The 72089-nt window shown below is 40.2% G+C and overlaps 2 protein-coding genes, 2 non-coding genes and 1 pseudogene across 4 annotated transcripts in view; 2 read left to right on the top strand and 3 right to left on the bottom strand.

Annotated features, from left to right (window-relative positions):
- Window positions 1-19374, top strand: part of pacs2 (phosphofurin acidic cluster sorting protein 2) — a 91103-nt gene extending 71729 nt beyond the window's left edge. The window contains 8 exon segments of the mRNA XM_028437500.1: window positions 3470-3512; window positions 8359-8401; window positions 10392-10527; window positions 16876-17096; window positions 17194-17307; window positions 18372-18389; window positions 18392-18444; window positions 18446-19374. Coding sequence (XP_028293301.1) covers window positions 3470-3512; window positions 8359-8401; window positions 10392-10527; window positions 16876-17096; window positions 17194-17307; window positions 18372-18389; window positions 18392-18444; window positions 18446-18490 — 673 coding nt within the window. The 3' untranslated portion in view covers window positions 18491-19374.
- An 18418-nt stretch (window positions 19375-37792) lies between these two features.
- LOC114457046 (uncharacterized) lies at window positions 37793-37910 on the bottom strand (annotated as a pseudogene).
- A 1487-nt stretch (window positions 37911-39397) lies between these two features.
- Window positions 39398-39470, bottom strand: trnav-uac (transfer RNA valine (anticodon UAC)). Its single transcript has one exon. It is a non-coding gene; the product is annotated as a tRNA-Val (tRNA).
- Window positions 39471-39808: 338 nt separating this feature from the next.
- Window positions 39809-39881, bottom strand: trnav-uac (transfer RNA valine (anticodon UAC)). Its single transcript has one exon. It is a non-coding gene; the product is annotated as a tRNA-Val (tRNA).
- A 4335-nt stretch (window positions 39882-44216) lies between these two features.
- Window positions 44217-71656, top strand: dcaf5 (ddb1 and cul4 associated factor 5). Its single transcript, XM_028438900.1, has 9 exons — window positions 44217-44637; window positions 49565-49708; window positions 52087-52123; window positions 52202-52341; window positions 52848-52977; window positions 59909-60122; window positions 64657-64723; window positions 65733-65860; window positions 69757-71656. The coding sequence occupies exons 1-9, from the start codon at window positions 44430-44432 to the stop codon at window positions 70909-70911; spliced, it is 2223 nt and encodes a 740-aa protein (XP_028294701.1). The 5' UTR covers window positions 44217-44429; the 3' UTR covers window positions 70912-71656.
- Window positions 71657-72089: the final 433 nt, after the last annotated feature.

Here is a 72089-nt window from a genome sequence, read left to right as displayed (position 1 = left end):
AGGTGAAATACACACCCTTATCTTTTTATGTGCTTTTTTTAGGGATTTATTTCATCACTTCGCCCGTGTTTTTTGTTTCCGTGTCGTCATAGGTTAACATTAGGTGTAGTCCAATTTTTTTGCGACAACTATGCATTTTATATTCTGGAAAAAATAAAATATGTTTGGAGTATTACTCTCTGTAAGGAAGGTTAGGCTCAACTTTACAAAAAAATAAAAAGAGAGGGCTGTGTTACACTTGAGTGAGGGTGAAGGAGTTAGGGAGGGCAGGACCAAGAAGAATGAGTGTGCAGTTGGTTTGATGTGATGCTACTATTGTGTAGTGTAGTTACATGTAGAGAGAATATTAGGGGTAATAACATCCAACCGCCCCAACTGTGAAGAGAGGAGTGAAGAAGGGGGGTGAGTGTGGGCTTAAAAGATAAGGTCTCCTGAGGCCCCAAACATGCCTGTGCGCCCAGTACCCGAGGGGATCCAAGGAGGCCGATTATACTAACTTTTGGACAGTTTTGACTCATTCCCACCAATATTTCGCCCATGTACACATATTTCCATGCATGTATCTGAACTAATGGCATTATACACATTATTTCATCCTAATTCCAGCAACAAAATGTTAAGGTTTCATTCATTCAGACAACTTTATTCATGAAATTTACTCTGACACTTACTTTGATCTCTTGACATGTTTCAACTGCCACCTGTCAGTCTTCTTCAGCTTTCATGATCGCTTTCAGGTGTCCTAATGGTTTTTTTTGGGTGTGGCCAACTTGACAGTTCTGTCAGGCTGACCATGCCCCCTGTCGCCCGATGGTCTCTGGAGTATAAATATCAATAAGGGAAAACAACAGGTCAAAAACAGGGACAACAAACCGAAAGAAAGTAAAACAAAACACGTACAAAGATGTGATAATAATACAAAAGCAACGAGCTATGAAAAAACATGCAATGAACTCGGCCATAAAACCAACACACCAAACTCAGACAGCTGCTAGTTCACCCTAAAGACAAAAAAGAACAAGACAAAAATTGCAGCGTTATATATTAAACCCCATGAATGTCATGCCAAAACTCATACATACAGTAGAAGAAACTGGAAGAATGTTTATTTCAAGGAACAACAAGCATCGGAGGGAGTGTGAAAAGGAGACAGCAGGAAGACTCACAAGAATAGGGAAAGAAAAGGCAACAACAGGAAAAACTCATCTGCAATATCAGACAGAATGTCAGCAAAAGACAGAATTACGTCGTAGACTCGGACAATGTAACAATAAATGGGACAGAAGGAAACAAACACAAACGCTGGATCAAGGTGGCCATCGAGATTAGTAGGGCGGAGCTTTAACATCAACGGGGATGACAGAACATTCTTGTTCTCCCACGCCAGGGACTTTCTTCTCTAGAGACCATTGGGCGACAGGGGGCGTGGCCAGCCTGACAGAACTGTCAAGTTGGCCACGCCCTGAAATAACTTTTAAGGACACATCAAAGGGATCATCAGAAGCCTCTGAGAAAGACTGGCAGTTGAAACATGTTAGGAGATCAAAGTCAATTTCCTAAACAAAGTTGTCTAAAACAATGAAACCGCAACATATTATTTGATGCTAACTTCCAATAATGTGAACACACTCGCATATCAGAACTCTGCCTGCTTTGCTATGAGACTGATGGTGTATGATGTGTGGGTGTCCTTTCTGTCTCTCCCCTTCTGTAGTCTCTCTGTCTCCTCCCTGGGGGGGCGATGGCAGTTTCCTCAAGGCAAGAGCAGCAACCTCTAATGCTGTCAAAGACCTTTACACCTTCCAGAACTTTCATGTAGAAGTGCATTCAGCCTATTTTCCGGTGTGCTTCATGGAAAATAGTTCATTCTGCATTTGGTTTGTTAGCGTAGCAATGCACCGACTCAAGCAGGAAGTGCATTGACTCAGAGAGGCTATGCTTTTTGGTTGGTGCTCTTTCTTCTCATTGACTTCTGGGTTGTTTCTCCCTGGTGGACCTACAGTCTGCTGAATGCCTGTTTGATCAGGGGCCTCATTTATTAAACGTGTAGAATCCAAACTAAAAATGGGCTGCACCCAAAAAATTTTGATTTATCTAACCAAGCTTATTATTTTACGTTCCATCATAGCAGAAAGGAAAAGGTATGTGAGAACAAATTAGAGCTGTTATCAAAGTCAGAAACAGTATATTATATGTTTGGAGGTCACAGCAGTGGCATCACTAATAAATGAAAAGCAAGTCAGTGATTTAATAAGTGAAATAATAATTGTAAATGTAAGTGGGGAGGGAAATAGCAGGTCAATGTAATCATCATTGAGTTGTAATTGAACATGGATAATAGAATACATATTTGTCATTTGAAAATGTAATTGACAACAACCCTGGCATCAGGGTAAAGGAATCATTTTTACAGTGTAGGCCTACATACATTAATTTTTACTGGGAGCCTTAATATGAACACATTAGTATACGTGGCGTTAACGGCTAGCTAAAGGAACACATCTATAATGATGCAGGCTTGATATGTATGATTATTGTGATCTTTAACTCTGATATGTGAACACATTAAATCAGTGTTTTTCAACCTTGGGGTCATGACCCCATGTGCGGTTGCCTGGAATTAAAATGGGGCTCGCATGAAATGTCTATTAATTGGGGGAAAAAAAACCTTAGGTAAAAAATAGATTGAAATTATATTTAAAATTTTTTGAAATATTATTCTTTTTCAAATACACATCACACAATAAATATCAAATAACTGTATATATATACCTAAACTTTCTCAAATATAAATCTAGTTCAAATAGAATACAGTTTAAAAATGGTGGGGCACTTGTCACTTTGTGCACTAATCCTAGCTACTCAGTATTTGTAACATACTTTAATAAACATGACCAAAAACTAATTTTAGGAACAAAAACATCTCTGGGTGATTTGTGATATCAAAATAGGTTGGGAACCACTACATTAAATGGATGAGATGAATCTGGCTTTTAACCATCTCACCACCGACGCCGTCTTTTCCTCACGTCTCTAAAACTGTTTGTGAACCAGGGTCAGAGTTAACACTACGTTTATTCTGATAAATCACAAAGTTTGCGTGTAAAGTGTGGTGTGGATCTAACTGAAGCCCCTGCTCTACCTTTGCATGTTTTCCTACGCAGAGCTTCAAAGCTAGTCCTACATTTGGGAAGCAGATCCGTTGCAAACCCGACTGTTGGACTTTGCATGATTTATATGTAAAGCAGCAACTGTCCAGATGTGCAAATCTGAGAAATAAGCACAATCTAAAGTCACAGGAAGAAGTGATGAGATTTAAACGATTCATCCAGTGGATGAAGATTCTGTTCTGATACACAGCTAAGCTTGTAGCATTTGCAGTAGTTGCTTTAGATCTAGTTTAGAAACATTCACTTCTATTATTTGATGTGTGTCACATGACCTCTGAACCTCTCCATTCTCTCCACAGCCCTGATGAGGATTCCTGTCAGAAGTTCATCCCGTTTATTGGGGTAGGTCATCATATTTGATTAAAGAGGAACCCCCAGGTTTTTGCTGATTTTCAAATTCAAAAAATGCATTTATTGTGGGTGGAGCTCCTGGACCAGTTAAGACACGCCCAGTCTATACTATGCTAACTAGCTACTCAATACTCACTATTCCTCTCTATCAGGGATGTGCCGTGAGCACTAGGGTTGGGTAGGCAGGGCGTTGCAAATCGAGACCACCAATGACAATTTCATATGTTTCAGCTGGCAAGAGTTAATCTAACAAAATCAACATTGTAAAACACCATTAAAGAAACAAACAAATATTCAATAGCAGCCTCCATACTCTGCCAACAAGATATACGGCAGCGCATCCGTTGTTTGTGTTGGAAACACAGAAACACGGAGAAAATGATGACAACAACTCGGACGGTGGAGCTGTCTGCGGTGCTGAAACCACATCTGCACCCCAAATTCACCAAACAGCCAAAACCTTTACAACAATACGCACCTCTTCCTCTTAAGTCATGCTATTCACATGTTATCCTGACATTAGCTAATAATAGAAATTTCAGATCCGTAAAACACCATATTTTACCATATACACACACCATTTAGCTTATACAATGACCACCAATGTAATCACATGAGAGAGAGAGATATTAAACTTCACACTTACTTTATTTAGTCTCTTTTTCTCAATGGATATGAGAGCCAGCGATGAAAGTCCTCTTTGCTCTGTCCTGTTGCAGCTGTAGGTTTTGATGTATTTTAAAGCAGAAAATGACCTCTCCACCAACTTCAGCAGTTTCGTTGCCTCTGGAACAGTCTGTTCAAGGTCATTTTCAACCAGGAAAGCCAGCAGTTGTTGAGGTGATTTGTTTTTGATCACCTGTGAGCTATATAATCCGATGAGGTCGGCTTTTAGTCTCTCAAAATCAAAATGCTTGCCATATTTACTCAGCCTGTGCAGTTTTGCATCATCAAATTGGACTGACAGATCATCAAACTGTTTACAGTCAACTAAAGTCAGAGAATCAAGCTCTCCAAGGATCTTAAATCGTGCCTCCATTTGCAAGCTGGTGTTGTCCAGGATGCTGTGAAACAACTTTTGTTTCTCCTCTGGGGCCGGCTGCTTGCTGCATGTGTGGTTGTCAGTCAAGTTCAGAGCTCTACACTGCTCCTGAAAATGATCATGAAATGTGTCAAATGACTCGCGCTGGTTGTTAAGGCTTTCATGGTGTCGCTGACACAAAGGCAGCAGAATCCTATGTCCATCACCTTGGCCTGGAGAACATGGAACAATGCATCTGTCTCCGTGAATATCGTGCTTTAGAGAGCCAGAGACTGAATCCAGAGGCCATAGCTAGAGCTTGTCCATCCCATTCATCAGGATTTTCCTGAATAAGTTTGAACACCTCACAAAGCTTTAAAAATGATGGTTTGAACAAGGCTGGAGTTTGAGTTCCATCTGGTAGCTGCTGCACGTGGAATGCGCCATTTCACCACTTCATCAAGCAGCTTGCTGCATTTTGTAGACTTGCTAAAATAAGCAGTGAGGCCCGCCACAGTCTTAAAAAATACTTTACACTCAGGGATCATCTGTGCAGACTGTGAAAGGACGAGGTTCAGATTATGACCGTAGCAGTGAGTAAACATTGCTTCCGGGACCTTTTCTCTGATTTTTGCCTGCACACCATTTAGCTGGGATGCCATAACTGTTGCGCCATCATGGGTTTGCGCTACCAACTTGTGTGCACAGTTAAACTTGTCCTGTACACCAAACGTGTAGTTTCTCAGTTGCTCTGGCCAAATGTTTTCAGAGCAATCTGGCTCTGTATGTGGATCACTGATTTTTTATGTTTGGCTATGGCACAGGGCAAGTTGTTCAAATCGCAGTATCTCGCATTTGTCCAGACCTTGTTGGTGATGCCACGGCCGCCAAACAGCAAACACGGGAAGCAGAACAGAACAGTGAGGCGCATCCACAAAGCCAATCCTTCCTTTTGTACCATTCACTTTGGAAAGTCTGCACACTTTTTTGACCTTTCCTTTGCTAAAGGTCTGGTAGCTCAGGTGTTGGTCTCCCATCTTTTAAAAGCTGTCGTGTTTCCTCAAAAGAAAGTTGTGAAACTATGTTTATTCTCTCAATCGCGGTCATCCTACCTGTAGTGTAATCCTGGGCGATATCCCGCCCACTAGATAGAGAATGAAGCAGCGGCCACGCGATATCTATTCACTAATGCACTGTGAAAGTAAGTATAGGATTTAGCATAGCACGGTTACGTCCAAAGGCAGGGTAGCGATTTGCCGTTTTGCATAAATGGTTTTCATAGTGGGTCTGTGGGGAACTGACTGCGCATGCGCAAACATCCGTTCACATGATATGGGGCTAAAGGCAGAGCAGTAGTGTACCTTCGGGAGAGGTGTGTCCTCCTTCCCTGTAATACAGGAGTCTGCAGCGTCTCTGCCATACCAGGAAATAGCGGTGTTTAGTCTCTCATTTGGGCTATGAAAAACACAAAAAATGCTGACACTTTCAAACTTCTAGGTACTGTAGGCTGTTGGAAATTGAAAAATAAATAAATTATATTATAATTAAAACAAATTAATCAATTATCTCAGTCCAACCTACTCGGATTGTAGAGTCCACAGATGCTAGTTTTAATAGGAGGGGCGGGGCTTGTGAGGCACAATGGTCCAATGACGTCACAGAATCTCCTTCTCAGCCAATAACAAAATTAAATTGTAATAGCTGGATTTCAACCCATAGAGGGCAATCACTCCGACATTTTACAACAAAATACGACAAAATTGAAATACTTTGACTAAAATGTTGTGAGTTGAACCAGAATCAATCAACAGCACTATTTCATACCAAATACATTTATTCTCAGCAGAAAAAGAAGTGATTTTGGGGTTTAGTTACTCTCTACAACTCTACCGGACCCACCCACGAGGGCAGCTCCTGCCTCCTGCTAAAACTGTAGCCAGCCAACATTCAGAACAAAAGATCATAGCACACACACCAGGCCCTTGTATTCAAAGAGGGAAAAGTCGACAAGTGGGAAAACTTGGCTTTTCCCACTGCTGTGAGTCACAAAATAAACACAGAGCTCTATTGCAAGATACTACATGAAACTACAGGCAGAGGAAAATCCACTAATATACCAGTCGGGTATGTTACAGACCAAAACAATGCCACAAAATCAGAAAATACACAGCAGCAAATGTCAGCAATGTTTTTTTCTTTTCAACAGTTGCTCCAATATGCATAAAACTCCATATTTTGATCAATCCAAATCATGTCGTCAGATTGATACCGCCATTATTGACATCCTGGCATTTCTCAGTCGACAAATCCTTCCAATGAGCGCATAGCGGTTGTGCGTAAAATGGCCAGGCCCTCCTTCATCCAGCTCTGATTGGCCAGGGCTAAAGCCCGGTCCCATAGTGTTTGATATCACACATTTTTACAGGTTCTCAGATTTACAACGCTGTGTCAAGCATTCTGATTGGTCAAAGCATTGCTGAATTAGACCCATGCTTCATAGAGTGGTGGGGAAAATTGTATTACGCATGGCACAGCACAAACTTGGATAAAAATGGATAATATGTGTTTATTTCAATCCAAATTGCAACATCTAGTTGTCAAAAATAAGACTAAAAATGATTGGAATCAATTTGACTGACATATTACAGTTACACAGAAACATTTGGCACAGTTGTGGTCAGTGTTGGGGTCAATTATAATTGTAATTGTGTAACTGATAATTAATTAATTGTAATTTTAAAATTATGTTACTGTTGGAATTGGAATTAAATTGTAATTGAGTTTAGATAATTGACTTTGTAATACTAATTACCATGAAAATTCTATAAAAATTGTCAATTATAATTTAACGCAAAACTGGGGAACCATGTTACAGTTCTACACATATGTAACAATTATTGTTGGAAAGCTTATCCAGCTTTCCAACATATTACCATTTTAAAAAAATGATTTATGGGTATACTTACTGACACAAAAAAGGCTCAGACGCCCACACCAAAAATATGAAAACCTATATTTTCATTGATTAGGAAGCCTAACAAGGTCCTCAATAGATGGGAAAGAAATTAGATGATAGATGTTTTTAGTATGTTTTACAGCTGATTTAGGACCCATTTTCATAAGAGATGCCAACAGAAAGCTAACACAAGAGGAAGGTGAACTTTTATTAGGTTATTTATTTAAGGCTCAGTAATTGTGATACATTTTAATTGAACTCTAGTAATTGAGAACGTAATTGTAATTGCCTGAGGATCTGAGGATAAGAAAAGATCCTGGTCACTGTAATCATAATTTAATTGTAAATAAACATGGATAATTGAAACCGTAATTGTAACTGAAAAATTGAATTGACCCCAACCCTGATTGTGGTAAACTGGGCTTCCGTCTAAACTCTTTTTTTTTTTTTTTTTTTTTTTACTAAAACGTGTCTCTTTGGCCTAATGTTAATTATCATCACCAAACTTGCTGCAGTTGAAGTCAATTCATTAGTTCAATAATTCCTGCCTTTGTAGCCTTCCCTATTTAGAATTGGCTTTATATTTGATGTAAAACTCTGGGTTTTTTTAGGTGGACTACAGTTTTCTGTATTTAAAACATGATTTGTCACTCAGTGATATATATTTCCAAAAATTTTACATCAACTGTAACCACTAAAAAAATGCCTAATAGGTCTTGTAGAAGCTTTGAAAAATGTTATTTGATGTGGGTATGTGATTTTTGGAGAAAAGAGGCTGGAGGTTAACAATAATAAGTTAATACATATCATCTGTTTGAATGTTCAGGGCTCATATTTTTTCTCTTTGTTTTATTATTCAGATGGTGAAAGTTGGTATTGTGGAACAAACATTTGCACTATCAGGTATGTGGATGTTTAAATGTTTTTAATCATATGATCACATTTATATTTCTTTCTCAATATTCTTTCCTGATTTGTCACCCCATCGTAGCTGGGGGGACACAGCGGAGGCTGCTTCTCCTCTGGGGATCACTCCCGTACACCTCAGACTTGTTAAAGATGGTATTGCGTAGGAAGAACAGGCCGTTTTGTTGTTGTTGAGCTGCACTTTATTATCTGGCTGCACTATAAAAACAAGTTTATAGTGCAGCTTTATACACATAAGTTTATATTGCAGCGACCCGACGCAGCCTGGTCGCCATGTCAGACTCTACCCATAGGCACCCGCACACATCTCTCACTCTCACACACACACACACACACACACACACACGTGCATCAGCCGCACGCATTTCCCCACTGCGGGATGAATAACAAATGTATCTATCTGTCTATGTCTTTGCAGTAATTCATCCATTTTTTTTATTAGCTTCCTCGACTAACACTTCCAATTCTGCTACTTCATTTTTTATTTTTTGGCTTTTGTGACTCAGCTCTCCTTCACGCTCTATGTTCAACATAACACGTACAAAACGCTAATTTAAATAGGGCGGTCTCCACCACTTCTGCACGTGCACTAATCATTGCATCCAATGAGAACATTTCTGTCATTGCATCCAATGTGAACATTTTTAAATCAATGTTAAAGGCACTCTTTTTCTCTACTGGGTATGATTGTTGATGTAATGTTTTGTTGACGATTTTAAATTATTTTACTGATGATTTTAAATGTTTTTGCCGACTTAAATGTTCTTATTGATTTTAAGCTGTTGAATGTTTTCCGTTGCACCTTTTGATCATGTAAAGCACAATGAGTTGCCTTGTGTATGAAATGCGCTATACAGATAAATTTGCCTTGCCTTGCTGCAATCTTAGTGAATTCCTCACAGCAGGTGAGGAAACTGCGTCACCAAGGGATTTAGGATATTAGTGAATCTAACCCTTAATGTCTTCTTCACCTCCATCTCCATGGTCGCTTTTGTTTTTCTAAAATTTGTCACTTGATTTCTTCAACTCACTCGTGCAGCTTCTCTCGTTTCTGTACTTTTGAAATTTCCAGTTTGCAAAACAAAAGCAAATAAAAGATACTTGATGGTAACTGCATTTACTGCCACTTTTAATATTAATAAGAGCACATCTCAAATTAAGACATTAAAATGATAATGTAGTAGATAATGGATGTGAGAGATTTAGTGTAGGTGAATGATAATCATGTTGTGAATGCATTGATTAACAGTAGTTTGTGCTTCAGGGTTAGGGCCACAAAATGAAAGTTGCTTAGGGCCTCTTAAAGGCTTGGGCTGATCCTGACTGCAGCTCTGCCACACATTTTCACTTTACTTTCACAGTAACAGGCTGATGGCATGCACTTCTCTGTGTGCTCAGCAGAGGGCAGTAACTAACCCTTTCCTTCACAAAGATGGGATTGTCTGTTGTGTGTGTTTTAATCTTGTTTTGTGTGTTTTCATCATTGATTTGTGTTTTTAATTCATTCTTTGTCATTTTGTATGAATATGTTTCTGTCATTCTGTGTATTGTTGTTGTTTTGTGTTTTTAGAGTATTTTCTGTTCTTCTGGTTTTCTGTAATTTTTCTTTAAATGTGATTTTTCTGTATTTTGAAGTCGTTCAGTGTTTTTGGAGTCATTTTGTGCATTTTATTTCTCTTCTTATGTTTTTTCTGTCATTTTGTGTGTTTACTGTGGGGCCGCACAAAATCTGACTCTGGGCTTCCAGTTGCCCTTGTCTGATTTAGTGTTTTTTTAAGCTATGTCTTATTCTATATTAAAAGTTGTAGTTTTTAGAAAACATCAATAATGTTTTGCACATAGCAGCTTGGTTTCAAGCAGAAAGTGAACTACTGAGTCAATCCTTCACATTAGAATGAGATACAAAGAGTCAGTGGTAAAAGCACTCACCCGTATGGCTAACTAAAGTCTGACTTTGTTTTCTCAGGAGACTCTGATGATGCTAATCCTCTGAGCTTGTCGCTGCTATCCTCCACTCCTCCACAAGTATCACCTGCTCTCAAAGATGCATCGCCCACACCTCCATCCTCTCCCTCTGTCAACACCAGCCTTTGTGGTTACAGGTAGTCCCACCGCAGAGATAAATGTGAATACATGATGTTAGCTTTATTATAACATTAATCCTTTACATTAGTCATTGTTAACAAACCCATATTACTCCATCCATCAATGATTAAACTTTTTAGGTGAACAACAAAGACAAATATCATCAAACATTTAGTACAACAAACAGTAGTTTTTGTGAAGATATCCTGCTGTGATGGCGGTTACTCTTTAAAATTTTTTACAGTTTTTTATTTTTTTTAAGGATAAATTAGACATTCTTTGCTCCATGTTTGGTGTCCCTTACTTCCACTACAGGTACCCTTTAAGGGTAAGGGAAGTGTTTATAGCAAAAAATATGTTTCAATTATTAATAAACAAAATATGTACAAAAAACATTTTGGTCAGGATATGGATGTTTGTTGATTGTGTTCTGTTGGTCTACAGTTTCTGAACAATGGTGGAGTGTAAAGTTAATGGTTGCTATAACAACAACAGAAAAACCCACAAAAAACATTTATTTTGCGTTCTCGAAGCCAAATAACGACACTAAGGACAGAGTGATCCAGACGTTGCGGGATACACACTTAAAATGTTTTTGTGCGGACGAAAATTCTGTGGTAAGCGAGGACCCGCTTCAAGCTGAGCTGCTATGAGAGGGATCTGCGGGCTAAGCTAATGGGCTAAACTAATGGGCGCAAAGCCAAAGTTACATCTGAAATCAGACTGAGTCGCGACAGAATTCCTTCACAGAAAGTCTCAATGCAGCTTGTAAGCGTACTTGTTCAGAGCTCTACTACATTTCTGCTTACATGGGCAGGTGTCATGGCATGAACTGCATTTCCACCAGATTGTTCCCTCTATTTTCTTGTGGCTAATGAAGAACTTACCTGTTCGTTAGAGCACAATCAGGTACTGATCCTCAGTGGTAGTGGAGTATCACTCCCGTCAATGAACAGATATAGACAACCTCAGCCATGGCTTGTTTCTGCTGGTAACCACAGCTCTGTCTGTTAGGCTAATTCTGCATGCTGAGTGGTGCAGGGAGGCACAAGAAGCAGGTAGTGGGGAGAAAGGTTGACGTTTAATCCTCTCCTAACATACAACCTTGATGATGCACTTTAATTAATAAAAGAGTGGATACACAAGGCTGCTTCACACTGAGAGTGAGCATTGTAAGCATTGGAAACTTTGAATCTGACAAATTACCAATGTCCTGTGGGGTTCCTCAGGGTTCTGTTCTTGTTAAAGTCTTTACACTGGCTCCCAGTCAGCCTCAGAATAGACTTTAAAGTTCTGCTGCTGGTGTATAAATCTGTGACTGGGTTTGGTCCAGATTACATCAGTGAGATGTTAGTCAGATATGAACCCAGCAGGTCTCTCAGATCTATGGACACAGGTCAGATAGTGGAGACCAGAGTTCACAGTAAACATGGTGATGCTGCTTTTAGTTGTTATGCTGCAAAGAAGTGGAATAAACTGCCAGCAGAGCTGAAGTCACCATCTAATGTGAACATTTTTAAATCAAAGTTAAAGGCACTTTTTTTCTCTACTGCATATGATTGAGAGAGAGATTTTTGGTCATGTTGTTGATGTCATGTGTTTGTTGATGATTTTAAATGTTGTTATTGATGATTTTAAATGTTGTTATTGATGATTCTAAATGTTGTTATTGATGATTCTAAATGTTTTATTGCTGATTTTAAATGTTTTTGCTGCTGAGTTTAATGTTCTTATTGATTTTAAAGCTGTTGAATGTTTTCTGTTGTACTTTTTGATCATGTAAAGCACATTGAGTTACCTTGTGTATAAAATGCACTATACAAATAAATTTGCCTTGCCTTGAGAGCAAACTGAAAAAGTACACTTCCCGCAATATAAACAGACCTGTTACATCGCTACCTCCCACAATGCAACATTCCTAGAAAGTGACGGGCCAGGCCGATTAACGAAAGGTGTCATTTAGTGTGCCCTTTACAGTATAGAAAACCATTCAAATGTAACTGAGCAAAATAAAGGCCCAGGTTCCTGACACGCCCACCCGCGAGTAAGTAGAGCAAAACCGCGTAGTCGTGAATAAAGGCCGGCTGAAGGAAAGGAGGCGGTAATGTAATTTTTTTTGGGCCGTCTAGAAATCACGGAACATGGAGTTTTCCCAACGCTTGTAAATATTACTGAAATCCGTGAAAATTAGAAAGTTCACTTTTAATTTGAAACACCTTGATTCAGTGGCGTGCACAGGTAGACACTAGGTGGTGCTAAAGCACCTGCCCTTTTCCCTCTGGACCAAGCAAGTGCCCTTTTGAAAGTTTTCCTTTTTTTTGTGGCCCATGCTGACATGATCATCTGTAAGTGCTCGTTGATTAAAAGCGTGTGATGATAATGCTCCAATTAATATTCCCTCCACCTGCACACACCTCTGTCAACGTGAACGCGCAGAGCGGACACAAACGGAGGCGCGTTGTAGCAGCAGACAGTGCACAGCTGCAGCCTGAAACACACCCTCCTCCCCTGCCCACCAGCCAGGTAACACATAAGTGAATGCATTTATTTGTCTCTGTTGTGAAGTAGCCTGTCTCAACGCCACACAGCTGGACATAAATTAGGCGACTGCTCACATGCTTAACAAGTTAGACGCTAGGGATGGGCGATATTGACTAAAAAAATTAGACATAATTTCCAATAGTTTTTCTACTGCTGATGAATCTTGTTTATTTCATATTGACATGAGTTACATAAAGTTATGGTTGATAAATATATCTTTCTGATTTCCTATAATTAAACCAGTTCAACCTTGATGATTTAATCATTCAGCATATTTTGGTGTAATAATCACAATAGTTACATTAGTCTTATGGGACCAGCTTTGTCTTGTCAACACATGATTTAAAAAAAAAGATCGTTGCTACAGGTTCATCTCTGTCCCCGTGTTTGTAGAACTTTGGGTGGATCTGAAGGAGGAACTTGAATCGGTTCCCCTTGTTGGATGGTTTGTCTGGTCTTAACTAAGTACGGTCCATGATGTATTGCAGTACGGCAGCTTCAGGTAGCCGAGACGAGCGCCTCACACACTTGGCGGTTTGTGTGGGGGGCGGTGCAGTGCACACTGTGGAGGCTTCCGCGGCAGAGCTTCCGTAAACAGCGTTGTGCTCCAGAGAATACTAAGTTTGTTGACAACAAACACTGATTTTACTCACTTTTTATTCATAAGACTGGAAAAGGTTTAATTCTAGGGGATTTTAACTTGCACATTGATAATGATGTTTCTACCACCACAGCAACGGACCTTTTATCTATGACAGAATCTTTTAACTTTATTCAACATGTCTCAGGCCCCACTCACTTGAAAGGTCATACTTGGACCTGATCTTTTTCACTTGGTCTGAAGGTGGAGTGTTGAGGACGTTCACCTAATCGATCATAGTGGTGTGTTCTTTGACATGGGGGTCCATCCTGAGCCCTGCCCTCCTCTCGTTTAAGTAGAGAGGAGGGTCACAGAGACAACAGTAGATAGATTCTGTGACAGTTTTGACCCCTCTGTTTTTAATGGGCTCAACTGAATCGATGAATTCCTGCATTGCTTTAATAGGCACTGTACTACTATCCTGGATCAAGTGGCGCCTGTTAAATCTAATACTGCGTCTTGTCAACAGTTTTGTCCTTGGATTAATGACAAGATTGTGAACCTACAGAGATCATGTCGTAAAATCGAGCGTCTGTGGCACTCCTCAAGGCTTGAGGTCCATAGACTCCATCTAAGGGAACTTGTTGCCTCCTTAAACAATCTACTAGAGGAGGCTAGATCAAGTGATTTTCACTAGCTGATAGCCTCAAATAAGAGAAATCCTAAAGTGCTCTTTGACACTATCAGTTCTATTGCCTCACCCGCTGTTACCGCAGTTGCTGCACAATACAGGGCTGGTTGCAATGAACTTTTTATTGACAAGGTTTGGAAAATAAAAGACAATATTGCTTCTCCTCCTTCCTGCAGTCAAGCCTGTGTTGACCCTCCTCCTTATAGTTGGTCATCCTTTAAGTCAGTCTCTCGAGTGGATGTCCTATCTACCATAAAAAGCATGAATGTATCATCCTGTCGGCTAGATGTCATCCCAGCTATACTGTTTATTAATGTTTTGGAATCAATCGACTCATGTTAAACAAATGTTTAACATTTCTCTTTCAGCTGGTGTGATTGAAAAAACCCAGCTTGGACCCAACAGAACATGAGAAATTTAGGCCAATTTCAAAGATCCCGTTCCTGGCTAAAGTTCTAGAAAAGTTAGCCTGTAATCAGCTTACAAATCGTTTTTTGGAGGCTAACAACATTTTCAACACTTTCCAGTCTGGTTTCAGAAAGTTTCATTTCCACTGAAACAGCACTGCTGAAAGTGTCCAGTGACATCATGATGGCTGCCCACTCTGGTAAATGTTCCGTTTTAATCCTGTTAGACCTGTCGTCTGCGTTCGGCATGGTCAATCACAGAATCTTGTTTGAGAGACTGCGGGATGTGGTCGGCTTTGTCAGGCCCTGTGTGGTTTCAGATCTTACCTGACTGGTAGAACGTTCTCTGTCCTCTAACAATATGATGTCGGAAACTGCAGACTTAAAGTGGGATGTACCCCAGTGTTCGGTCCTTGGGCCGTTTTTGTTCTTGATTTAAATACTCCCTCTTGGCGAGCTGATCCAGAAGTTCAGTGAGGTCTATCACTTGTATGCTGATGACCTCCAGTTGTACTGCTCTTTTAAGTCCTCTAACCTCAGAGACTGGCTTTTCTCACAAACTGCCTAGCCAAATAAAGCAATGGCTAAGTGAAAATAGCCTGTAAAAAGGAATCCCTAGTCGTTGCTCTCCAGACAGTACTGTGCCTCCTATTAAGCAGCACCTTGGTGCCCTAAGTAGCTCTGTAAAAGGTAGTCTGAGGAACCTTGGAGTAACTTTTGATGAAGGGATGTCCCTTGAATGGCATTCTAAACTAGCTTATCAGGAAACTGTTTTTTTTCCACTTGAGAAACATCTCTAAGCTGAGACGCATGGTGTCTCGTCATGAGCTTGAAATGATTGTGCAACGTTTGTTTCCTAGCGATTAGACTACTGTAACAGCCTGTTTACATGCCTTAGTAAAAAAGACTTGGCTCGTCTACAAGTAGTCCAAAACTCTGCTGCGCGGCTCCTGACCCGCACCCACAGGAGAGCCTATATTACACTTATTTTAAAATCTTTACATTGGCTCCCTGTCATATACAGGATTCATTTTAAAATCCTGGTACTGACGTTTAGGGCTCTTCATAGTCAGGCGCCCGAACACATTAAGGGCCTGATCCAGCCCTATGTTTCTAATAGGAGCTTGAGGTCCTCTTCTCAGAACTTGTTGATAATCCCCCGCAATCGCTTTAAAACTAGAGGAGATCGATCATTTAAGGTGGTAGCTCCTCGCCTCGGGAATGATCTTCTACACACTCTGCGCATGCCAGACTCTGTGGATGATTTTAAGAATCAACTAAAGACATACTTTTTAGGGAGTTTTTCTAGCCACACTTTTGTATCTGTCCAGTGTAGACTTTGTATGTACCCTTTTATTTTTTGCATTCTACTGACATTGCACTGTACCGGCATGTGTACATTGTTATTGTTTTTTTAACTGTAAAATTTGAAGCACTTTGTGACCCCGGTCTGTGAAAAGCACTATATAAATAAATTTTACTTACTTACTTACTTATAGCTTACACAATACATGTTACACTTTAGTTAACGTAACACTTATTTTGAGTGTGTCCAAAATGAAGACTTACCATAGTTTATGCCTGAAGTTATAAAATTGCTCTAAAAAGTCCTTTAATGTGTTTTTTTAATAAAAAGGTGCACACATTTTGTTTACTGGTGATACATTAAACACATTTTTTGTTTTATACATTTTCACTAGAGGCACCCTTTAACCACTGAAACTGCCTCATCATAACACACAAGTCACACCTGTTTTTCTCTTTGAAGAACAAACGTTTTTGCTTTCCCATCGTTAATGACATTTTCTTTTTTAATGGATTGATTTTCTTTTCTGGGACATTTTGGGATCATCTTTCAATTTTTCTTAAATCCACTCGTTGGAAAATCGCCTTGGTTAGATGCCGAACACTGCCTCTAGTGGTGTGATGCAGTCGATTCATGGATCAGAAAATCCACATGCATTGTGGGAGATGTAGTTTGTGGTCACGGTATGCTTTAAAGAAGCAATGGGCTCGTATTTTTGAGACAATCGTATGCTTTAAGCTCACACCGGCCACATAGAATAACGTTTGCAGGCTGAACTCAGCAGAGAGAGTGCTGCTCTTGCCACTTTTGAGATGAGAAATGTAAATTTTCTTTATGCAGCTCCATTGGTCAAGCAGAGCTGATGGGACTTCAGGTGGATTACTGGGTGGCTCAATCAGAGAGGAAGAAGGAAGTGGAGAAACGAGATTCTTCTGCCAAAAACACTCTGAAGTGCAATTTCCGCTCGCTGCAGGTCAGCCGGCTGCCACTAGGGGGCGCTGAGCCAAGCTCCCTACCCACCATGTCCATGACTGTGGTGACCAAGGAGAAGAATAAGAAGGGTATGCAGTGTATGGAAATGTTGTAGGGCCGTGTGTAAAGTGTGCTCACATCACACAACAATATCTAACTCCCCCCATTGCTCTTCTCGTCTGACAGTCATGTTCCTGCCAAAGAAGAGCAAAGACAAAGAGCTGGAGTCCAAGAGTCAAGTGATCGAAGGCATCAGCCGCCTCATCTGCACAGCCAAGCATCAGCAGAACATGCTGAGAGGTAACGTGTACACATGTAGTCCACAGAGCAGACGTCACCAAATGAAAAATAAAATTGGCAACCAGGGGGCCACATGCGGCTCCTGGTCTAATTTTGTGCAGCGTCCAACATAAATCTACAGTTACTTCAAAGACACAAAATAACAGAACAATTGACAAAACGATTACAGAAATTAACAAAAATTACTCCAAAAAGATACAAAGTTAAAGGATAACACACAAACGGATAACAACAATGGAAATAAGCAAAATGCCAAAAACAATGACCATAAAACTAAAATAACTGAAGAATATGCAAAAAGATGACAAAAACACATACAAAAATATACAAAGTGACTCCAAATCACACAAAACAACAGAAATGGAGACAAAGCCATGGTCGGGGTCAGTTATAATCGTGTAATTGATAATTAATTACAATTATGGCGTAATTGTAACTGTAATTTTAAAAATACATTGCTGTTGTAATCATAATTGAATTGAGTTAGGTAATTGACTTTGTAATTGTATATGCCATGAAAGTTCTATGTACAGTTCTACACATATGTAGAATTATTTTACCACCCATCCATCCATTTTCAGACCCACTTATTCCTGTTTATCAGGGTCGCGGGGGTCTGCCGGTGCCAATCTCCGGCTCTCATTGGGTTGCTAGGCGGGGGTACACCCTGCACAGGGGCGCCAAGTCCATTGCAGGAATTATTTACCATTTAAAAAAATATAAATCTAGGGGTATACTGACACAAAAAGGCTGACACCCACAACAAAAATATAAAAACCTACATTTTTTATTGATTAGGAAGCCTAACAAGGTAACTAATAGATAGGAAAGAAATTAGATGATAGATATTTGTTTTTAGTGTATTTACAGTAATTGCGATTAATTGTATTTTCAAAAATGCTTGTAATTGTAATAGAATTGTCGTTTAACATGGGCAATTGAAGATATAATTGTTACTGAAAAATGTAATTGACCCCAACCCAGGAGGGAATCCCCCCCCCAAAAAAAAATAAAAAGGTTGAAACCACTACTCTAAATGTTCCTGTCTTTGATCTTGTTCCCAGTGCTGATTGATGGTATGGAGGGAATGATGTCAAGTTTTTCCAACTGGCTGCTCAGTGGTCGTCACACGTCAAGGCACTTCACGATTGGGATCTTTGGACACCCTAAAGGCCCGTATTAGCAGCATATCAGAGACTGCACCTTGTTCCTCTCACTAATGGCTCACACACTTCTTTCTGTTCCGCTTTCTCTTTTTATTTAAACTCCTGCTTTCCAACTCTGTCATTGTTCCCATGATTTTTCTTCAAGTCAAACTATCTGGAGGCACTGCTGCAGAGGGAGAAGTGACTGAACAAAACGCCTGCTGATGTTTTTCATCCCAAGAAAAAGTCTATTAAACTCTAATTAGAAATAACTTTTATTGTAAAGGGACAAGTGACTTTTTAAAGCACTTCACCCATAATAATGTATTGTCAATGTAATGATGTAGACATGAGGGTCATATTGTTTATTTTTTTGGTTGTAAAACTGTTGTGTTTTTACCCCAGAAGGGAACACTGCAGGATCTCAGGGGTGTCAAACTCATTTTAGTTCAGGGGCCAAATACGGACCAGTTTAATCTCACAATGGCCGCAGATTATAGGCGGTGAAACGAGCAATTTTATCATTGCTGTGCTTGCGTATCATAGTATTTAAAGTATGTTTGGCACCAACAGGGATGGACTGGGACAAAAATTCAGCCTTGGAATTTTTTTGTCCAGACCAGCCCATTACATTATCAGCGGACACCATGTAAAAGCTGTTTTTAGGTCAGTGATGCTCAACATGTGACTCTTTATGTCTAAAAGGGGGAAATTTTAAAACCCCTTTTTAGCGATTTTCAAAAAGTTCTGACACTTTTTTCAGACTTTAGCCTCCCTTTGCCAATAAATGCTTCTTTTTTCCCCAAGTTTTTTGTCAATTTTTGCAAGCTTTTATTCAATTTTTGTCCTTTCTTGTATTTTTTGGCCACTTTTCATCCAAATAAGCTGACCTTTGCCCAATAAATCCCATGTGTTTTCTTTTTTCCCCTACATTTTCACTCTTTTTGCCCTTTGTCACTATTGTTTGCCACATAACGCCCATTTAAGCTACCCTTTACCATTACATACCACCTGGTTCCTCTTTATTTGCCAAATTTTAGCCCATTTTAGTCACTCAACACTCTTTTCTTGCATTTTGTGCCATTTTTGGCCACCTGGTCTGCCTCCACTTGCTCTAAAAAAAACAAAAAACGCTGTGGACCAGACCAGCCCACTTCGGGCCGATGGCCCACGATGACCGGTATGCCAGATGGCCAGTCCACCCCTGGCCAACGACAATATCCAAGCAATAAGTGACTAGTATCAGGCCCAGGATCCACTTTAAAGGTATTGTGGAGGATGTTATTTTGGCTTCCATTTTTGGGTGGATCATCTAGACTATTGGTCCTCCTAATTGTCAATCATTCTGACGTACGGCCGTCGTACGTGCTCGTCTCTAGCTAGCTTTTGCTTGCTGCGCATGCGCACTGAAGGTGGTTTCACACCGAACGCGCCTGGAGTGACTGAAGCGACTAGATTACATTCAAATCATGTAAATGGCCTCAAGTTATCGCCCCTCAAACGACCTGATTTGAGCGACTCGTCAAGCGCGACCTAGTCTATCAGTTGAAAATTTTTAACTTTTTAAGCGACTTCAAGAAACAACTCACCGTCTGTAGAGCCGAGGCCGCAGCCCCTCCCACCCGCTACAGTGAGATGGCTGCAGCAGAGGTCTGCAGCCAGGACCTTTGAACCGTTGAAGCGGTGCTGTCTATGATATGACCAGAGAAGAAGCGATCAACCCTCTCTCCCCTGTCAGTGGCAGACACACACACTGTTCCCTGGTCATCACTTCACTGGAGCGATGGAGTGACCAAAAAGCGCCACTATGTTCAAGCAACTCATCACGGGCGATTGAAGTGACTACAGTCGCGTTCGGTGTTAACACACCTTTATAGGTGTTTGTGTCTTGTGAGCTACGGTTTCAGCCATTTATTAAAGCTCGCCATTCTTACCAGGTAAGTAAACGTATATGAGCGATGCCGACACCAACTTGTAAACAGAGCTGTGCACGAGGAAAACTGGGTCGTGCATGCTCTCTCGCACTCATTAATAGGTGTTTCCCTCTTGGGAACAGGTAGAGTGTTGCACATGTGCATTTTTTCAAAAAGTTCTAAACGTCGGGACAATCCTCTTCTATACCTTTAATTTACTTGGTTTTTGTGACCAATTTTTATTTAATTTAGGGAAATCTTGAGGAATAATCAGAGGAAAGTTGTAGAATTTTTGAAAAACTGGGAGTACTTACAACAAATTGAGATTAAAAACAACTTTCATCATGTGACAACTTTGGAGGGAGCATCTCTACTATCAGAAAACATGGCACATTTATGACATCTCATGAATGAGACCATGTTACAGAGGGGGAGTCCTCCACGCCCCTCTGCGCTTGCCTTAGGACAGTTTCCCTCCCATTGCTATCAGGATAGCTGTGTTCATCGCCATGACAACTGTTGTGATGGTGATGAATATTATTTTATGGAGACGGTGTCAGTCCCCCGACCCATATTTCACAATAATTTTAACATAAAATCAAATAAAAGAGCTATCAATTATAAAAATCTGAAAAAAATTAAAATCTCAAATCTAGAAACACCAAAACATAAAACCATTAGATGTGCTCTATTAAATATTAGATCACTGAGATCCAAATCTCTACTAGTAAATGACCTTATCTCAGAAAATAACTTTGATTTATTCTGTTTAACTGAACATGGCTGTATCAAGATGAATATGTTAGTTTAAATGAAGCCACTCCTCCCAGTCATTTAAATACTCATATGCCACGAGACATAGGCCCGTGGAGGTGGTGTAGCAGCTATTTAGCATTCCTCGCTCCTAATCTATCCTAAACCAAGGCCAGTTACACTTCCTTTGAAAGCCTGGTTCTAAATTTATCTCATATCGAATCAAAAACCTGCCAGCCAGTCTTATTTGCGATAATTTACCGTCCTCCAGGCCCTTATTCTGAATTTCTATCAGAATTCTCTGAGTTTATATCAAACTTAGTCCTCAGTTCTGATAAAATAACTGATAGTAGGAGATTTTAATATCCATGTGGACAAAGATAGTGATAGCCTGAGCTCAGCCTTTATGTCCCTAATAGACTCAGTTGGCCTTTTTTCAAACTATTAATGAAGCTACTCATCGTTTAAATCATACTCTTGATCTTGTTCTAACATATGGCCTTGATATTAATGAACTAAAAGTCACCCTGAAAATCCTCTGCTATCAGATCACTTTTAATATCTTTTAAACATTATCCTAGAGGATCTCGCACTGTGCAATAAAATAGTTACAAGTAGAAATCTATCCAACAGTGCTGTGGCTAAATTTAAAGAGGCCATTCCTGCTGCCTTAAACTCAGTGCACCATCCAATAAATAACTATGATATTAATTATAACCCCTCTCAACTGGATCTGCTTGTCGATAGCTCTGCTAGTCTACTAAAATCCACCTTGGACTCAATTGCCCCATTGAGGTAAAAAACTATTAAACGTCAGAGGAAAGCTCCGTGGTTTAGCTCTGAAACTCACACACTCAAACAAACAACCCGTAAATTAGAGAGAATGTGGCGCTCCAATAAAACAGAGGAGTCACGAATACTTTGGCAAGAAAGCCATAGTAAATACATGACAGCCTTACGACATAGTCGATCTACATACTACTCCTCACTAATTGAAGAAAATAAAAATAATCCGAGGTACCTTTTCAGCACTGTAGCCAGGCTAACACAAAGTCAGAGCTCTATTGAGCCCATGATTCCTCTAGCCCTCAGCTGTGAGGACTTTATGACATTTTTTAACGATAAAATTCACAAGATTAGAGATAAAATTAGCCACTCCCTGCCTTCACCTGGGCCTGCTGTACCATTAAATGTAAATAGGCCTAACCTAAACTGTTTCACACATATAGGACTTCAGGAACTTAACTCTATTATTTCATCTCCAAACCATCGACCTGCCTTTCAGATCCGATCCAACTAAGCTGTTTAAAGAAGTTGTTCCCTAGTCTGCCCATCTTTGTTGGAGACAATAAATATATCCCTATCAATAGGCTATGTGCCACAGTCCTTTAAAGTAGCTGTAATCAAACCCCTTCTCAAAAAACCTACTCTTGATTCCAGCACTTTAGCAAACTACAGGCCTATATCTAATCTTCCTTTTATTTCAAAGATTCTTGAGAAAGTTGTGGCAGCTCAGCTCTGTGAATTTCTTCAAAACAACAGCCTGTTCGAGGACTTCCAGTCAGGCTTTAGAGCTCAACACAGCACAGAGACTGCTTTAGTTAAAGTAACTAATGATCTACTCTGGGCTTCAGATGAAGGACGACTCTCAGTGCTGGTTTTATTAGATCTTAGTGCAGCTTTTGACACTATAGATCACTATATTCTACTAGAGAGATTAGAGAAATTACTTGGAATCACAGGGACTGCCCTAAACTGGTTTAAAGTCCTACCTATCTGATAGGTACCAGTTTGTACACGTGAATAATAAGTCTTCTGTGTACACTAAAGTAAGCTACGGGGTTCCTCAGGGCTCTGTGCTAGGTCCAATCCTCTTCTGTATCTATATGATCCCCCTTGGTAATGTTATGAGAAAATACTCTGTTAACTTTCACTGCTATGCTGATGATACCCAACTGTATGTATCAATGAAGTCAGGTGAGACAAATCAGCTATCTAAAACTTGAAGGCCTGTCTAAAGGACATTAGGGCCTGGATGGACCAAAATTTTCTTCTTCTCAACTCAGACAAGACTGAGGTCATTGTACTGGGCCCCCGCGACACCTTAGAGAAACCTATGCTAGCCTAACTGCCCTAGATGGCATTACTCTGGCACAAAGCACAACTGTTAGAAACCTTGGGGTTCTATTTGATCAGGATTTATCCTTCAACTCTCACATAAAACAAACTTCAGAGAACTGGGCCTTCTTTCATCTCCGTAACATTGCTAAAATCAGATCTATCCTGTCTCAGGGCGACGCCGAAAAACTAGTCCATGCTTTTGTTACCTCTAGACTGGATTATTGTAATTCTCTTTTAGCAGGCTGCCCGAGCAAGTCGCTTAAGACACTTCAGCTGGTTCAAAATGCTGCAGCACGTGTACTGACTAAAACTAGGAGAAGAGATCACATTACTCCTGTATTAGCCTCTCTGCATTGGCTTCCCATAAAATATAGAATAGAATTCAAGATTCTTCTTCTCACTTATAAAGCCCTAATGGACAGGCACCAGTCTATCTCAAGGAGCTTGTAGTGCCATACAATCCCCCCAGAACACTACGCTCTCAAAATGCTGGACTACTCGTTGTTCCATTCATCTCTAAAAGTAGTATAGGAGGAAGAGCTTTCAGTTATCAGGCCCCACTTCTCTGGAACCATCTACCAACCACGGTTCGGGGGCAGACACCCTCTCTAACCTTTAAGGTTAGGCTCAAAACATTCCTCTTTGATAAAGCTTTAGTTAGGAACCAGCTCATAGCTCATAATTAAGATGCAATAGGCATAGACTGTGCCGGGGGGGGGGGGGTCTGGCATGCTCGGTTGGAGAGAGGTTGGAGAGGGCGTTAAGAGAGAGGGTCATTTAGGTTAGAGAGGGACCGGAGAGGGTCCCATTCCTCTTTCAAACACTCCCTCTATGTCTGCTTACTCCCTTGTGTGTTTGCTCCTGTACTCCTTCTGGCTTTTGTCTTGCAGGTCCGTGGGATCCTCAGTGTGGAGTTACAGAGTCTCAGCGGCTCTGTCTCCACCCTTTCTTCTCTGCACACACCCACACAGCATAACGTGGATGGCTGTTCATCATAGGAAATGGGATCCACACAAGGTTCCTGCTGCTTAACAGAAGGTTTTCCTTGCCGCCATGATGAATTCATGTTGGGTGTGGGATACATATGTATGTGTATATACGTATATATGCATATGTGTGTATCCATAAAATGAAGAGTCCGTCCTTAAGACTGCTCTACTGTAAAGTGCCTTGAGATACCATTGGTTATGATTTGGCGCTATACAAATAAAGATTGATTGATTGATTGATTGATATAGGTGTTTGAAAACTGAATTTGTGTATTTGGAGGGACTGAGATATCTACAACTGAATTAGTTGGTGATCTACGCAGTGAGTTTCACTGTCATTTCCACTTTTTCCTGCGGGCTAAATTGGAAGCTTCAAAGGGCCGGATTTGGCCCTCTGGTCTTGAGTTTGACACGTGGTTTAAAAGATGCATTAGAGTGAAACAAGTATGAATGTTAGTCTGGATCAACACCGCTGCAGCCTTCTTCATTAGGAACAGATCAATGCTAAATGAGAAGAATACAAGCACTATCACATGTTTTTAGGATTTAATTTAGGGATGAGTCAATTACATTTTTAAATTACACATTTGACTTCAATTATCCACATTCAATTACAACTCAAATATGATTATGTTGACTAGCATTTTTTCCCAATTACAATCCAATTTACAATTATTATTTCACCCTGACAATTAATTCTAAATACATTATTAATAAAGTTAAATTACAATTAATCACAGTTCCTGAGCCTGAAATAAATAACCCCATTAAACGAAACCTTCCTCTTATGTTAGCTTTCTGTTAGCATCGCTTATGATTACAGCTCACTTTTGACCCATGTCTTAAATCATCTTAAAATATGAAAATATCATCAGATTTGTTTTTCATCTCTTGGTTTAATTCAATTGTAAATTTGCCAATTACAATTACAAAGCCAATTATCTGAACTCAATTACAATTCAATTACAACAGCAACAGATTTTGTTCAATTACACTTATAATTGCATCATAATTGTAATTAATTAGCAATTATAATTGTAATTAATTATCAACTACAAAACTAAATTAACAATTATAAATTACGTGATTACAATTGTGTTATTAGTGTTAATAATTACAAATTACAGAATTACAATTATAACTTACCCAACCCTGATTTACAGACACAGATTCAGCTTCAAACCTAAACATTTATATTTGCCTGATGCAGTTTTTCTGTAGCAGAGGAAAGGCTATAGAAGCAGCACTAATAGTCACATTATGTTTTTGACCTCATGTTTATTCTGAAAGGGTCACTGTAAAAATTAAACAAGTAAAAAAATAAATATATTTTAAATGTAAGAGATCCCTTTCAAATGGTTATGATGCATTATTTTAAGATTATGATTAAATCAATCAAAATGTGTTTCCTATGTTTGCTTCTTCTGAAATGGATGAATTTATCTGCTGTTGTCACAAATATTAACCTGATAAGACGAACAGCAGAGGTTAATCATCACACACAGACTGTTGCTTTTTGTCGACTAAAGCAGGATTTTCTCCAACAGGGTAAACAAACTGTAGCAGTTTTTATAATTCTCTGCTGCTTTACATCCGCCTACATTTCAGGTGATTGGAAAAAAAATTTTTTTTTTACTGAAATAAGATTAATCCATCATCTGAAGTTGAGAGAAAACAATGTAACAATTACTTAGGCTAAATCTCACCTCAGGCATATTTGCCTCAATAAAACGGCAATTTTTACACGGCTCAAACAGTTTGGGGTTAAATTGACCCCACAGGAACACCAATGCATGCATTATGTGTTCAGCTCATTGCAAAAATATCTTGTAAATTTATGCTTAATCAATAAAATATCATGAAATATGAAAGCAAATAAACCAACTAATTTATATAATAAATATTGAATGGGGCCAAATTGACCCTAAGGATAATAGAGGGTTAATTCCACAAAGGCATCTGAATAAAATAAAAAGTTTGTCAAAATGTACAATTCTTTTTTTTTTTTAAAAAATAACATAACGGATGCTTTGTCGTCATGAGTTACATAATCCTTGTAGAATCATCTGGTGACACAAAATAACCAGCATTCAATGCTGTTTTGGCGCGGTGCATTACGTTTAATCTGACTGTTCGGCATTTGATTGTTGTCTGGTCATTTCATTTTTTGTAGTTTAATAATGTCCATTGATCATTTTGAAACAAAAAAAATAATAATTTACTAAGTAACTTTTGGGTGTAGAAATATAATTCATTCACTTATTTTAAAACATACTTAAGTACAAGTAAAATTACTGATTTATAAATATACTCAAAAATGTACAAGTTCCCATGAAAGCAACTCAGTTACAGTAGCGTGTGTACTTGTAATTCATTTTACCTCTGCATTTCAGACCAAAAATGAAGTGTGTGTGTGTATCCGCTGTTTGCCGCTCTGGCGTTAACGTTGATCCGTGTCTGTGGGAGTTGACCCATTTGGGAGCCCCTGGGTCCATTTTTTCTAAATCAATCAGCTCAGATTCTGGATAACGGATTGGATCAAATCTTGAAAATGGATTTTTCAAAAGAAAAAAACAGATTACGTAACCGGATTAGATCACGTAATCCAGTCTGGGTTTTGATCTGGATCAAACCTTTGGTTTGGGTTTTTCAGAACTTTTTAGTTGGATTGGGATCCAAAAAAATCCGGATTAAATTGATCCCATCATAACGGTGGATTCAGTGTGGATTTCAGGCCCAAAATGTAATAAACTTGTGTATCAAACAATACTATAGATTAGATTGGATTAATTTAGATTATACTTGATTTTATCCAACAGTGGGGAAATAAACATGTTACAGCAGCCAAAGACACAAAGAGCAAGCAATAAAACTAAATACAAAAATGCAGAAAGGAATAATGGAGAAAAATAAATAAATATTTGATAATGGCCAAGATAACAGTAAAGAAAATACATACAGAAGTGGTAAGTATATATTTGGACCATGCAGTATAGCCTACAAGACATCCAATTTATTCACAAGGTTTCAATTTGATTTGTTCATCCGTCAGGCTCCAGTGGTTAGGTAAACTTAGGTATTCAGGCCAGTAGTATAGACCTACAGAAAAGTAGAAACAGTTTGGCCTAAATAATACCCCTATGGTAATGTAGTGGCTGGTCTAGACACAAAATGCCAGGGCTGAATTTTTGTCCTCAGTTTACCTCTGGTAGAGGTGAATGTATTGAAGGTACCTTCATGTAAAGCACTTTTAAATGTTGGTTAGTTATAGGCGTAGTATGTCAGCTATGAACAGCAGCACGGTACATGGCTGATAGTTTAGTTTATGTACAAAGCTGTGTGATGCCACTGTGTACACTCTGTGAGGCACGTTTTAATGTGTGTGTTGTGTAGGTCAGGTGAAGTGTTTCCTCTTTCATTCACCTTGGTTTCTTTTGTTTTTTAACTCATAATTGATTTTTTTTTTTTTAAATAAGTGCCTGAAATGCTTCATTGTGACAAATCAATGTGTGTACAGATAGTTTAAATGAAATGGTGCTGATTCTGGTCAAAACTGCTACAATTCCCTATAGAGTACATTGATTATAGTTCAGCTTGTCCATCATATGAAGGGAAAAAAGGAGGATTGTTTCAGCTGTCATAAATCATGTTTATTTCTCTGTGTAAATCATGCTCTTTGCCTTTTTTTTTAATGTTGTCTCAGAAAACGCTTGTAAAAATCTGAACTAAAGACTAGCACTATAATCCCAACACTGGGACTAATAAAAAATACTACACAGGCTCCTTTATTGTCTTGTCCTTTTCTGTTTAACAAGCATACTACTAGTTATAATTACTACATACTTACTGTGGGTATGACCTTTTCAACTCAACAGGATACGCTGACATTATTGATCTCTTCACAGATTTGTTTAAGGATTTCAGTTTCCCAGAAGTCCATCAGACAAAAAGAATATGGCATATAGAATGCGTGGTATATGGTTCTGCATCAGGACCTACACCGTCAATGTGACGTAAAGGTTGGCCATCTGTAGTTCTGTCTGCGTCAAGGGGAAATTCAATTCATTCAACTTTATTTGTATAGCGCAATTTCCAACAAAGCATCTCAATGCGCTTATCAAAATATAAAATTCAGAATATGAAAGAAAAAACCAACAAGAATCCACATGAACAAGCATTTAGCAACAGTGGGAAGAAACAACTCCTTTTAGCAGGAAGCAATCTCCAGCAGACGCAGGTTCAGAGGTGGGCAGCCATCTGCTTAGACTGGTTGGGGTTAGTGGACAGAAGGACCAACAGAACAGGATAGAGAGATAAAACATCAGGGTGTCTCAGACTAGTTGAGCCGTGAACCACAGATCAGGAACTGCCATCATCAGCTTCACGACACCTGAAATATAGAAGACAGAGAAGGGCGAGGAGAAGGCACTGACTGCAGAAAAACATGATACATTATTATCAAGTCAGTCTGCCTTGGCCTTGGTCCTCACTCCCAGTGGCCTAGTCAATAGTCATTATATAAATGACAAATCTCGTTCCGTTTATTGGTAAGCTAACAGTGACTCCAAGGTCTGTAAATGCGACTGTTCACAGACGAGCCCATGTCTGCTCTAGTGGTTAGGTTATGTTATGATTCCGTCCTGTTTACAGTAAGCATTGCTATGTGATTGGCCGCCATGGCCGCTAGGGGTTGTGGCTGTGTGGTTACAAATGAGCATTAAAAGCCCTTGTTTTTCTTCCGGGCACAGAAAACAATGTTATGTTTTTTAAGCATCTTAAAATGTAATTTATTTCTTATTACATACCTACCTAACCATGTGTGTATTGTAGGACACAATATGAAAGTGTATCAAGCGCACTGTCGAACCCTACAGTCGACCGTCACACCGGGGTTGAGGGTGTCCCAACCTCGCCGTAGAGTGGAGAGGGCGCCTCCACAGTATGTTGGTCATTGTTTACTGTTAATGAAACACACACAGAGACAAGGTAGAGTAGCAATAATAACAGTAAACACCAAACACACACTTTTTGCCTGATTGACTCTGTTTGGCGGTGCTTCACGTGTGCTCAAAGGGCCAAAATTGCCCCAAAGTTCTTTATCAACAATTTATTATTCTCTGGAGTGGAGCGCTGTTCATGGAAGCTCCTTTGCAGTGTGCAAAGTCAGTAAGTAAACACTGTGTAAAACACTGTGTTTACTTTAGATCACAAAAATTAGAAGCAAAATTGTTTGCTCTATTATTTAAATCAGACTCTTTAGTTATCGTTTCCCAGTTGACTTCCTTCAGATCATGTTCAAAGTCGGCCATTTTTATTTCAGAATTCCAGTTGTTAAAGTTTGATTTTCTGTTTTGCTATGGTAAACTAGCTGTTTTTTAGTGAGCTTTCTTATAATATAATATATATAGTATAATAATATGATCTGAGAGACCAGTAATAAGATAGTATGTTTTTGTTATTTTCTCTAGTCCGTTTGTGAAAATCAGATCTGTCGGGGTTTCAGTCTTTCTAGTGACTCGTGTAGGTCTATTGATCAGCTGTTTGTATTTAAATCACTCCATAATTGATTTAAGTTTGGTTTTGCAATTTTTATCCTTCCAGTTGTCACGGCAAGTTTGCGGTTGACCTCATTTGGAGACATGATTTATTGCTCTGGTTGAATGATGGAGTCCAGTCGAAGCATGATGATTTTATAAAGAAGATTTATTATAAAATTAAATAAAAAAGGAGTACAAAAGAAGCTTCCATCCTGTAAGAATGAAAAGCAGCCCCCCAACAAGGATGGTCAAAAGGCTCCTGGCAGAGCAGGCAAGACCCACTAACTAACAGTTTCACAGCTTAAGCTTTTATACAGATAACAGAAAAAGTTCCACCCTAAGGTGAGGAGAAGGAGGGGTCAGATGCCCAACAGTGGAAACGTTTGAGGATGATGCAGACGTGTATTTTATGATGAAGGTTGGGCGCCACTGGTATCTGTCCTTGATAGTGTGTGTGCGTGTATATCTGCATGTGAGTTTGACCTTCAGCAGAGACTCTGTGTTGCACTGTGGACACAATACGATCTGTACTGTTTAACATGACTCAGCTGTTCAAAAGTGCAAAGAGTAATGCAGTCATCATGTATTAAAACATGACAAATTGTACAAATGAACACACATTTGACGATATGATGATGAATATAATAATTGCCATAACAGTTATTGTTGAAGTCTCAAAACAACGTGCATTCAAAACCATTGTCAATCAGTTCTTTGTAGAAATTTACATTAGTACAACTATGCTAAACTTCATATTTGGGGAGAGATGTATATTCAGTCCTAGGCACTTCAAATTCAAATTTATCTCAAGCTCTAAAGTCTTAAAATGTTCCTTAATATAGATTAAAATACCACCTCCCCTTTTCTTGGTCCTTTCTCTCCTGTAACATGTATATCTTGAAAAAATCAGAATGATTATTTAATCAGCCTGATCTGGTTTATTTATAGGAAATCAGAGAGATATTTATCAACCATAACTTTATGTAAGTCATTATTGGATACAAAATAAACAAGAAATAGTAAAAACACTATTTTTGCTTTTCAAATGCTTTTTTTTCTTCTTTTTTTAGAAAATAATTTGTGTAGTGTTGATATGTTCAAATAATGAACCTGTTTACACTTTAAGTTGAGAATTATTTGATTTGTTTATTTATTGATTTTATTTATCATAAATTTTTGTCATGGCCCTTCTGTGTGTCCACTCCCCTCTCCCGGTGTGGGCGGAGATTACCTGGAGTTGCTGCTGATGAGCACACCTGGCTTCAATTACCTAATCCAGCTGACAAAAGCCCTGTGCTCCAGCCAGTCTTCGCCAGATTGTCAGTCTTCTAGACGCTCTGAACTGTGTTCCTGTTTTGTACCTGGCCTACTCTGCTTCTGGATTTTTTTTGAAGAGTTTGGACAATAAATTGCATTCACCTTGCCTTCTGTCTTGAGTCACTTTTTGGGTCAGCACCTTTGAGCTGTGACAGAACAATCTGGCCAATGGACCCGAGAGACTTGGACTCCCTCAAACATGCGCTGGGTTCCCAGGAAGCCTTGATTGGCCAGCATGATACAATGCTACGAGAGATCACACAGAAGCTGACAGAGTTGACTGCTAATGTTGCGCAGCTTGGTAATCAGGTGGACCAGCTCTCCACTCAACTTGCAGCTGCTGCTCCTTCACCTCAAGCCCTGGTTCAACCTCCATCTCCCTCCGGGAGCCAGCTTCCTCAGCCCACCAACCGAGAGCCTCACATTCCTACTCCTGAACGATACTCTGGGGACCTGGGTGCTTGTGGACGTTTCCTTCTCCAGTGCTCCCTGGTGTTTGATCTCCAGCCTTCTGCCTACACCTCAGATAAGTCCCGTATTGCTTTTGTCATAAGTCTACTGACGAGTAAAGCCTCCCAGTGGGCTACTGCATGTTGGGAAAGCCAATCAGACATTTTCCTGACTTTTGCTGCTTTCACTAAGGAGATGAAGAGAATTTTTGATCATCCTTTGAAGGGGAAGGAAGCAGCTAAACGTTTGCTAATGCTAAGTCAAGGCTCCTCCTCTGTGGCCCAATATGCTGTGGACTTTAAGATCTTGGCCGCCGAGAGTGGGTGGGATGATACAGCCCTTCAAGCAGCTTTTTCAAGAGGGTTAACCGACAGTGTTAAAGACGAGTTAGCTGCCCGAGATGATACAAACTCTCTCAAGGATCTCATCTCACTTTCCACTCGCCTTGACAATAGGCTCAGGGAGAGACGCTGTGAGAGAAGCTCTCGCCAGTCAGCTCCACGGGTTCCAAGCTCTTCCCAATTTGCTTCATTGTTGCCTACTGCCTCAACCAGTTCTCCTGTTTTTTCCAGTCTTCCAGATCCTATGCCTGCAGAGGAACCCATGCAATTGGGTAGAGCAAATCTTTCAGCCGCTGAACGCCTCCGCCGCCAAAGGTCAGGCTTGTGCATGTATTGTGGTCAAGAGGGGCACTTCATCAGCTCTTGTCCACTACGGCCAAAAGAAAGGGCTCATCAGTGAGTGGAGAGGCCCTGGTGAGCCATACATCCTCTCCCCAATCTCCTTGCTCTGATCGGCTCCAACTCCAGTCCTCCATTATCTGGCATTGTAAGTCCATTCCTCTATTTTCTCTTGTTGATTCTGGGGCCGATGACAATTTTATTGATTCTGCCATAGCCCAGCAAGCTCAAATCCCCATGGAGCCCTTTGACCCACCTAGGGATGTTAATGCATTAAATGGAGAACATTTGGCCAAAATAACACACCGTACTATCCATCTTACACTGCTAATACAGGGGACTAATCACAAGGAACAAATTCAATTGCTTTTTATTTCATCCCCACATGTTCCTATAGTTCTGGGTCTTCCATGGCTTAAACGCCATAACCCCCACATTGACTGGTCAGTGAACAAGATTGTGAGTTGGAGTGTATTTTGTCACACAAACTGCCTTCAATCTGCCATTACTCCAGAAGACTCCCCTAAGCCACCTCCTCGCCCCCCCGATCTGAGTTTGGTTCCCAAGGATTACCATAATCTGGCAGAAGTTTTTAATAAACAGAGAGCGCTGTCCCTTCCCCACATCGCCCTTACGATTGCGCAATCAACCTCCTTCCTGGAGCCCCTCTGCCATCTTCTCGCTTGTACAAATTATCTCGTCCTGAAAGGGAGACTATGGAACTTTATATTAAAGACTCTCTGGCAGCAGGCTTGATTCGTCCCTCTTCTTTCCCTGTGGCAGCAGGATTTTTCTTGGTTGACAAGAGAGACAAGACGTTACGCCCCTGCATTGATTATCGTGGGCTTAACGATATTACTGTTAAAAACAAATATCCTCTGCCTCTTATCGACTCTGCTTTTGAGCCTCTACAAAAGGCTACAATTTTCACCAAGTTGGATCTACGTAACGCTTACCATCTGGTCCGTGTCCGTCAAGGTGATGAATGGAAGACCGCCTTTAACACCCCGTTAGGCCATTTTGAATATCTTGTTATGCCTTTTGGTCTCACCAATGCCCCAGCTGTTTTTCAGACATTAGTCAACGATGTTCTTAGAGACATGCTAAACAAGTTCATTTTTGTGTATCTGGATGATATACTGATTTTTTCAAATGGCCTTTCCCAACACATCCAACATGTCCGTCTTGTGTTACAGCGTCTCCTGGATAACATGCTTTTTGTCAAAGTGGAGAAATGTCAATTTCATTCGCCTTCTGTTAACTTTTTGGGTTTTGTGATTGAGCAGGGACAGATTAAAGCAGATCCTGAGAAAGTGAAAGCAGTGGAGGAGTGGCCCACCCCAGAAACGCGCAAACAACTCCAACGAGGGGCGGTGTTTAGCTCAGTGGGTAGAGCGCCCGCCCCATGTACAGAGGCTATAGTTCCTCACCTGCAGCGGGTCCAGGTTCGATTCCCGGCCTGGGACCCTTTCCTGCGTGTCATTCCCTGCTCTCTCTGACCCCCTTCCTGTCAAGCAACTGTCATATAAAGGCCACTAGAGCCAAAAAAATCCTTAAAAAAAAAAAAAAAACAACTCCAACGATTCCTAGGATTTGCAAATTTTTACCGACGCTTCATCAAGGACTACAGTAGGAAAGCGGCACCTTTGACCCGACTCATGTCCACCTCCCTTCCTTTTAAGTGGTCTCCAGAAGCTGAAACTGCTTTCTCCATTCTTAAGAAGCTCTTTATTTCTGCACCTGTTCTATCTCATCCAGATCCCTCTCGGCAGTTCATTGTGGAGGTCGATGCATCTGACACAGGAGTTGGAGCTGTCCTGTCTCAATGATCTCCTGAGGACCACAGACTGCACCCTTGTGCTTTTTTTTCTCGTAGGCTGTCTCCTGCAGAGAAGAACTATGACATCGGCAACAGGGAACTGCTGGCTGTTGTGCTCGCTCTTCAGGATTGGAGACATTGGCTTAAAGGTACTGAGCACCCCTTCATCATTTGGACAGATCATAAAAATCTTTCTTACCTCCGTTCTGCAAAGAGACTCAATTCCTGTCAGGCTAGATGGGCACTGTTTCTTGGGAGGTTTAATTTTACTTTAACCTATCGCCCGGGCTCCCGTAATGTCAAGCCAGATGCCTTGTCCCGTCAGACTTCTTCGGAGCTTCAAATTCAGCCTGAACCCATTTTGCCACTTTCCTGCCTCGAGGATGAACCAGAGTTTCTGGAGACCCCATGTTTAGTTGGAGCTGTACACTGGGAGATAGAAAAGATAGTCAGAGATGCTCAACAGTCTCAACCAGATCCAGGTAAAGGCCCGCAAGATTGTTTGTTTGTTCCTGAATCTGCTCGCTCTGAAGTCTTGCAGTGGGCACACTCCTCAAAACTTACATGCCATCCTGGAGTTTTTAGGACTCTAGCATTCATCAAACAGCGGTTCTGGTGGCCGTCTATGGTTAAGGATACACGTGTGTTTGTGTCCTCTTGCTCTGTTTGTGCCCGTAGCAAATCCAGCCATCAGTCACCAGCCGGACTCCTCCACCCTCTCCCTATTCCCAGCCGGCCCTGGTCACACATCGCTGTTGATTTTGTAACAGGACTGCCTCCTTCTGCAGGGAACAGTACTATACTCACCATTGTGGACCGTTTCTCTAAAGCTGTGCATTACTTGCCACTCCTTAAGTTGCCAACTGCTACAGAGACTGCCAGTCTTCTAGTACAACATGTATTCCGACTCCGTGGGATTCCTAGTGACATAGTCTCTGATAGAGGGCCTCAATTTACATCTCAAGTATGGAGAGCCTTTTGCCAGTCTTTTGGAACGTCTGTGAGTCTCTCTTCAGGTTATCACCCCCAGTCAAATGGCCAGACGGAGAGAGCCAATCAGAACCTGGAATCTGTTCTGCGCTGCGTCACATCCCGGCATCCCTCCTCATGGAGTTCGCACCTTCCCTGGATTGAATATGCTCACAATACCCTCATATCATCTGCCACAGGTATGTCGCCTTTTATGGTTTCTCTGGGTTACCAACCACCGCTATTTCCAGAACAGGAACAGGAGGTGGCTGTTCCCTCCGTGCAAGCCCATCTTAGACGTTGCCGCAGTATCTGGAAGGCCGCGCGGGCTGCTCTCCTAAGGACTGAAGCACAAAATCGTAAGATGGCCGACAAGCATCGGAGACAAGGTCCTACGTACCAAACCGGACAGAAAGTGTGGTTGTCGTCTCGGGACCTTCCTCTTCAGGTAGACTCTCGCAAATTGGCTCCTAAATATGTTGGTCCATTTGTCATTGACAGAATCATCAACCCATCTGTGGTCCGCCTCAAGTTGCCGCCATCTTTAAAGGTTCATCCATCCTTTCACGTATCCTTACTCAAGCCAGTTACTACCAGTCCTCTGATTTTTTTGAAGAGTTTGGACAATAAATTGCATTCACCTTGCCTTCTGTCTTGAGTCACTTTTTGGGTCAGCACCTTTGAGCTGTGACAATTTTTATTGTTATTTTGATAAATACCAACAAGTATCGGGATAATTTTTTTTAGTCTATATCGCCCATCCCTCGTCCACAACTCTTGCGGCGTCTTCTCTCATGCAAACTACAAAGCAGTCATATTCCTTGATAGCAGTGAACAAATAAAGCACGTAGCTCAAAGACTAAAATTAACAGCTATAGCAGTCATTCAATCTTTACTCATTATAGTGTCAAATCGCAACAGAATGGATGTCATGACGAGGAGTGAGACAACACTAATGGGCAGGGCCATTTCTAGCTTTGTGGTGGCCCAATGCAAGATGCTGTTTGGAGGCCTCTATTGCAAACCCTGGGGTCCATGACCCCCCAGGGTAGAGCAAAGGATCTTTGGGGGGTGCAAGGCTTTGCCTGCTCTGAGACGACCAAAATAGATGTGCAAATATTTGCTATAACCATGACAAAGCCATTATTAAGTTCATTTATGTGTTCATTTAATTTATTATTCCCCCAGAAAACCATAACAGGGGAAACTTTTTAACCCCTTTTCAGATTTTAGCTCAATTTACTATTATATATCCATCCATCCATCCATCTTCATACCCGCTTATTCCCGTTTAACAGGGTTGCGGGGGTCTGCCGGTGCCAATCTCCGGCTCTCATAGGGCGCTGGGCGGGGGTACACCCTGGACAGGGCGCCAGTCCATCACAGCTATTATATATCATCTTCGCTATATTTTAGTTTTTTGGCTTGTCCGAAGTGGTCCTGGCCGTCTGCTGGGCATGGACCTCTGCTCCTTCACTGGGATCTCAGGCAGGGGGCTGTCTGAGACCTCCCCTGTGGGGGTTGGGAGCAGGGGTGTGGGTGAGGAGGGTGTTCGTTGGCGGAGTGTTTTGGGGTTATGGGTTGGGGTGGGTGGCGTGGTGCTCTGGGTCCTCGGCTCCTTGTCTGGGGTGTCTGGGGGTGGCGGCTTGGTCATGAGGGATGACCTGGGGTTCCTTAGCCCCCAATGTTTCTGCTGGCCTGGCTGCACCTGCGGGCCCGGGGAGGCGCCTGGGTTTGCAGAAGTGGTTCTTTCACAAGCATTGGTTATGGATGAACTGGCCTTGGGTGGTGGGATAAGCTCGTACTGGGTTTAACCTGAGACACGTTGATCCCAAATATCAGTTTTAGGTATAACCACTCACTCCTTCCCTCTGTTCACCGCCACCACCATTATACTTAAGCTGGGTGCTGTCACCCGCTTCAGTTTCTTGATACTTGTCACCAGACTGGCTGAACTGATTGCAGAACACAATAAGCACAATACACCGCCAACTATAACATCACATTTCACTCTCACCTTAAAACAGTCAACTCTTTCCCACCGCTTCCATTTTCCTACCCTGACTCCCTCTTCCCTGTTCCACGTCACATCTGCACACACCCAACACAGCACAACGTAGATGGCTGTTCATCATAGGAATGGGATCCACACAAGGTTCCTGCTGCTTAACAGAAGTTTTCCTTGCCGCCATGATGAATTCATGTTGGGTGTGGGATATATACGTATATATGCATATGTGTGTATCCATAAAATGAAGAGTCCGTCCTTAAGACTGCTCTACTGTAAAGTGTCTTGAGATACCATTGGTTATGATTTGGCGCTCTACAAATAAAAGATTGATTGATTGATAGTGATTCCACAAGGGTTGAACCCTTGACTTTCTGCGTGAGAAGCAGACATGACAGCCGCTACACCATGGAATCCTTCTCTTTCAAAGAATAAGAAATCCAACACGCATTTGGTAAGTTGTGTTGCTTTCTTTTAAATTAGTTATGGTGTGATTACATAATAATAATGCATCAATTTTATATAGCGCTCCATCATAGACACTCAAAGTCGCTTTACAGAATTAAGGCATTATTCTTTCACTCAACACTTAGTGGTGGTAAACTACTATTGTAGCCACAGCTGCCCTGGGGCAGACTGACAGAAGCGAGGCTACCATAGTGCGCCATTGGCCCCTCCGACCACCACCAAAACTCACTCACACACTACATTCATACTAGGGCAATGTAGGTGAAGTGCCTTGCCCAAGGACACAATGACAGATATCACTGGGGTGACTGACACCCCACTGTGGCACCTGGAATTCTCAGTGGTCTCCCATCCAACTACTAACCAGGCCCAGACCTGCTTATCTTCCGAGATCTAATGGGATCTAACAATGACAGGCTGGTATGGCCACTTGGTCTTAGGAAATGTATTTCAGAAGGTGCGTGGGGAAAAGTTTCAGAGAAGTGGTTTTAAGTGATTCCATAGGGGGTCGAACACTGGAACTTCTACGTGCGAAGCAGACGTGATAACTGCTACACCATGGAATCCTCTTTGTTACTTAAATAAGAAATCCAACACAATGGTTTTCTGGAGTCACGTCGTACCGAAATCAAGTTAGAATTGACTGTGACTATCCAAAGGAAAGATGGCTTTATGTTTAAGCAAACATGATAACCACTACATCATGGAATCAATGGTAGTGAAAGAGTCAGAAATCCAATATTACGGTGTAAGTTATATTTAAGACTTATTAAGACCAAACTTACAATGGAAATACAGACCAAAGGAAAAATATATTATTTTACAATTAAAGGCAGTGACGTCAGTTATTAATGTACAATAAGAAAAAAATGAAAATATCAGTTGTTCAAGAACACTCTTCAAATGTGTTTATTAATGTGGAAAGAGAACAAAAATATCAACATTGTCCTAAATTATATTTATTGTAACACAATTCTCACAACATTTAATATCAGTGGACAATAAACTAGAAATCTAAATTGACTGGAACCTGTGAGCAAACCAAACACCAAAATGCTTTTATCAGATCCTTCACTGTGTAATGTTATATGTGGATCTTTGATCTAAAATTAGGCCTTCTAGGAAAATGTAACCAACCCACATTAGCAGCTTAATTTTTTTCCTGGCTAATGAAACCTTATATTTCTATTATGGGTCCACCTTAAACATATCAATGTGAAAACACAATTTTCATTTGAAATGTGAAAACAGAAATTCTGGGGCGAGGTAAAAGAGGTAAGAAGGTAAGGGAAAGAGAAAATGTCTGACTGAACATCAAGGCATGTGTCTGAGTTCAGATGATTTGTCTTCCAGCTCCCTCTCAACTGGATCTGCAACAAATTGTTTTCATAATCGATTAATTGGTCAATAAATTATTCAATGAATCGGATTAAAAAAAAACCCACATTTTTAATTTCAGCCTCTTTATTCATCTCATTGTGAATGTAGTGACAGGTCAACCTAAGGTAAACTTCATGACCTACACATGTCCATATATCAGCAGTGAGACAGATTGTGTTCAATGCATTCTTCATGTTTAGCCTTTTAAAACTGTTTCACTTTGGTTCTGCTTAAACTAATGTCATTTGGATAGCTTAATTTTAAATTAGTCAAGGTCTGATGACATGGTTTAGCCTCAGGAGTCAACATTTCACCCAGAAATAATTAAGTGACTCAAAAAGTTGCATCTGAATCCACTGGGAATTTCTGCATGTTATGTAGACATGATAACCACGACATCATGGAATCCATGCAGGTGGTGAGTCAGAAATCCCACATCACGGTGTACAGGAGCCAGCGATGCCTAAAATTGAGTTAGAAGCAGCACTGACACTGATAAGAAGGATTGCAGGTTCCACATCACATCTAGTTTGTGGTAAAGTAATTCCGCAGGGGGTTGAACCATGGACCGTCTGTGTGTAAAGCAGACATGATCACCACTACACCACGGAACCCTGCTACTTCTAAAGACAAAGAAATCCAACACAAGTTTGGTAAGTTGGGTTGTTTTCTTTTAAATTAGTCAAGGTCTGATAACCTAGTCTTAGAAAATGCATCTTATAAGGTGCCGGGGGAAAAGAATCAGAGTCGTGGCTTTAAGTAATTTCACTGAGGATTGAACCCAGGACCCTCTGCCAGTTAAGCAGACATGATAACCACTATCTATATCATGGAATCAATCAAGTGAAAAAAGTCAGAAATCCAACATTACAGTGTACAGGAGCCAGCAACGCCTAAGATTAAGTTTAAAGCAGTACTGATGGTTACACATCACTTCTAGTATGTGATAAAGTGATTCCACAGGGGCTTGAACCCTGGACCTTCTGCTTGTAAAGCAGATGTGATAACCACTACACCATGGAATTCTCTTCTTCAGTGAAATCGACTTCCAAAGAAAAGATGGCTTCATGTTTAACCTTTTAAAACTGTTTCACTTTGGTTCTGCTTCAACTAATGTCATTTGGGTAGCTTTATTTGAAATTAGTCAAGGTCTGATGACATGGTTTGGCCAGAAACGTTAAAGTAATTCAAAATAAAGGACTTTATTCCACTGGTGATTGATTCTAGAACCTACTGTGTGTTAAGCAAACATGACAACCACTACTCATGGAATCAATGGTGGTGAAAGATTTAAAAATCCAATATTATGTGTACAGGAGCCAGCATTGCCTGAAATTAAGTTAAAAGCACTACTGACCTTGTAAAGAAGAGCTGATGGTTCTAGTATGTGATTCCATAGGGGATCAAACACTGGACCTTTTGCATGTGCAGCAGACGCGATAACGCTACACCATGGAATCCACTTGTTGGCGAGAATAAGAAACCCAACACAAGTTTGGTTGTTTTCTTTTAATTTAGTCGAGGTCTGATAACATAGTCTCAGAAAAAGCATCATATAAGGTGTCGGGGGGAAAGAATCAGAGCAGTGGCTTTTAGTAATTTCACTGGGGATTGAACCCTGTATCTTCTGCATCTTAAGCAGACATGATAACCACTACATCACTTCCTCACACTCCACTGTAACAACTTTGAAATCATTGTTAGGGATGACCCGATGAGGTTTTTTTTTGCACCAGAGTCCGAATCCTTTCATTTTGAGAATTGACTGATACCGAGTCCCGATCTGATACTTCTATAATACATTAAAAAGATAAAAACATATCCAGGATGTCCCTTATTTACTTTATTCACCTTATTTTAACATTCAACTCTAAACAGAGCACTTCTGTGACGTGGCTTGATCAATCAAGCAATAAATTAAAAAAAATAACTTTAGACTTTAGTGTAAGATTAGATAATATTAAGATTTTATGCAGGAAAATGAGGAGTTTGCACTTCTACATATACATAAAATACAAAATATGTAAGAAACCAACAATATTCTAGCAATAAGTGAAAAATATCAGTCCGAACAGTATCATCACTTTAAATTTCCAAGATCTTGGAACCAATTACTATTTAATTAAGGGAAATATTATGGAATAATTGGAGGAAAAATTAAAGATTTTGTAAGAATTTAGAGTTTTTTCAACACTAAATATGACTGCAATCATGTGACATAGGCACCAGGAGTGGTGAGTTTCATTTACACAATGATTCATGTTTTCTCTATAATTTTTACTCTTCGGGCCGAATTGGATGCTCCAAAGATTTGGCCCGTGGGCCACGAGTTTGTCATATGTGGTCTATTCTCACACACAAACATACACGCGCACACGCACATCACACAAACACTGGTGCGAGCGCGCGCGCGCACACAAACAAACACTTGTGCGAAGCAGACGAACATGCCACAGAGAGGCTAATGATACGTTTGGTCTCTTCCAAACAGAACAAATGTTGTAGGGATTTACCTGCTGTTCAACTCCTTTATTCACAAATGTCTGAGAACTTCGGTCTAACTCTCCACCTCCGCTCTGCATACAACTTGTTCTGCCGACCAAACAACAGACAGGGCTCCTCTTTTTGACACAAGTTCTTCTGTCGTCATGTTCTACTAGTTCTACAGCTTCAGAGCTTTCTTATCCATTTACACCGTAACCAGAGCGCTACTGTTTACCTTCACAGTGCAACACTGAAAAGGCTCCGGTCTGACGCAACGCAGCGTAGTGTTCCGAACATTGTGTAAACAATATACCAGTACAGCGATATATTACAAATTTAAATCATAACGAAAACATATAGCGGTATTTGGTATGAACCGGTATATACCGCCCGCCTCTATAATGATAATAAATATACATATATATCCAAGTCCTGATCGGGATATAATGTCCGATTCCGATTGAGTCTGAAACCACGTGATCGGAAATCGGCCCGATCACGTGATCGGGCCACCCTTAATCGTCATTGGTCTCAAATCCCTCCTCCCCTCCTCTCAGGATTTCACACATTTTTCCACCTCCGTAACATTGCTCGACTGCGCCACACCCGCTCCACATCTGCTGCTGAAACTCTCATCCATGCATTTATTACATCAAGACTCGATTACTGCAATAGCCTCCTCTATGATCTACCTTCCTCTAGTTTACAAAAACAGCAATATGTTCAAAACTCCGCCGTCCGTCTCTTTACCCACATCCGCTCCTGAGACCACATCACCCCCATCCTCCAACAGCAGTGGCGTGCACAGGTAGATACTAGGTGGTGCTAAAGCACCTGCCCTCTTCCCTCTGGACCAAGCAAATGCACTTTTTTTTGTGACCCATGCTGACATGATCATCTGTAAATGCTCGTTGATTAAAAGCATGTGATAATAATGCCCCAATTAATATTCCCTCCACCCCCACCCCACCCACACACACCTCTGTCAACAGTAGCATGCAGACATTTTGGGGGGCAGGTGCTCAGTGAAAAATTAGGTCACTTTATGTGGCCTGTAGAACTGATGGCTGCCTTATTATAGCAGTGTGAGATTTAAAAAATGAACAAACATTACAGGCACATGTTGAATGTAATTGTATAATTATGTCAATATCTTAATAAAATTACTTGACCTTTGAACTGGTACAGTTTTACACTATAGCACTGATCAGTCAATCACTATTGTTTTATTTCTTTGGAATGAATGCACATGAAGAGGATTTAAGGAAGTTACAAGCTACAATGATAGATTAGTGTGTAGTGAAGAGTGAGCATTACCTCTCTCTAAAGCAGCGTCCTCCTTGGTGCCATGTCTTTAAAGAGTCTGATGACCTCACTATGATTTACCTGGATGTCTTTCTCTATGGCAAGCTGTTGGATATTGCATAGCTGCTATCTTTTTAATTGTGTCATCTTTTTCACATACAGCTGCTACATCATGCCTTTCTTGTTCTCCCTCATTCTGGTCATCAGACAGCACTTCTGATTCTGTAACTCTGCATAGTCTTGGTGCTGCTATGGACTCTGCTTTATCTGTAGATAAATCTGGAGATTCATCTATCTTCTTTGCTGGTAGATGGCCTACTACTTTCCTGCTGTAGCTGCCTAGAATAGAATAATAATAGTTTTAGTAATAGCCTATTTTTAAGGTTGAATATAGCCTATTAAGGTATATACAAGATTACTGCAAGTCTTGTAACATAGAAATAACTTGTTGGTACAAAATAATATAATTAGCTAAAATAGCTTAATTTAATACAACCAAACCAATTTGTGTAGTTAAAATAAAATGTGGACAGCTTTTAAGATATTTCAGTAAAATTAAAGGAACAGTTCAACTTAAAAATCTGAGCTTTAAAATGCCCTAAACAGTGAACATGACTCTTGACTCTGACCTTTCATCTTCATCTTCCTCCTTGCTGCTGATGGATGCTTTTAACCAGGAGTGCAGAGAGTTGCTCCCCTGGGCTGCCTGCTCTGGCTCCCTTTCTTTTTCCTTTCTAGGCATTATACTGCAATGTCATGTCAGCATGGGCCACAATAAAAAAACGAACTTTCAAAAGGGCACTTGCTTGGTCCAGAGGGCAAAGGGCAGGTGGTTTAGCACCACCTAGTGTCTACCTGTGCACTCACATGCCTTAGAACACGTGTCAAACTCCAGTCCTCGAGGGCCTGAGACTTTTATATGTGTCCCTACTCAAACACTCCTGGTGGAGGCCAATGTGTTGTGATCAAGCTCTGCAGAAGCATGATAACGAGCCATTCATTTGATTCAGGTGTGTTGGAGCAGGGACACATCTAAAAGTCTGAGGAATCCGGCCCTCGAGGACTGGAGTTCGACACCCCTGCCTTAGAACATCGAATTCGACGCACAGGAGAAAGTATAAATTACAGAAAAACATGTATCATTGTCTAAATTACAAAGTAATTCAGTTGTAGATACTGTATTCTGACATGATGCTAGTCAATTTAAAATCTCAATTTGATGGAAAAAAAACCCTACATTTTTCCAAATCCTGCAAATGTTTTCAAATTATCATACTAACATAAAGGAAATGTAAGTGAATATATGTTTAAGGTCACTTAATGCTTTGATATTGTCAGTGTGTTATATGCTTTATATGTAATGTATACATGGAAGTGCAAACTAGAGCACACGAATATTGAAAATGCTCTATTTCCTGCCTAAAATCTGTGGCCCACTTGAGATCAAACTGGCCCGTATTTGGCCCCTGAACTAAAATGAGTTTGTCATCCCTGGGGCCTGGTCTATGAACTAGGACAGATGGTGCGTTCAGGGACCGGCAGGGTAAAGGGTGTTTGTGTTTTGTGGGGAGGAGAGTGCTGATGCAGACTGACAGCCAGGGGGAGAGAGAGAGAGAGATCCTCCGCCGGGGCAGGAAGCTTCAGCTGGGACCGACAGCAGCAGCAGGTATCTGTCCTCCATGATGTAGAGGCAGCACCGACCCAAAGCAACACATGTCCGGGCCGCGGCGCTGCGGGGCGTGTTCCGGTACTCCGTGTGTTGTGTGCGCAGGCTGAGGCTGAGGATGAGCGAGCTGAACGGCTGCGGTATGCGCTCCTCCGTGGGCTTTCTGTCCCGCAGAGCGCTCACCGGCCAGCCGCTCATGAAGGAGGACTTCCAGAGACGCAGACTGGCTGGCTGCACCAGCCTCTTCAAGAAGGACATGCTCGGACACTTCGGCTGTGTCAACGCCATCGAGTTCTCCAACAACGGCGGGGAATGGCTGGTGTCCGGTGAGTGACGGAGAGAGCCCACTGTGTGACCGTTAGCTGCTAACGCTAGCTAGCCACAGCGCCCTGAAGTCAGCCTCCGACCGGTTGTTAGCTTGATTGTGTGTAATTGGAGTCTTTTGTGTATTTATGTAATTCTGTATAGCTTCCTTTCATTTTGTGTGTCTTTAGTGTCCTTTTGTGTAATTCACAAATTCATTGTGTTCCTGAAGTCTTTTTGGGTAACACTTTACTTGAAGTTTTATAAAGGCTATATATGTTGTATATTTTTCTCTCATTTTGTGTATTTTGTATATCTTTCTCGTATTTTTTTTTTGTTTGTTGTTCTTTTATGTAATTCTGTGTGTTCTTGGAGTCTTTTTGCGTGTATTTCATTTTATTTTATTTTTGTACATCTTCCTTTCATTTTGTGTGTTTTTGTTGTCCTTGTGTATTTTTTGTATTTGTGTGTTCTTGGAGCCTTTTTGTGTGTTTTTATTTTGCATCATTTTCTCTAATTTTGTGTGTTTTTATTGTCTTTTTGTGTAAGTCTTTTTAAATAATGCTTTTATTTATACTTAAAAGCTATATATGTTATATATTTTTCTCTTATTTTGTGTTGTCCTTTTGTTTATATATATTTATGTAATTCTGTGTGTTTTTGGAGTATTTTTGTTATTTTGTGTGTTTTTCTTGTCCTTTTGTGTATCTTTTGTTATTCTGTGTGTTCTTTGAATATTTTTGTGTGTTGTTGCAAATTAGAGTGGCCAAAACAGGTAGAAAAGTCTTAGATGGGGTTCACTGTGTCAGTATTGGAATATTTAGTAGTAGCAATTAGTTTAAACTAAATAATGGGCATGACAAAGCATGGATGTGGTTAAAATAAGCATTAAATATAGTGAAAAGAGGTTAAAAAGGACAATAATGGTCAACATATGCAACATTAGTTGGAAAAAGTGATGGAAAGGGTTTTTAAGTGCCGAAAATGACTTGAAAGTGGAAAAAAATGTGCAGTAAAGACATTTTTGATGGAGAAGTGGCAGAAATGGGAGTAATGTAGCAAAAATGCATTAAAAGCCAAGAAAGTGATGAAAATAGGTTAAAAAAATTTCACGTTTGGTGTAATTGCAGACAAAGGGTAAAAATAATTTTTTCAAGGTTACTCGCAACCCCCTCCTATAGTCTTCGACCACAAAGGTTAAAAACCCCTGATAGAGTTAATAGTGAGTTTGAAAAACGATAGAAGTGAAAACTCTGGATTCCATATTAAACTTCCTGTTGACTAATCAATCATAGTCTAACTTCAGGACAGCCAGTGTATTAGCCGTGGCTCAGCTTTGCACAGTGAGTGGTGGTGGGTCAGTGGTCAGCAGTAGGACGTGTTAGCCTGGGGAAGGATTACAGTCATGTGACCTCAGTCTGTGGCTCTGAGCCGAGGAGCACTTTATCATCCTGAGCAGATCACACACAGACAACAGCAGTTATTATTAATGTACATGTTTCACACAAGGACATCGCACACATGCAAACCAAAGATTTGACCCAATGAGGTAAAAACTGAGGGAAAGAAGCATCTAATTCAGACCTGGAGTTTGTCCCTTATTAGGCCTGGGCAATATATCGAGATTCAGCATATGTTTTCTATTTTGGCAATACCGAAAATTACAATAGGGCTTATAACAATATATTTTAATCAGAATCAGAATCAGAAATGTTTTATTGGCCATGTACAGTTTTAAGGACAGTACAAGGAATTTGACTTGGTGGTTGGTGCACAAAACAAACAACAAAAAGAAATAAAAACTAAACAACAAAGAACAACCCAGCAACAATAATAATAATAATAATGATAAATATAAAGGATGAGGGATAAATAAAGGATAGATAGAGAATAAAGGATAAATAGGATAAATATAAATATATATATACAGTGCAGCAGATATCAGCTTATATTTGTATTAAAGTACTGGTTTTATTAGTCGCTTCTTTCTCCACAGAACTCACTCACAGGGCTCGAGACTGAGACTAAAATGGTCTTATATGCGAATATTTTTTCAGTGCGTGCAAGTAAAAATTTTATCTGGTCGCATCCGAGTACGTATGGGTGACCTTATTTTGGATGGAGCGGCTGAGCGCTTCGTCACGTCCCACAGAGGGCACTCTCTCTCTCTCTCTCTCTCTCTCTGCACTGCGGGTGAGGAGACGGTGAATGCACAGAGTATAAACACCAATGAGCCCCTTTGGAGTGCGCGCGGTCCGCAAATGGAGCCAGGCATAACGAGCCCTTCACTGAGAGCGCCCTCACATTGAGGGCAGCAGTAAAAATGAAGAACATGCCGAGCGCTGTGATACATCGTACACACTCATCAGAACCATCATGGAGGGACCAGAACTGATGGACTATGATGCCAGGCCAGATGTTTAGCTGTGGTTCTCCCAGTGCAGGGGTCTTCAACCTGCGGCTCTGGGGCCTAATGTGGCCCCTTTGACTCTTATGCAATGGCCCCCTATAACTTTAAAAAACTTTTGAAATAAAGAGTTATTTTTTTAACAGAGGCTATCAATGATTAATGACAAATAAAATCAAGATATAACAATTTGTTAACCTAAAATAAATCACGTTCTGCCATTACTCAAGAGCTTCCTACTTCACCTCCTGCAACATCTACAGACCATCAACTTTCCTGTGACTAACCTTAAGTTTTAAATCTCTGATAAGATAATTAAACCAACAAAAACACTATTCTGGAAGAAAATAGAGATTTTAATTGTGTGGGAATAGATTAATTTAATCACCAATGTGCAGGTTAAATATGCATGCTTTATGTGTGGCAAGAAATTAGAAATTAGCATGTGTTGATCACATGATCATGTGTTATCAAATTCAAGTTACTTTCTGTAGCCTTTCAAATACATTAACTAAAAAAAATCTTCTTTATGTAACATTGTGTTCATGTAAACTGAGATGTGTAAGAATTTGAAGATGCAAGATACTGTTTTATTTCTTGATGTCAATTTATTTTATTTTAAACTGTTTTTAAGTTTCTATTTACATGATCAATAAAAATCAAACATTATTCTATATAATTATAACTGTATAGAATTTAATACACTATATTGTCTTTATTGAGAAGGTATTTTTCGGCTCCAGGAGGACTTTAATCCAGGTGAGATGAGGTTAAATGGTTCCTTGTAGAGTAAAGGTTGCAGACCCCTGACCAGGGGAAGAGGGATAGGAGACCCCACTATAAGAGCTGGACTTTCTGAATTGAATTCCATGGGGTGAAGCAATGCAGATGCTAAGTTGGTTATGCTACTGATAACTTAATTCAAGTACAGCCTTTCTGCAAAAGAAAAAAAACAGAATACATGTAACCTGCTGTTATGCTTTCCTGTTATTTTTATAAAAAAAAGTTACATCTTCTTTTAAAATTATATAAAATAAATGACCTGTTATTTCAGCCACTGCTTGTTGCAGAAAAACGTATTATTCACACTAAAACATAAAAACATTTAGCAAATATATCTCAAGTCATTGTCAATCTTTACTTCATACAAAACTACGGTTCGCCAGTTAAGTCAACTATTCATACAGCATGCATGGCTATGCTGTACACTACCCCTGCCCCTGCTCAAAAAAAGGAAAAAAGGGTGCGACCAAATTCTGTGCTGGTGTGACCAACTGAGAAAGTTAGTTGCACCAGTGCCACCACTGGAAAAGTTAGTGTAGAGCCCTGACTCACACGTGCTGTCCCTTAGAGCAGTTGTTCTCAACCTTGGGGTCAGGACCCCATTTGGGGTCGCAAGACACTGGGGGAGGGGGTCACCAAATGCCTTCAAGAAACTATGAATAGTTTTGTTTAACAATTTAGGCCCATTTTTGCTCATTTATTTATTTATTTATTTTTTTACCATTTTTCTGCGACTACAACAAACTTTCCATATTTTATCCTATTTTTTGCTCCTTTTAATGCATTTTTGCTACATTACTCATTTCTGCCACTTCTCTATCAAATATCATTGCCTTTTCACTAGGGCTGGGCAAAAAAAAAATCTTATTTAATCGATTAATCGAGCTTGTAGATAAAAAAACTATTTTTGTTTTGCAAATTCATGTTTAAAACAAAATAAATTATTATTTTTTGCCCGCCCCCTCTTTGTTTATATTTGTTTACCCTTTGACGAGGCTATATGTGTGCCACTGGCATGTTTATTTTTTTATTTGCACTATGCTGAGATGCTAAGGGAAAAGTTCATTATTTTTTTAATTGTAATGTTATAAAATATGTAGTTACCTGATTTCTTAATCAGAAAATGTACGCTACTGTGAAGTTGCTGTTGCACTTTTGCTTAAACCTGGGTTAAAACTTGAAATTGTTGAATGATAGAGCCTCATTTATTTTTTATTTTGGGATTATTTTATGCACTTTAACTCTCAAGGATAATCACAGCAATAAAGTTGCACTTTTGACAATATATCTGATGTCTGCAATCATTTTTAATTGCATTTAAAAAAAATCGAATTGAAATTCAAATTTTTCTTTAAAAAATCGGAGAATTTTTTTTTTATGCAAAATCGCCCAGCCCTACTTTTAACCTATTTTCACCATATTTCATGCTAATTTTTGCCAATTTAATCACATTCATGATTTGTCATGACCATTATTTGCCAGTTTAAATTAACTTTTTTGTCCCAATTGGATACTTGGATGCTGATTGTGAAATTATGTCAATGTATATTGCGATTCAATTACTGCGATTATTACTATTTTTTTCCTCACCAAAAAAACAAAGTTGAACCATACACTTCTAGAAACATTATACAAGTCATAGTTCCAAGAAACAAAGCACATAACATGTATTATTTTGCGTCTGTCTGCACTGTGTGTGCGTTTGTGTTAGTTTGAGGGAGTTGTGTGTGTAGTGACTGTGACATGTTGTTTCCCAACAGGAGGAGATGACAGGCGGGTGCTACTGTGGGACATGGAGAAATCCATCCACTCTCGCTCTAAGCCTGTGAAGCTGAAGGGAGAACACCTCTCTAACATCTTCTGTTTGGCCTTTGACAGCAGCAACACTAAGGTGTTCTCTGGAGGTGAGACACACCAGCACGAGAACAAACTGCTGGAGCACACACTGGAAACATGGGCAACATCGGCTACATAGCCAACATAGGAAACCTAGCCAACATAGGAAATAGGGATGTAACGATTAATCGTAAGGCAGTTAAAAATCGATTCATAGGTATCACAGTTCATATTGATACGCTGAAAATTTAATCACAGTACTTTTTTTAAACAGCAGAGGGCGCTATCTATTTATCCTTCTCTTGTCCAGAAGCGTAGGCGGCGAGCGGAATCGCCTTCTACTCTTAAACATGTTCTTAAATGATTCCTTACCCCTTTAGCACCGAAAGAATATCTGTACTATTACGTGAAAATCTATAAAAGTCACATTTTTCTATTAGCTCTGTCTGCTAGCATGGCATCCCTTCTTCACTGCTAGAATAGCTGCATGCCAACCGACCACCGGGTTACCAGCGCCCTCTGCTGATCCAAACAAATATCTGATGTAAATATAGTACAATGACTGTTTTTTTAAAGTCCAATTGTTAAGGCACAAAATACATTTTCAGTTGCACTTTTAAAAAGCAAAAGAACTATTATGCAGTTTTGTATTGTTTACTGTAGAACCAGAATTTAAATTAATAGGCTTCTTCTTCATTTGTATTATTCCTTTATTTCATTCAGGATTTATTTTTAGTTAAATTGCATTGTTTTGAATAGTTTATCAAGGGATTCTTTTGACAATGAAAAATAAAAAGAAAATGGTACAGTATTATCTAGTTTTTTCTCCAAAAAATAAAGGAATATTTTTCAATCATCATTTGTCTACAGTCCCATTTTGTAAAATAAATCGTGAGAGAATTGTATCGGGAGTTGAGTGAATCGTTACATCCCTATTAGGAGACATAGGAAACATGGGAAACATAGCCAACATAGGCAATATGGGAAAACGAAAAGGACAACTCATATATTTAAAAGTACAACACCCATACATAAATAACTGAAAATAAAAATATAACAAAAACACAATGAATCAAAAAACATACAAAATTACAGCAAAACACACGAAGCCTTTGTTGTTTCCTGTGCTAACACTAAAATTGCTCATTATTCTGAATTAAATGAATCTGATTTTTTTTAAAGCCTGACCTGCCTAGTCAGATTTTTGCCGATCTCAATTTATTATTATTTTTAAAAGCATACACCTTGAATATTCCAAACTTGTTTTATTGTAAAACATTGAACAATATTCACAAAAGAATACAAACGTGTTGTTTTAACTGCACATGAGGTAGTTATCTCAATTAAGAACTAAAAGTTTAGAACATTGTTCTCCAAAATACTAAATTACAGTATATCACTTTTTTTAGTCTTTCAATTTTTCACATTTTAAAAACAAATTAAACGTGTCCAACAGGTTCCACTGCAGACCTGGTTTTAGCTCTTTGCCAAAATTAAAGTGCACAGCATTATTTAGTTTTACAAATAAAAAAAAATCACAGGGTTTGGCGTAGATGATGAAATATCAATCTGCAGGACAAACTAAAAAAACATCTTAAATGACCAATAAAGTGTCCTGAGTTTTAAGTTTCCTTGTAGTGCAAAAATAAAAAAAAAATCCAAATGCAGCAGCTTTGTGGATATTTAAATGTTAAAAATAAGAATCTAAAAATAATCTGCATCAGTTTACAAGATAAAAGCTCCTAAAAGTCAAACATTCTCTCTGTAACATTTTCATGAGTCAACTAGTAATGACAGAATGAACATGGCACAGGTTGTTCACTAGTGGAAGGTTTTTATTCATGTACAAAACCATGAACTCCATTATTTTCTTCATAGTAGCTTTGCTCTTTTCACTGCTCATATGCTCTAACAGCACTCCACTGGCTCTTTGCTACATCAGCTTTAGCATTAGCTTGATTTCTGGCTTCCAATGCTCCACACTCAGCGGTGTGACGGTGTCTTATAGTGAATGAGGTAGCGTTTTGTTTGCAGCTCCATCAGGACTTATTTCTGCGTTACAGGAAATACAAATTGCGATCTTTTGTTCTCTTTTTGTGTACTACTGCCGAACTGCGCACATGCTAAGCTAACCACGCCTCCATGACTGTTGTTGTTATCCTGTGTAGCAGAGGCATGTGCAGCACACACATGCACACATGAGCTGGTGGGAGGGTCTGTCAGTCATCTCACAGCAGAAGGGGACAGTGACAGACCTTTGCGGAGGTAGAAAAAATTGGAGGAAAAGATCGGTTTCATATGCAAGGATCGGCCGATCACCAAAATGAGGAACATGTAACTCGGATCAGACAATCTCTCATGAAAGTTCCCCCTCTCAGAGCTGGAATGTTCGGTTATGATCCACATTTCGCCACTATTGACTAAATGCGGTCTGTCTGCTTTGCAGGAAATGATGAGCAGGTGATTCTTCATGACGTGGAGAGGTGGGTGAAACACTTCATCATCTTCTGCTCCACGGACAGGTTTAGCCATGGTTTAAACCATGCTTGTTGCTCCTGCAGGAGGGAAACCCTGAACGTGTTCCTGCACATCGATGCTGTGTACAGCCTGTCAGTGAGCCCCGTCAACGACAACGTGTTTGCCAGCTCCTCGGACGACGGACGCGTCCTCATCTGGGACACCAGAGAGCCCCCCCACGGAGGTGAGAGCAACTCTGTTGGCCTGGTAACACATTCAGGAGCTGATTCCTGATTTTATTTCTACCTGCTGCTTCCCTCATCTCACAGCCCAGTGTAAAGAGAGGAAAGCTTCCACAAAACGACTCATTGATGTCTCAATTAGGAACAAACTGATTTAGATTATAACAAAATAATTTCAATAATGGAAAATAACAAAACAAGTGAGCTTTGGATTATTTTAACATAATTATTCAACGATACCAGTTATTCCCAAGAAAATATACTGAAGCTTTTTTTGTTGAGTTTGTTGTGGTTTTTCTTATGATAAATTATATCACGATAAGATAATTAACTGATAGATTGAATCCTGAAGCAAATACCCATTATGTCGACTGTGCTAAAATCTCAGTGAGAATCAACAGTTATGAGACGTGAGATTAAAGTATAGTGATGAATATCAAGAGAATGGAAAGTAAAGAAAATATGTCTGGGTTTTAATGTTCCGTGTCATCATCACTTCTGCCTGTAGAGCCCTTCTGCCTGGCCAGCTACCCATCAGCCTTTCACAGCGTCATGTTCAACCCTGTGGAGCCTCGGTTACTAGCCACCGCCAACTCCAAGGAGGGCGTCGGCCTCTGGGACATCAGGAAGCCCCGCAGGTCAGTGTTGGTTCCCTGAAGGTGTTCCTGAACCTAGCTGGTGTAGACGCAGGGACAACATGCAAACCCCACTTAGAAAGACCAGCTCCTAAAATCAAACAACGGTTACCTAGCTGTGAAGAAGTGTTGCTAGCCTTGGAATCATGATGTAGCTTGACGTAATGCTGCTTGTGGGCCCTCGTTCTAATTTAGTGTAGCCACCAAAGTAAATGTACAAATGACTCCAAACACACAAAACACAACAAAAATACACATAAAAAGCAGCTTCATGTGCTTAACGCTATGTCCTGGTTGAAGCAGTTTATATAAGATATTGATTATGAGTTACCAAGCGGAGGATGGACACAGGTAACATCGGAGGCAGCTAAGTGACAGCCGGGGTCTTCAGGTGAAGACGGGAGCAACCCGACCAGATCGCCTGTATTAAATAGATGGTGCAGCTGATGTATGTGTTTCTGTGTTATTAGGGCTCTGCGACCAAATATGCGAGTATTTTTTCAGTGAAGCGAGTAAAATTTTTATCTGGTCGCATCCGTGCGAGTGCGTATGGGTGACCTTATTTTGGATGGAGCGGCTGAAAAGTGCACTATTCTCTCTCTCTCTCGCTGCATGCTGCGGGTGGGGTATAAACACCAATGAGCTCCTTTGGAGTGCACGAGGTCCGCGAACAGAGCCAGGCACAACGAGCCCTTCACTGAGAGCGCCCTCACATTGAGGGCAGCAGTAAAAAGCAAGAACGTGCCAAGCGCAGTGATAGATCGTACACGCTCATCAGAACCATCATGGAGGGACCAGAACTGATGGACTATGATGCCAGGCCAGACATTCAGCTGTGGTTTTCCCAGAGCAGTGGTCTGCAACCTGCGGCTCTGGAGCCTAATGTGGCTCTTTGACTCTTATGCAATGGTAGTGTTGTGTTCAAGACCACGCTATCCGAGACCAAGACTTGCCCGAGACCAGAATGCACCGAGACCAAGGCAAGACCAAGAGTTTCGGGAGCCGAGACCGAACCAAGACCGAGACAAGCCGAGACCAAGACCATAAACATTTTTTTTTTTTAATTTAAAAAAATATATCAATTAATAAAATTATTACAAGGTTCGACAGTTAAATAACATCTCTCTTTAATTTTAGTTTATTTTAAATACATTTGACGAAAAAAAAGGTGCCTGCAAAAAATTAACTAAAATATTAAAACTACTACTGCTACTGATAAATTCACAATTATTCTACATATTTGAAAACAAGATTTTTATGTCAGCTGAATGTACAGCAAGTGTTTAAAAGCATTTCTGCCAAGAAATAATGATTCTTGATTCTGATTCTTTGAGTTGTTCAGGTCAACAGGTCACAGATTTCACAAGATCATTTTTTAGTTTGAAAAATCCTTTACACAGGTTATTTTTATTAATTCACTTAGTTGACATAGTTTAATTTGGTTGCTGTAATGTAACTAGGATATTCAATTAACAAAGGTTTCCAGCTGTAACTGTAAAAGTGAAACTTTCTGAAATAAAACTACAAACAAGTCATCAGTCTAAAAAACATAGAGCTACAGGTAGATGTGAAACTAAATAAAACAAACTCAAACCCTGGAACAGTCATGTGACAAATCAATCAATAGTTCTTGTTGAGAATTATTATTATTATTCTGGATACAGTGGAAACAGAAACTATAAAAAATAGTTATATTGTGAACCTGTTTATATTGTGGGGAACATATTATATACATAAATGTAATTGGAGTCTAAAGCCACAAAAAACACCACTTTAAAAAGAAAATAGACTAATATAAGACCTCTTTACAGTTATTTGAGTTATTCTGCGCATGTGCATTTTGCGGCGATGACGCGCTGGTGACGACATAATCCAAGATGGCGGCGGCCCAGATGACAGCCGACACTATGTAATAAAAACCTTAAAAGACATGGATATAATGAAAAGAGTGGATGGACAGAGGCATAAACATGCAGACTTTCACACGGACACACACAGACTTATTAAATACACACGGACCTCGGTAAACAGGCTTCACAAACCGGCTGGCACTAGGACCCAGAGGCGAAGTAAGTGCGTCCCCTGTACTGCATTCACAGGCTGTAATATCACCAGTTTATCATTTTACCAGTTATTAGAGCTACTGTCTTTACCAGGGAGATAATATTTATTACTGGTGATTGTTTTCTGGAGTTTTACTGGGATTTTTACCGGTGATTAGTTCATTTCTCCCTTGCGCTCCGCGGTCCAAACTGACACCGTAGCCAGACACACACACACACACACACACACACACACACACACGTCACTCAGTCACATTAAGGAAGGTTGCAGTCATTATACGGGGTGGATTAAAGAATGAATAAACGATTGTTTTATCCCGTTCTTCTCCGTGTTATTATCACATTATAAAAAAGTTTAAAAATAGCAGGAATTAGTGCTGGTCACGAACGGTCTTGAGAGAAAATCCAGAGTCTCGAGACAAGACCGAGACCTTTAAAATTTGGTCTCGAGACCAAGACCGGTCTCGACTACCACAACACTATGCAATGGCTCCCTATAGCTTTAAAAAAAAAAACCTTTTGAAATAGTTATGTTTTTTACAGAGGCTATTAATGATTAATGACAAATAAAATCAAGATATAACAATTTGTTTACCTAAAATAAATCACGTTCTGCCATTACGCAATATCTTCCTACTTCACCTCCTGCAACATCTACAGACCATCAACTTTCCTGTGACAAACCTTAAAGGGGACATATCATGGTTTTAAATCCTTCCTTTTTACATATAAATCATACAGTTGTGGTCTATATAAAGCGGAACTGCAATGCTTGGGTCTGAATTCCTCATTATTATAGCTCCACAGGCCCCTTTTCTACCCCTTTTCTGATGTGCTTCTGAGAACTCGTTTTGGTGCGGTCTCTTTAAATGCAAATGAGACACTCCATACCCCACCCCCTCTTCAGGTGACACTCGGTTCAACTCCACCCTGCTCGGCCATTTTTGTAGTTTGATAGAAGAGATACGGCTATGTAGCGGTGCATAAACTTTTTATTCAGAGGTTATTTACAAAATGTCAACAACAGAAGACTTGTCCATCCAGCTTTACATGTTAGAGCCAGAGTCGGACCCAGTGGAGCGAGATGAAAATGAAGATGATGAACCTGCAGAACCCTAACAAGTGAGCTAACACAAGCACCGAACTAACGCTAGCGCCAACCTAATGTCACGAAATGCATTTTAAGACAGTCTTTTCAAACAAAACGTCAAAATGAAATGACTAATGAAAACTTTAGACTTAAATTAAATCACGTAGGCCATATCATCAAGGATCTAAAACGAGCACACAGCACTAACATATGAAGTCTGAAGACGATGCAACTGCTAATGCTAACAAAACAATGACAGGGACGTCTTATCATCACACTTTTTAGCGTTATTTACAGCTTACCGAAGTGCTCTGTTCGTCGTCTCCAAAGATAGAAGGAATTGAACCCTCAATCAGACAAAGTCTTTCGGCAAATCCTTCTTTATACTGGTGGAGGTTGCAGAAGCAGTCATCCTTGAAGTGCTTCGCGCACACAAAAATGACCTTACCCACAGATGTGGGTACATTTCTGTGAAAAATAAAACTCAACCAGGCACTTAGAAAAGGTTCTGATACTGGGAGACGGTGTAATGAAGCGTCTGGGTTACTACATCCAACAACCAAACATTTTGACTTATCCTCTTGTAACTTCGGCATCCTTGAGCTTGGACTACAAAATAAAAGCGAGAAATAAAAATGGCGGATTGCTCGAAGTGTTGGGCCTGGAGTTGATGTACTAATTTGGCAGTTCCGCTGCAAATACTGTGATGTAATAGTTCAAAAAATGTAATAGAGAATAGAAAAATCGAAACAGATTGAAAAATATGAGCAAAACAGAATATAAAGATATCTACGGAGCACCTGAAGAGACTAATTTGATTTTTTCTGTACTTCTAAGCACTCTAAATATACAACAAAATGCATTTAAGGGCTAAAAAAGTGGATTTAGCAAGATATGTCCCCTTTAAGTTTTAAATCTCTGATAAGATAATTAAACCAACAAAAACACTATTCTGGAAGAAAATAGAGATTTTAATTGTGTGGGAATAGATTAATTTAATCACCAATGTGCAGGTTAAATATGCATGCTTTATGTGTGGCAAGAAATGAGTTATTAGCATGTGTTTATCACATGATCATGTGTTATCAAATTCAAGTTACTTAGTTTTTAAGTTTCCATTTACATGATCAATAAAAATCAAGTCAAAATAAATCAAACATTATTCTATATAATTATAACTGTATAGAATTTAATACACTGTATTGTCTTCATTGAGAAGGTATTTTTTGGCTCCAGGAGGACTTTAATCCAGGTGAGATGAGGTTAAATGGTTCCTTGTAGAGTTAATGTTGCAGACGCCTGACCAGGGGAAGAGGGTTAGGAGACCCCACTATAAGAGCTGGACTTTCTGAATTGAATTCCATGCGATGAAGCAATGCAGATGCTAAGTTGGTTATGCTACTGTTAACTTAATTCAAGTACAGCCTTTCTGCAAAATAAAAAATCAGAATACATGTAACCTGCTGTTATGCTTTGCTGTTATTTAAAAAGTCATCTTTTAAAATTTGTATAAAATAAATGACCTGTTATTTCAGCCACTGCTTGTTGCAGAAAAACTTATATTGACACTAAAACATTAAAACATTTATCAAATATGTCTCGACTACCCCCGCCCCTGCTCAAAAAAAGGAAAAAAGGGTGCGACCAAATTCTGTGCTGGTACGACCAACTGAGAAAGTTAGTCGCACCAGTGCCACCACTGGAAAAGTTAGTGTAGAGCCCTGGTTATGAAGATAAAGAGAGTTAAAACAATCCCTGCATGCATGGAAGTCCTTTTTGTGTCCAAGTGTACAACAATTATTACAATGATACTGATTGAGGGAAAAAAAGGAAATACAACAGAAAAGTCCCCCCTTACACTGCCTAAAATGCACCATAGGGGGCAACACCACTCTTACGTCAGGGCCCCTTACGCTCAACAGCGCTGGCGAGAACAGAATTTTGGTCATGTGGCCCTCAGATCAGATACAACTGTTGTCCATCTCTGTTGTAATACGTGCAGTTCAGTCAAACCAAGTTAAGTTCTAGGTAGTATGAAGCACTGCCTCCTGAATGGGCATGTCATTCTCTACAAACCTTCTTGAAAACCCCTGCGTTAGGTTAACGTGTTGCTATCCTGCTTTGTAGTACAGCTGCTCTGTCAGAGAAGGTTTGGTTAAGTCAAGCTAACAGAGAGAGATCAGGAGATATTGATCAAGCTTCGTAGTACAGGCCCTAAAGCTTTCATTCATGTTTCCATTTTGTGGTCCAAACAGAAAAATGCTTCAAGTCCCTCTCATTTTCCATCCCTTTTTGTGGCAGAGCATTACCAGCAGGGGGTGCTGCAAGTGCATACACTGAAAGAAAAACAAACCTAACGCTGGGACACACAGAGGCTTGCAGACTGTTTCCACTTCCTACTGTGACCACCAAAGTCAAAGCTATTTTAGAATGCACTTCTTAAAGTTTAATGCGGTGTCTAAAACTAGCCCATCTAAGGCCTAATGTGACCCCTAAGAGGACCATCTGTTACCTTTAACACACAAGAACATGCACATGTCATTTTCTCAACAAATGTGACTTCTAACACATATTTAAAACAAAGTTATTAACAGCAGTCGTCACTATGGTGTAAAATGTGACTGAGGTGAAAAGAACAGTTCTGAGCATCTCAGAGTGCTTCTTTTCACCTCTGTCACAAACTGAGATGCACCGTTAGTGTTTCTGCTACAGAACAAACCTGAGCCCACACTGCGTCACACCTTCACAGCTGAAACCATTTTGGAACGTTGTAGGCCCATAACTGAGCACATACAGCTTACCTCCTCCACAGTTTGGTAAAGCGCGCAGTGCGTCAAACGGCTTTTAACACTGCAGTAGGGCCGGGTGATATGGACCTACAATACCTACAGGTGTTCCAACTTTTCTTGATTACTTCCAACCCCCTCTGTCTGCATAAAAGCAGTGTTGGAACACACTGTAGTGTAGGCAGTATTGTAATTTTCTGTCTCGCCAAAATAGAAAACTCGATATATCTTGAATCTTGATATATTGTCCAGCCCTACACTGCAGTCTTTTACAGACACGCATACACTGCTGTTTGTCAGGATCCATGGATCATGTGTTGATGACAAAGATTATCCAATTGTGTTCACATTTTACAGTTCATGTACCGGTACATGCGTTATTTTTCACTCAGATATATCAATATGAATAGAACTGACTGAAAAATGTATTTAATCAATCTTGAATTGTAAACAGAGCTGTGCATGAGGAACGCCAGATTCAGAGTTAGTGCACCAGTGCGGACATTCTCCCACTACGTTTATTTTTATAATGGGAGACCACTGAGAATTCCAGGTGCCACAGCGGGGGACAGTTGCCCCAGTGGTATCTGTCATTGTGTCCTTGAGCAAGACACTTCACCCACATTGCCTTGTATGAATGTAGTGTGAGTGAGTGTTGGTGGAGGTCAGAGGGGCCAATGGCGCACCATGGCAGCCTTGTTTCCATCAGTCTGCCGTAGGGCAGCTGTGGCTACAATAATTGCTTACCACCACTAAGTTTGGAGTCAAAGAATAATGCCTTAATTCTGTAAAACACTTTGTTTATGATAAAGCGCTATATAAAATCCATTGCATTATTATTATCATTATTATAAATCACAACCTTTGCTTTTCAAGCCTCCTTTTTTGCGTAAGCAAGCTTTATGAATGAGGCCTTTGATCTTTAAAATGCGCCTGAATGCGATTGTCTTTGTTCTGTTTTGCTCACGTCTGACCACAGCTTCTCCTCCTCTCAGCTCCCTGCTTCGGTTCGGTGGCAGCATGTCCCTGCAGAGCGCCATGAGCGTCCGCTTCAACAGCACCGGCACCCAGCTGCTGGCGCTGCGGCGCCGCCTGCCCCCGGTGCTTTATGAGCTGCACTCGCGCCTGCCCAGCTTCCAGTTCGACAACCAGGGCTACTTCAACTCATGCACCATGAAGAGCTGCTGCTTTGCTGGCGACAAAGACCAGGTGAGTCGTGTGGATGGGACACATCCAGCAGAGCTGATAAAAATGTGTAGGAAAACCATGTCACACAAGACAAGAAGAAGGATCTGTTTCATGTTTCTAAAAACGATTCAAGCTTTCCTTTGCTGTGAAATATTTTAGCCTCAGGCGTCTGATTGGCTCCTGATGCAATGATTACATTCCACAGTGGCAAGTCGCTTCATATCCACTTTGCGGTTACGTGGTTTGTTCCGGAGACCATATGGGATCATTTTAGAAGATTAGGACGTGGGATGTAAAATGATTTTTGGAGCAGCAGTTCTCAGCCACCGGTCCTACACAGACATGACATCACCCTGCAGCCACGTTTACTATGTGCACATTATAGTCGTGTGTCAGCCGAGCTTGGCGAGGTTCACAGCTCATCATCATCCTGCTGTGAGCAAAGGAGGACATTTAAAGCTTGGTGTGTAGCTATTTCTCAGTGTAACAGTTCCTGCTTATTTTCTAACTCTAAATCTTACATATTGGTAAAAAACTGTCACTTTATCTGATTATTACTTAATCAAGTTTTAAATACTATGCATTTACAAATTAGATGTAGATAATAGGGCTGAGATTTATCGTGTTAATTGCAACTAATTAATTACAGAAAAATAACACTAAAAAAATGTAGTTAAATCTTTTATTTAATTATTTTTTTGCACTCCAGCTTGCACCTTGATGCTAAACATTTAGCAGCTAGCACCTCGATGCTAAACATGTAGCAGCTAGCACCTCGATGCTAAACATGTAGCAGCTAGCACCTTGATGCTAAACATGTAGTAGCTAGCATTTCAATGCTAAACATGTAGCAGCTAGCACCTCAATGCTAAACATGTAGCAGCTAGCACCTCAATGCTAAACATGTAGCAGCTAGCACCTCAATGCTAAACATGTAGCAGCTAGCACCTCAATGCTAAACATGTAGCACCTAGAACTTCAATGCTAAACATGTAGCAGCTAGCACGGACAGCGGTCCTAGTGGGAGCAGACAGTGTCTTTAATCCACACTGGACAACATGACAGGGTTCAGAGCCAAAATGAATAAGTCCATGAGTGACGAATGAACAAAGTCAGTGGATAAATGATTGTAGTGGACAGTCGACCACTCTCGGTGGTAGATGATGTGGGCGGGGCTAGAAGCACTGCTACAGATTGCCTCTTATGACCCAACTTATCAACTGCAGTGTAGAAAGACTATTCCAAACTAAATTAATCCACTTCATCGACAAAACACTTTTCTCACCAAAACAAGGTGACTGAAACAGGATGTTGTAAAGATGCGATAAAATGATACGGGCAGCCTTTAGGTTATCATGGTTTACACACGTGATCTAACTGTAAAAACATCATCCAGACATCAGTGATGGTGACTCAGAAAAAGGAAGTTGATTTCAGCAGAGAAACCAAATAGTTTAAGGTGCAAAATTTCACACAATCTCTGGATGAGTAATAGGAGGTGTTTCCAGGAGTAGAGCGAGAAGTTTCTTCTCCACTGAGTCCACAGGTGAGGGAGGATTTTCACACAGCCTCATGAAGCTGAAGGTGGGATGAGGGATGGATGCAGGGTGCAACATTCCTGTTGCACGTGTCATCTCTGCTGCTCCCCTTTCACTTCATAAGAAACCTTACTATCCGAGGCTGTGATGTATAATATTAGTTGCAATACTCGAATACAGGGGTTCTCAACCTTCGGGTCAGGGCCACATTTGGGGTTGCAAGACACTGGGAGGGGGTCACCAGATACCTTCAAGAAACAATTTGAGCCCATTTTTGCTTATTTTTACCCTTTTCCTGCAACTACACCAAACTTGCCATATTTTAACTTCTTTTCAATACTTTTTCTTGCCATTTTTTTGCTCCTTTTAATGCATTTTTGCTACATTACTCCCATTTCTGCCACTTCATCAAATGTCAATGCCTTTTCTGCATGCTTTTTTCACTTTCAAGACATTTTTAGCACATATAATCCCCGTCCACCACTTTTCCCTCTTAATGTTGCATATGTTGACCCAATATTGTCACTTTTAACCTCTTTTCACTATAATTCATGCTTATTTTTTGCCAATTTAACTACATTCACGATTTGTCATGCCCGTCATTTGTCAGGACAAACTAATTGTTTCAATATTGACACTTTGAACCCTTGTGTTTTTGGCCACTCTAAGTTGAAACTTTTAACCATAATCTGAATGCCAAATATTGCCAGAATCTTTTAAATAAAAGTTCCTATAACTGTGTGTTAGGCTGCGGCCTTTGACATACTGAGGTGAAGTCCAGGACTAAAGCTGTTTTGTGTTGTTAAATCTGCTGAAATATGCTAATTAATATGCACCACTCCTGCAGTACAGTAAAGTATGTCAATCGTGTGAAATGTGTTTGGAGTCTGCTACATGAATAAATGTGCTCTTTCCACAGTTAGCTTTGCCTTTTGAGGAGCTCCACCAATGTACACAAAATTTACAGCAACACTGAGTGGAGATCAGGGTTCTCAGTAGGAATTTTTCAAAGGGTAGGGGACCTTAGTGCAACGCTGCAGGTGTGCAAGTGTAGTAGGGTTGTCCGAGGGCATTCTTCCCCAGAAAATGTTTAAATGTATTACCCTCTGAAACAACTTTGTTCCAGCCTTATTTTAAAGCTCAAAGTTATTTGTTGAATTGGTAAAGGGTCATGATGAATGGAGAAAAGTGTGGATTATATCCTCTAGACGAATTATTCGGGTGGGCGCTTGGTATAAACAGACACGCGCAAATGGGTGTTCCTTGCACTAACAGCAAAGACCTTTTTTTTTTGCAAATTGAAATTCGCTATTATGTGGGACCTGCAGTAATATTGGGACTGTTATGGACACCACACTCATCACTTGAATATTTTTCTATTGTTTTATTTAGTTGATTGTTTTTGTTTAGTTCATGAAGCTCACTGTTTATATTGGACGGTGATTAGGGTTTACAAAGCGGAGGATGCACACAGGCAAGATTGGCTCCTAAGTGGCTGCAGGGGTCCTCATGTGAAGCCAGGGCCATCCGAGCAGATCACTTGTAGTAAATAAGTGGTGCAGCTGATGTATGTGTTTCGTGATTATGCAGATTAAGAGTTAAACAATCCGTACTGCGGTACAGATTAAAAAAAGAAAAAACTACAGAAAAGCCCCTCTACGCTGGTTGAAAAACAGCGTAGGGGCCGACATCACAGTGTCGGGGATCAAACTCACAGCATAGGGGGCCCTGACGTTCAACTGCCCTGGCAAGAACCTTGAAGATGGAACTAAACTCTAGCAAGATTAATGTTGTCTTCTTTTTGAACAGTATGTTAAGTTGAAGTTTTGTTTATTCAAGAGAGAGTTTTTTCAGGAAATTTCAGCACAAAACATGTCAGAAGATTAAAAAAAAAATCCTGAAAAACCTTTTCTGAATAAAAGAAACCTCAACTTAACATATTATTCAAAAAGAAGACAACATGAATCTCACTGGAACTATTACATGGAAGTCAAGTGAAACTTCAAAGGAATCATCAAAGACAGTCAGCAGAACAAAGACCTGCAGTTGACAGTCAAATCATGTTGGGAGATAAAAAATTCCTGTAAAACTTTGTCTGAATAAACAAAACCTAAACTTATCATGTTTTTTTCAGGCACATAGTACCATTTTATAGCATACTCAAAGAACTATGCTACCCACATTTTTTGAGAAAATGCAGCAAATATTAAAAAAAAAAACTTTCCTCTGCAGCGCATGGTCATGATGCTTCGATTTCACCTGTGTCTCTTTAAGAAACTCCAAGCTTGTTTGACACGCCCCCTTCAGTACTCGTACAACTACGCATGGATTTTGTTTACTTCTGTTTTTCGGTGAGCAGAGTAGACACGCAGTTATCTGGAAGCAGGGGAGGGGTGTGAGTTTTTGTTTTTGCGTTATTTTATTTATATTTTTTATTTTAATGAGTACAGACAACATAAGCCATGGATTTCTTACAAAAGTATTTAAAATAAGTAAATCTGCGTAGGCAGGTGCTGTGGGATAAACTAAGAAAGAAAACATAGGAGGGGGGCGGGGCCTCATCCCCAAGGCGGAGGCTCGTCCCCTCAAGCATAACAGCAGGAAAATGGCTGCTAGCAGGAGATTTAATGATTACTCAAAAATACGTGAATCAATCTGAGAAACACTGGAGGCATGTTTTTCAGAAGGGAATGACACACTAACATGAAATAAAGCTTGAAAAAGTGATTTTTACACAATACCTCCCTGTAATAAACTCTAACATTTTGTACAAAACCGACTAAAATCAGGTACAAAAAGAGAAATTGGGAGAATGGTTTAACATGGCTGTCCTGAACCTTTAGCTCACTCCTGTTCAGGGTCTGGTCTGCTGGGGTCGATCTCCAGCTGTTATTTGTCATTGTTTTATCTAAAGGAAGCATTAGATCACACTAATCTGGTCTTGTCTGATTATCAAAGCAAGCACGGGGGCTCAAGGGACGGACATAACCAATGGTCCCTTTGTGTCCTCTCCACAGTACATCTTGTCTGGGTCCGATGACTTCAATCTCTACATGTGGAAAATCCCAAAGGATCCAGAAGCAGGTGAGTTTTTAAATACATTGGTTCATGAAGCGGTGATGCTTTTGTTACTAGGGGTGTGCATTGCCATGAATCTGATAAATATGATACTGTATATCCCGATACTGAAGACATTTTTTTTTTTACTTACGAGAGCAAGTAAATGGTAACTAACTGTAATTAATGTACAAATATCAAAAACAGGTGATGTTTTTTAAACTGTTTAAGTTTTTCAAAAAAGTTTTACTTTTGCTTCTACAACAGATTCTGATTTTGTTCAGTTCTTAAATTCTTAAGAAGTCTGATTCTGTTTTGACAAAAGAAACATCCAAACCAAATAAATGACTCCAAAAGAAACTAATGGACTCCAGAAACACACAAAACCACAATAATACACAAAAGGACTCCAAAAAACACAAATAAAATCATAGGATAAAAACTATAAAACAAAACATTCACAAAGGGACAACAAAAACAAGACAATGACAGAATAATGCAAAAACATAAATGCAATGGGAAAAGACAGAATAACTACAAAACAACATAGATAAACAAAAATGACAGTAAAGTATTTTAAACAACATTAAAAACACACAAACTCTTTGTTGAAGGCATCTGGTGACCTCCCAGTGTCTCACGACCTCAATGGGGTCCTGACCCAAAGGTTGAGATAACCTGTCATAGACGTCACACACAATAGTTTTTCATTGGGAACTCTAAAATGAAGCTTCCTAAGCAAACTCAGGAATTTAAGCTGTACATAGTTCAGTCCATGAAGAAACGGCCCAAAAATGCAACAATCCAAGACTTTTGTGCTACCACCTGAACGTCATGTGCGTTTCCTTTCCATCAGAGTTAGTCACTCTGAAAATATGCTGCATGAGGCTTGTTGATATCGGCCAATGAGGAAGTGTTTCATTTCACAGCCTGCATTTTCCCTCTCACACACAACCCTTAATCAGGATAATGAGTGGTGTTCTATTTCAGTGAGTTTTGTCATCCTGCAGCGCATTGACAAACATTTCCTTCCTAGGAGGCCCCGGTCGTGTGGTGAACGGGGCTTTCATGGTCCTGAAGGGTCATCGCTCCATAGTGAACCAGGTCCGCTTTAACCCCCACACCTACATGATCTGCTCCTCCGGGGTAGAGAAAGTCATCAAGGTCTGTGCACTTAACATGTTTATTACCAAAAGTCTGCCTTACCTTCTAATAGTTTTACAGTGTGTGATGGTTCACAGACTGGGCACCAATACAGGCTGAAAAATGAGCCACACAGCATGAATATACCAATGTAGATGTCTACAGACAAAGCTACAGAACTTCCACTGGGAAAACAAAGATTTTCTGTTAGAGATTAATCATTTATGCATCAGTTTAGCATTTAATTTACCTAATCAGACTCATTACAGGCTGTTAAACTTCCTGAAATCATTCCAAATTTACTTAATATGGTTAATGGTGTTAATTATTGTCATTAATTTTATATTTATACACAGCAGAAATACACAGAACAGAATAAGTGCTGAGATCATTTGAGATTTGACGTCCAGCCGTTAGCTACACAGGCTAAAGCTTACATTAGCCCACCTGTTTTACAGTGAAAAATATGGTGGAAATGTGTGATATTGTCCATAAACATGTGAGTGAGGCTATATTTAGTGTCATTGCAATGTCTGCTTAAAGGGTACCTGGAGCGGAAATATATATAACAAAAAATGTGTTTATTGTATTGCCAATAGACAAAATATGTACACCTTTTTAAAAAAAAAAGAAAAAACACGTTAAAAGGACTTTTTACAACAATTTTATACCTTAGTGCATAAACTGTGGAGAGACGAAATTTTGGTCAGGATATTTGACTAACAATGATCCAATGGATGAATCATTACACCATTAGTGAATGCAGTACAAAGCGTTGGTCCACTTTGTGTCTCTGGGTGTACTCACACTGGCAACCAAAGCCGTTCCTAACCAGCTCTGTGCATGTGTGAAACCATGGGGGGCCATTGTCTGGCCTGCGTAGGTGTGAACTGCACCACAGGAGGGGTAACGGCCCGATGGTCCTGCTGGAAGGGGTGGTCCAAACAGCGTGCCAGACTGGCACGGTTGGCCGCGCATGCGCAACTCGACTCGCGCGCAAAATGTGATGACGTTGGTACCACGCGACGCTTTACGGCACATAAACATCCGCATTCCGCAATGATAGCGGTGTCAGAAGTGCTCGTTAGCCGATGAAAAGTTCAGAGTTGGCGTTACCTGATATATATGAAGAACACCACAGAGAACTCATGGAGGAAGAGAACAACATGACCGTCAGGACTTCTCTTTGTTCAGCCGACAGCGGGACAGTAACGGAGTGTAGCAGCTCATCATCAGGTCCGGGTATTTCCGAGGGTATAAATATACATATAAACACATATTACTGGTATATTAACCCATAAAACCAGAAAATATGGAAATGGGACATTTTACTGCTGCAAATGTGTAACATATTACTGGTATTTTGTGGACAGGACACATGTGGTTGGCTATTACATAACCCAGAAAAAAATGGAAATTGGACATTGTACTGCTGCTAATGTATAAATAATATAAATATATATTGTATATGGTGTTTCAGTGTTCTGGGACACATACTCACAAACTCTGTAGAATGAAAATAAACACAGTGTCTTGGGGAGCAAAGTGTAGTGTATTAATTTATTCATCTAAATGTAACCAAAAACAGAACATCGCAAATACAAGCCCAAATAAATGAAATGTCTGAAAGAAAGGGTAATAATTTTTCAAACAAAAATCAATAAGCCAGAAATAAAGTGCAACCTTTTGCAAAATGTAACATGAACCTTAAAAACAAAACATTTAAACATTGGAAGTACAAGGATGGGAATATTATGACAGCAGAACCTGGAAAAAGACTGCAAATTGTTGCAACTATTTATTTATTTTTAATCTTATTTTAGTTCTCTTCTTAGGTCGTGTCGTGTTAGTGCAAATGTGGCAATACCAATTTTCAGTATGTGGAGTTCCTGTTAGTCCTGCACAACTATAATGAATTGCTCAGAAATCTACATGTGTCCTGTTCTCAAAATACCAGTAATATGTTACACATTTGCAGCCGTAAAATGTCCCATTTCTATATTTTTTGGTTTATATGGGTTAATATACCAGTAATGTGTTTATATGCATGTTTATACACTCAAAATTACCATGGAATTTTGGGTTTTACTCGGACCCCTCATCATCACGTCTCTGCAGAAGAAGACCCTCCGCTGCACCTCAGCACTTTAACAACTCACTAATTTCATAATTTAAATAAACTATTTCTACCTTTGTTTTTCTGTTTGCATGTCATTTGCTTTGTATTTAATAAAATGGTTTCTCCAGCAGTTGGTTAAATCTACACATTTATACTGTATGTAATGCACATACAGTATAAATGTGTAACAATAATCAGTAAAATTAGCTGTAAACACATTTTTAGAACTAAATATAAAGTTATGCTGTGAACAGAAAGAAAGGAAGACGAGCCAGATCATTCTAAACTTTAGAATATAATACAATCATAACTTTTAATCATAAAATGACTCTTCTCAAAACAACAAACTTGGATATCTTTGTCACACAATAGCTAAGCTTCCAGTGAATAATTTACAAAAAAAAAAAAAGATCTCAATGTCACCATCAGTGAACTTTTTTTTTATTTGTAAATTATTCACTGGACATTTCTCTGGTGGCGTGTGCAGTGGTTGTTATTATTATTATTGTATGAAGCCAACATTACTGCAGCTCTGCACATCATTGTTGTCCTGTTAAAGTGTTTTTATACAAAGACTTAAAAATAATCTGAAATTAGTGCTGACTCAAGTAAATCACCTTTATTATGCATTATAACAACCTGTTCCTTAAGTCTCTAAATTATTGAAACAATAAAAAACATCTCCTAGAAAATAAAATTACAGAACATTAAATAATCATTTAATATACATTTCAATAAATAAGTGCATCCCATGGTCCCATGTTGACTCTGAGCTTTATTCTGTCTGTTGTCTGTGGAAGTGATGGGTCTAGACCAGATGATGGAAACTAGGGTCAGCTCATAGTTTTAATGTCCAGGGAGGGGCGTGTCCACTCTGCATGGACTTAAAGAAGAAGAAATAAAAGAAGAGTTAGATAATGTCATGTTCATCAAAAGGAAAACTGAAAGTAATGGAGATAAATATGCTCAGATGGACACAGACAGACAAAGTTTAAACAAACACACAAATACTCTGTCCTAAACTGTCTCACACATTAAAAGCATCTATTTACACTTATATTAATGTACACAAAGACTAGCTCCACAAAATCAGAACGACATTTATTGATCCAGAAATTAAACTGATCTTACCTTTATAGGCTCAGTTTCCTCCTTTGTTTTCAAATCCATTTGAACCTCCATTCATGGTGGTTTTTATCGTCAGTGTCTTTCATTTTCAATAAATCCACCGTTATTTGGTCTGTTTTAATCTCTTTCTTTCTCACTCACTTGGTTCTCTCTGTTCCTTGTGTCGATTTCGTCAAAACAAAGCGGCATCTTTAATGTTTCCGTTACGTGTGAGTAAAATTACCGCAATGTATCGACACTGGCTGTAAAGAGCAACTTATTATCTTTCATAAACTGGTGGAATTTCTCCGATAGAACAAATATGATTTAAATTAACGTGATGCGTTCAGGGGCCCTGGGAAACCCAGTCCGTGAAAAGAGCACGTGTCTGGGTAAATCTTGACTTATAGTTACCCTACGCAACAGAAAATATGAAATTAACAGAATGTACTGTCAACAACAAACCCAGAGTCGCTTAATGGTGACGTAACGCCATACGTGTGTCATAAATTAACGTGATGATGTGTTTCTCTGTGGGAACCGAGTTGAGCTGGTGATCACGTCCGTTCTACCGTGTCAGAAAAGGGACAGGGAGGGGGGATTCCTGCTGTGAGCTTGGAACGGCCCCAGTTGCCAGTGTGAGTACACCCTCACCTTTTCTCTCTCTGTCCTCTCTCCGTCCGTCTCCCAGCTGTGGAGTCCGTACCAGCAGCCTGGCAGTCTGGGGGACCTGGACGGTCGTGTAGAGGACAAGTCTCGCAGCCTCTACACCCATGAGGAGTACATCAGTCTGGTTCTGAACAGCGGCAGCGGCCTGTCCCACGACTACGTCAGCCAGTCCATCCAGGAGGACCCACGCATGATGGCCTTCTTTGACTCGTTGGTGCGTCGTGAGATCGAGGGCTGGAGCTCGGACTCTGACAGTGACCTGAGCGAGGAGGCCATCATGCAGCTCCACGCCAGCGGGCGGCGCTCTACACAAGCGGCACCAGCAACCCCCGTCCCCGTCCTCGCAGCCTCCCAGCACACGGCCTCTGAGAACTCCTCCTCCTCGTCCTCCTCCCTAGCTGTGCCCGAGGCTTCCGGAGGGCCGGAGCCAGCGGGAGAAGAAGTGGAGGAGCGTCAGAGGAGGCGGAGCCGACTCCAGCAGCATCAGGAGGGTTTCTTGCTCAACGACGACTCAGACTCCAGTGAGTTCTGGTTGGACCCAATGCCGCGCCCTCGCTCCCCGATCCCCAGGGACACCTCCACCCTCTCCAGCTCTTCCTCCACCTCACCCTCGTTGCCCGCCGGCGCCTCCAATCCCTCCTCGTCTACGTCCAGCTCCACCAGTGACGACGAGGAGCGCCGCAGTGCAGTCAGGCAGCGCAACGTCACCAGACGAAGGCGCATGAATGTGGTGTCCAGAGCTGGGGAGCGGCCCGAGTCTGTCCAGGTTCTGTTCGCCGCAGTGGACTCGTGCAGCTACCCTTCGCTCTCTGTTGACGACCTGTCCTCGTCATCGTCAGGAGAAGAGAGGAACTCTCTCCAAACGCTGGACGAGGACAAACATCTGAGCTTGTCGGACTTTGTGTGTCTGAGTCCAGTCATGTCACAAGATCAGGATGGAGGACGCAACAGGACGGAGGCATCGGGCGGGGGGGAGGCGTGCAGCAGCTCCGAGAGCCGCTGCAGCCCTGGTGTGAACGGGAAGCACCGGACTGTGGCGCCGAGCAGAGGACACGCGTGCGAGAGCCCCGCGGAGTCCTCAGAGTCCGAGGAGGAGACGCTGCAGGACCATAGCGCTCAGAAACGGACTCACGACGAGTCTGGCTCCTCCCCCTCAGAAAAGAAGTTTAAGACGTAGTAGCGTTTATTTTCTATGGTTTTAAAACTCTTCCTCTTCATTTCTTGGACTAATGAACAGAAGATAAAAAAAGCTCTGCATTTCTTTAGTTTAAGATGAAAGGAAACATTCTTGGAGCTGCAGCTGGACGTTGTTGGTCATTCACAAAAGTTTTCTCAGAAATCTGCAGTGTTTCTAACTGTAACTCAAAGCTAACAAAGCTAACAGCGCTAACTGCGTCTCCAAAAGCTTCACTTTGAATGTTCACTTTTGTTTTCCTCCAATTAAAGAAGCATCCGTCGTGTCTTCCTGATGCTTCACACGTTTCCTATACAGGATGATCCATGTGTTTTCTAATTATGCATGTTATTGTTTTAAAGTGTTTACACATGATTGAAAACATTTGTTCTGGAACATGTACTCGTTATAAATGAATCCTTCAGTTAATGAGGAACCAATGCTCAAACCGCTAACACAGGAACTTATGGTGCAACCATCAACTGGACAGATTTTCCAGGTTTTGCATTAAATAGATTTAATTTCCCATTCATTGCTTTAATTTCACTTTTTTATTTCTGTAAAACTGTTCATTTGTCTACCTGGATTCAGTTTGACCCTCCTTTTATCCTCAAATATTACTAACACATTTGACCAGATTGACCCGAGGAACATTTGCCACCAGAAAATGATTTTCAGATAAATGTTGACCAAGTGTCAGGCACTTTGTTTATTTGTTGAATACATAAATAACTCCTTGATAATGAAACCTTGACCTGTTCTTTAGCGCCACCATCAGGCCAAACTTTTAAATGAGAATGAATATATCTTGAATAATTTTCATCTTCAATCTTCTCGAATGTACTGATGAGATTAATGACCACACGAGTGTGAATCCTGTTGGTTGTGGTGATATCACCTTTCCTGCAGTGCCACCATCATGTCAAACTTTCAGTTTTAGAGTTAGTGTATCTTCATACACTGTATTTTTTTTAATTTGGGGTACACATTCATGACTATCACAGAATGAACCAATATTGATTGAGGTTGCTGCCCCCCCCCCCCCCCTTCCCCCCATAAACATTTATTCACTATTTCAGATGATAATGCCTCAAAATCAGGGTCCTCCTCAGCACAATCCCTTGTCTCAGACACGTTCTCTCTAGTTCACTTTCACTGTGAAAGAGCTTTTCCAATAAACT

This window comes from Gouania willdenowi, chromosome 22, assembly GCF_900634775.1.
Source record: "Gouania willdenowi chromosome 22, fGouWil2.1, whole genome shotgun sequence".
NCBI lineage: Eukaryota > Metazoa > Chordata > Actinopteri > Blenniiformes > Gobiesocidae > Gouania > Gouania willdenowi.
This window is presented reverse-complemented; position numbering and strand designations above follow the sequence as displayed.

Excerpts from the sequence above, each read along its gene's own strand:
- dcaf5 (XM_028438900.1), top strand. The coding sequence starts at position 44,430 with ATGAGCGAGCTGAACGGCTGCGGTATGCGCTCCTCCGTGGGCTTTCTG. Across the intron at positions 44,638-49,564 it reads CGGGGAATGGCTGGTGTCCG|GAGGAGATGACAGGCGGGTG; the intron begins GTGAGTGACGGA and ends GTTTCCCAACAG. Across the intron at positions 60,123-64,656 it reads TTGCTGGCGACAAAGACCAG|TACATCTTGTCTGGGTCCGA; the intron begins GTGAGTCGTGTG and ends TCCTCTCCACAG.